The 72,089-nt window shown below is 41.8% G+C and overlaps 1 protein-coding gene across 2 annotated transcripts; it reads right to left on the bottom strand.

Moving 5' to 3' along the window:
• Positions 1 to 15,277: 15,277 nt before the first annotated feature.
• Positions 15,278 to 49,527, bottom strand: DRD3 (dopamine receptor D3). Of its 2 annotated transcripts, XM_063114020.1 has the most exons (7): positions 49,258 to 49,527; positions 38,839 to 38,951; positions 28,322 to 28,464; positions 20,881 to 21,077; positions 16,740 to 16,872; positions 16,593 to 16,640; positions 15,278 to 15,474 (listed from the first exon to the last, which is right to left on the bottom strand). In XM_063114020.1, exons 1-7 carry the CDS (start codon positions 49,525 to 49,527, stop codon positions 15,278 to 15,280), a joined length of 1,101 nt encoding a protein of 366 aa, XP_062970090.1. The 2 variants fall into 2 exon arrangements, with proteins under 2 accessions (XP_062970090.1, XP_062970082.1); XM_063114012.1 differs by having other exon boundaries at positions 16,593 to 16,872.
• Positions 49,528 to 72,089: the final 22,562 nt, after the last annotated feature.

The following is a 72,089-nucleotide window of genomic DNA, read 5'->3' as shown; positions in this document are numbered from 1 at the left end:
GGCTGGCAGAACCATTGACTGTTTGCTTGACTTGTGGAGTGAGTACTAGTGTAGCTGGGTAGGCCAAGTGGAAGCTTCCGAAACTTACCGTCAAGACAAGATAAATTAAAAAAGGGTGTGGGAGATGACAGAGGTCAGAGTAATCCTTGAAGATCTAAAGGATGCAGGGTCGATGACCTCTATTAACTCACCAGCCTGGCCCCTATAAAAACCTGGAGGGTGACATTGGACTGCCATACAATCAACTAAGTACTAAACCTAATTGCAGCTGCTGTGCTACATGTGAGCTCTTTTCTAGAGCAAATTAACATGGCCTCAACTATGTGGTATGGGGCCATTTACCTGGTGTATTAATGTGTTCATTTCCATTCCTATCAGTAAGAAAGTTCAGAAACATATGAACTTGGGAAGAGTGAAAGTTTACATTTATAATCTTGCCTATGTAGTCTCCAATCTATTGACATAGTATAGTCCAAAGGGACCTGAACTGTCCAGACGTTCTGTAGAACTTCTCGTTGGTTCACTACATCTACGACTTTATATTAATCAGACCAAATGAACAAGAAGTGGCAAATATGTTGGAGGCCTTGGCTAGGCACATATACTCCAAAGGCTGGGAGATTTAAAAAAAACACTGTAGAAATTCAGAGACTTGCCACATTAGTGAAATTTTAGAGGTCCACTGGGCTGGAGCATGCTGGGACATGCCCTTCAAAGTAAAGAACAAATTATTTTAACTTGCATTTGCCATCATTAAGAAGAAAGCACAGCAACCAATAAGCCTCTTCTGGTTCTGGAAGCAGCACATTTTACACTCAAAGATGCTGTTCCAGCCCATATACCAAGTGAAGGAAAAGCCTACCAGCTTTGGATAAGGCCCAGAGCAGGAAAGGGCTCTGCAGCAGGACTAGACTGTAGTGCAAGCTGCTCTGTAATTTGGGTTACGTAATGTGGTAGAGCCTATGGTATAGGAGGTATCATCGAGAGGAAAAATGCTATGTAGATTTTATGGCAAGCCAAAATAGGAAAACCCAAATAGACTCCTAAATTTGGAAACAAGGCAAGCTCCCTGCAGCAGAGAACTATATACCTTTAGATAAATAGCTCCTGGTGTGCTACTGGTTCCTGGTAGAAACAGAGAACATGACTATGAGATACCAGGTGTCCATGAAGCCAGAACTGCCCATCATAAGTTCCGACAGACCCCCCTCCCCCCCCAAATCATGAAGTCAGGTAGGCTCACCAGCAATTGTGAGGAAAAAAGTGATACACTCTTGCTCAGATGTCTTACCCTTAGCTCACACTAATGCCTGCATAGGGGGAGCAGCAGATACCAGCACTGAGCTCCTACTATAGCTCCATCCTTCAAGGAGACCAAGCATTTTCTTAATGGCAAATTTATTACGATGGGTCCTTTCCACCTTGTGGTTCGTTGTGATAGGAATCGTCACATTTTCCAGTATGGACTTATCTTTCCAGCTCATACAACCTCAGCCAGGCGGTGCTTATGTGTCACTTGCTCCACTGAAATGGGATCCTGTGGAACACTGCATCAGACTAAAGTAATTGCTTATATCAATGGAGGTGTGGCTGCATGCATATGACTATGGGATCCACTGCTACTATCACATATCAAACCTCCCAGAAGTTTCCAGCCAAATGGAGTGTAGAATATCTTTCTGAATGCACACTGAGGCACCAGCTTGTAGATAATACCTTCAGATGATGAAACACCAGCTTGCAGACAACAGTATACACTCTAAATCAATGACCATTATATGTGCTGACCCAATTAATAGAACACATGGATCTGGGAAACAAGCTCTCTCTTGTCTCATCTTGTAAGGACACTAATCCTGTCATGTTAGGGCCCCACACTTATGATCCTATTTAATCTTAATTACTTCCTTTTAGGCCTTATCTCCAAATGCAGTCACATTGGGGGTTAGTACTTCAAAATATGAATTTTTTGGGGAAAAAATTCAGTCCATACTTTCCTCATGCTCATTTCCTGTTAATTCCCATTTCCATCCCCTGCCCCAATCACCTACTAATCTACTATCGCTATAGATTTGCCTTTTGGGGGCACTTCATAGAAATGGAATCATACAATATATAGTCTCTTGTGTCTTGCTTCTTCCGTTTAGTATAAATTCATCTTTTTGCATGTGAATATCCAGTTGTCCCAGCACCATCTGTTTAAAAGTCTCTCCTTTCCCCATAGATTGCTTCTGTTGAAAATCAATTGACCCCAAACATAAAGATTTGTTTCTAGACTCTCAATTCTGTTCCATTAGTCTATATGTCTGTCCTTATACCAATACCATACTGTTTTAATAACTGTAGCTTTATAGTAAGTTTTCAAATCAGGCAGCAAACATTCTCCAACTCCTTTCTTTCCATCCTTGAAAACCGCCAGTTTTCTTTCTGTCTCTGAATCTATGTATTCTGAATATTTGTTTTTTTTAAAAAAATTGTTTTGGCTATTCTAGGTCTTTTGAGTTTCCATATAAATTTTATAATCTGCCTCTCAGTTTCTGCAAAAAAAAAAAAAAAAAGCCTGCTGGAATTTTGAGAGGGGTTATATTAAATTTATATATCAATTTGGAGAAAATTGCCATCCTAACATATTGAGTCTTCCAATCCCTGAATATAGAATGTTAGAGGTCTCTGTTCCTTTTTATTTCTTCTAATAATTAAATTTTTTTTTATTAAGGTGAAGTTCACATAAGATAACATTAACCATTTTAAAGTGAACAATTCAGTGGCATTTAGTACATTTACAATATCGTGCAACCACTATCTTCATCTAGTTCCAAAACATTTTCATTACCTTAAAAGAAAACCCTGTACCCATTAAGCACTTATTCCCCATTCTCCTTTCTTCCACCCTTGAAAACCACCAATTTTCTTTTCCTGTGTGGATTACTTATTCTGGCCATTTCATATAAATGAAATCATACAATATGTGACCTTTGTGTCTGGCTTTTTTCATTAACACAGTGTCTCATTAACACAAGCTTCATCCACATTTTATTATGTATTGACTTTATTCTTTTTTATGGCTGAATGATATTCCATTGCAAGCATATAACACAATTTGTTTATCCATTCATTCATTGATGAACATTTCAGTTCTTTCTACCTTTTGGCTATTGTGAATAGTGCCACTATGAACATTTATGTACAAATATTTGTTTGAATACCTGTTTTAATCCTTTGGGGTATATAACCAGGAGTGGAATTGCTGGGTCATATGGTAATGCTATGTTTAACTTTTTGAGGTAAAGGTCCTTGTTCTTAAAGGAAAAATATGTCCTTTAAGGCATAAGAATCTCATTAAGCCCTAAGTTATGGCTTCTACATAGTCATTTAGAGCTCCTCATGCCTGGAGACCAACAGGCAAGTGATGGAGCATCCTCCAAGGGTAATTGAATCCTGACCATGAGGAGAAGGTAGAGATGTTCTTATACAATGGTGACATGGAAGAATACATTTTGTACTTGGGTGATCCACTGAGGGGTCTCTTTGTATTCCTTTGGCTAGTTTTGATGGTAAATGGATAAGTGCAGTAGCAATGGCTTGAGAACATCACCAGGTCATTCAGGGTCACTCCACCAGTAAGCCACTGTGGTGGTTAATTTTAGGTATCAACTTGACCGGATTAAGTGATAAGCAGATAGCTGGAAACCATTATTTCTGGGTATGTCTGTGAGAGTGTCTCCAGAAGATATTGGCATTTGAGTAAGTGGACTGAGTAAGGAAGATCCACTCTCACCCAGTAGGGTGAGCACCATCCAATTGGCTGAGGGCTCTGATGGAACAAAAAAGAAGAGGAAAGGTGGATTTTCTTGCTCTCTCTTCTGGAGCTGGGACACCCATCTTCTCCTGACCTTGGACATCAGAACCCTAGGTTCTTTGGCCTTCAGATTCTGGGACTTGTGCCAGTGGCCCCCCAGTTTCAGGCCTTTGGCCTCAGACTGAGAATTACACCATTTGGTCCTTTGGTTTTCAGGCTTAGGACTTGGACTGAACTATGCCACCAGCTTCCCTGGTTTTCCAGCTTGCAGGTGGCATATTGTGGGACTTCTCAGCCTCCATTATTGTATGAGCCAATTTCCATAATAAATCCCTTCTCATATATCTGTATCTATATCTATATCAATATCTGTATCTATATATCCTATTAGTTATGTTTCTCTGGAGAGCTCTGACTAATACAGCCATCTAGACCAGTAGAGTGCTAATCAGTAGTGAAGGGAATCTGGAATAGATAGTAGAAGAGGGCAATGATGAGAATTACTTTGGCTTTGAGATGAGCTTCTGTGGCAGAGATTATATAGTCCATCCCACCAACCATCCACAGGAAGAGAGAACAACCAGATTCCTGATGAAGCTGTTTCTAGAATTTGTTAAATGAAGAAAGTGGAGCCAGGTGGCATAGAGGGTGGACTGTAGTGGATGCTGTGATGTGCCACCCAGCTCCCACTGAGCAATTTGTTCTCTCAGTTGCTAGGAGTGTTGACAGCTTTCAATTGAAGGGAGCCTCTGTGCCTAAGTCATGTCTCCTCCCAAAATGTAGCCCCCATCCAATCACTGACTGAAGTTATAAATGTCCTGCCCTCTCAAGAGCTCTCTGTGAGATTGTCTGAGTTCTTCATATGATTTCATCACAGTTCAACTCCTCCTTCTTCTGAATCCTAATTCCTTCACTCTCCTAAAGGTGATGTTCCATAAGGCATATCCAATTAAACTTATCCATTATGCATGCAAATCTCCTTTTCAGAGTTTCAATATGAGCCCTAAAAAGTCAATGCAATTTGAGTCTGGTCATTAAAAATGGAATATTCCAATTATGGGGAATAATGAATCCGTGGCACACTGAAGTGGTTAACAACATTTAGAGGATTATGTTCTATTTGAGGTCTTGTATTCTAAGAGAAACTAATAACATGTCTACATCCAGTGGGAAACAATCAAGATGGATAGTGTAAGAAAGTGTTATTTCAAGTAGAAATAAAGAAATCAAAACTTTGGAGCATTGTCTTAATTCCACAAAGGCTATCATAGGGATAGAGATTTCCATGCTAGAGAAGAGAATAGGAACCAAAATGTGGATTTTTTAAAGAGCCAATTTTGGCCCAAGGGAGGGAAAAAATTTCTAAAAGACAACCTGTCACATATCTTGGGAAGAAGTGAGCTAGCTCCTTAATATAGCTAGATGATCATGGGTCAGAGATGTTCAAGAGAAAATTTCTGCAATGACTAGATGACTAAGATAAAGTTCCTTCTAACTCTCAAATGCTATGATTATGGGTTGTGATAAATTACAAACTTTTTAAGGGTCCTTAATACAGGGTCTTATGGAATCTGCTCACATATAATGCAAGACCCAATTTATCAGTTTTTCTTTTCTTTTTTTTATTGGTTATTAATATTCATGAGATACAAAGCTGATTGTCACCCCTCAGGCCCAAGATGTGAAGGCCAGATTCATGCTGGCAGCATACCCATTACCACAAATAGCATTTGTATCCCATGTCCGCCACCCAATTAGTCCCTCCACTTTGTAGCCCAAGGAATGTTCTCTCCCTCTGCAAGTCCAATGCACTACTGTGGTCTTTCTTTCCTTCCTTCTTTCTTTCTTAGCTCCCACATATGAGTGAGTGCATGCGGTATTTATCCCTCTGTGCTTTGCTTATTTCACTCAACATAAGTTTCTCCAGGCTCATCCATGTTGTTGCAAATGGGAGAATTTCATTCTTTTTTATGGCTGAGTAGTATTCCATGGTATATATATACCACATTTTCCTTATCCAATCATCCATCGATGGACATTTAGGTTGGTTCCATGTCTTGGCTATTGTAAACAGAGCTGCAATGAACATGGGAGTGCAGGTATCCCTTCGACATGATGACTTCCAATCTTCTGGGTTTATACCCAGAAGTAGAATTGCTGGATCATATGGAAGATCTGTCTGTAGTTGTTTGAGAAAACTAAGCTCATTTACAATTGTTAAGAAAAAAATAAAATACCTGGGTATCAATTTAACCAAGAATGTGAAAGATCTCTACAATGAGAACAACAAACCTCTTTTGAAAGAAATTAAAGAGGACACAAAAAGATGGAAAAATATTCCATGCTTTTGGATTGGAAGAATTAACATTGTGAAAATGTCTGTACTACCTAAAGCAATTTACAGATTCAATGCAATCCCTATCAAAATACCAATGACATTCTTCACAGAAATGGAAAAGCAATCTTACCTTTCTTATGGAAAAACAAAAGACCCTGAATAGCCAAAGCAATCTTGAGCAAAAAAAATAAAGCCAGAGGCATATCAGTTTTTCTTAAAGGGAAAAACACCCTCCACCACTTTTAGTCAATCTGGAGTGGTGCTTCACGTAATAGAATAAATACATATTCTTTTTTTTCCACCTTTTTTTATTAATAATTTATTTTATTTATTGAATCAAAATCAATTATACATATTCTTGGGGTTGAACATTGAGATATGTTGATTAAATCAGTATTACTAGCATATATATTGTTACAAATCGTAATTATTCTTTATGCCCCTTGTCCAACCTCTCCCCTTCCCCCATTCCCTCCTCCTCCCCCCTCTAATTGTCATAGATTTCTTCTCTCCTTCTGAAAGAATAATGGTTATTCTGTTACCTTGTTGCCTAGATGATCTGTCCAATGCTGAGAGATGTGATCAGGTCCCCCAATATCATCATAGAGCAGATGCTTCTTCTGTCACTCTGAAATGGGTTTTGTGGAGACATTCTCTTCTTTGTCTCTGCTGGTGACTCTTCTTGTGTGAATGCACTCCAGTTGTTGGCGGACCATCTGCGTGGTGGCTGTGGTTTCTAGATGCTTTTGCAGCAGCCATGGTTATTGTGGTGGCTGTGGTGGGCCACCCACAAGGGGGTGCTGTTTTTGGCATGCTCCTTGGCACTGGCGGTATGTCTGGTTGTGGAGTGTGTTTGGTCCCCTTCTCCATGCCTCTGGTCCCTGGGCAGAGCCCAAGGCACTGGTGCCATGTGCCTGGTTGTGGGAAAGGGATCCAGTCCCCTTCTCCATGTCCTGGGTCCCTGGGTGGGCCCCGAGGTACAGGTGCAGTGTGCCTGGTTGTGGAAAGAGGTCCATTCCCCTTCTCCTTGCCTCGGGTCCCCAGGCAGGCCCCAAGGTGCTGGCTCAGTGTGCCTGGTTGTGGGAGGGTGGTCCGGTCCCCTTCTCCATGCCCTGGGTCCCTGGGCGGGGCCCAAGGTGCTGACATGGTGTGCCTGGTTGTGGGAGAGAGGTCCATTCCCCTTCTCCTTGCCTCGGGTCTCCAGGCAGGCCCCAAGGTGCTGGCGTGGTGTGCTTGGTTGTGGGAGGGTGGTCTGGTCCCCTTCTCCATGCCCTGGGACCATGGGTGGGCCCCGAGGTGCTGGCATGTTGTGCCTGGTTGTTGGAGAGAGGTCCAGTCCCCAATTCCATACCCTGGGTCCCTGGGTGGGCTCCAAGGAGCTGGTTCAATGTGCCTGATTGTGGGAGAGAGGTCCGGTCCCCTTTTCCATGTCCTGAGTCCCTGGGCGGGCCCCAAGGTGCTGGCGTGGTTTGCCTGGTTCTGGGAGAGAGGTCCAGTCCCCTTCTCCATGCCTCGGTTCCCCAGGTGGGCCCTGAAGTGCTGGCTCAGGGTGCCTGGTTGTGGGAGAGAGGTCTGTTCCCCTTCTCCTTGCCTCAGGTCCCCGGGCCGGCCCCAAGGTGCTGGTATGGTGTGCCTGGTTGTGGGAGGGGGGGTCCAGTCCTCTTCTCCATGCTTCAGGTCCCCAGGCTGGCCCCGACACACTGGTGCAGTTTGCCTGGAAGTGGGAGTGGGGTCCAGTGTCCAGATCCAAGCCTCCAGTTCCCAGGCAGGCCCCAAGGTGCTGGTGGTGTTCCTGGCCTGGAACTAATTTTTTGTCCTTTGCTTCTAACACAGGGGAACTTCCTGTGGGAACCAGTACTTGAGCCGTGTGGTTGTTTAAATTGCTACTATGCTGCTGTTTCCCTAGGGAAGGCTTTTTGTGCAGCTCAGGGTTTAATGGTCGACCTTATAGGTACTTCCGGCTCTCCAGAGACCTGGTGGATCTGTGTTCTGTAGAATCTCTAATCTGGGCCTGAGTTTTTTCATCAAACTGCACCCCATGCAATTCTGTATTCTCAACCAGTCTCCTCTGAGTGGTCCTGTGCTGATTGGGGGGCAGGTCGGCTGTCCTTGCTGTGCCCCAGTGTTCCCCTGGTGGGCCTGTCTCCCCCACTGCCAGTGCTGCAAACACGTCCCATGTGCCAGTCCCTTGTGATGACTCACCAGCCTCTGAATGGCTCCTTTTTTCAGTTGTTCTGGCTCCTCGCTCATGTGTGGGTCCATGGGAACCCTATTAGTGGTCTTGCTGTCCTGGGGCTGCCAAGCCCTCTTCTCTTCAGCCGCTTCCAGGTAACTCCATCTGAAGGGCACAGCTGCGGCTTCTGCCGGCTCCTGCTCCATGCATTCAGCAGCTCAAGCCTTAAAGCGGCCCCGGTCCGAAATGTTCAAAGCAGCTTTTTCTTTCTCTCATCGTAGTTTCTCCTGCCTTCATGAACTCTGTAGGTCTCTCCTCCTCTTCCGCTGAGCTCCAGCAGCCCCGGCTTGGCTGATGTTACATTTTTATAGCTGTAAATTGGTTGATTTGTGGGAGAGGGTGACGCTGTGGACCGTCTATTCCGCCATCTTGATTGGATCTAAATACGTGATATTCTCTCCTAGCTTTTCTCAACCCCAATGAATTTGCTATCGGACTCCTTTTTTAAGACACAGAAAAGCAACTGATTGTCTTTGAACAGCTTTGACTTTTATTAATAAGCTTGTTTACTTGTTTTTAGGACTCAGAAGATAATTTATATATTTTTGAATTATTTTTAGCCTGTCTTATCATAGCCTTAGGAATCCAGACTTGCCTCTTTTACTTACAAGAGACTTGAGCTCCAGGAAGTTTACAGACTTGACCCATGCCACTAAAGGGACTATATGCCAAGGGACTATATTCTGAATGACATAGCTTTTGTACATTTCCCTAGGTCATCCAAGTTCCAAATCCTTTTGCCTTCCAGATCCCTCTCACCATATTTTATGGGTTGAATTGTGTCCCCCCCCCCAAAGATATGTTAAAGTCCTAAACCTATAAATGTGATTCTGTGTTGAAATAGGGTCTTTGTAGATGTAATCAAGTCAAGATAAGAAAAGTCATATTGGATGAGGGTGAGCCCTTATCCAATGATTTACAAGAAGAGGAAAATTTGGACACAGATACACAAGGGAAAATGTCATGTGAAGATGGAGGCAGAGACTGGAGTTATGCTGCCACAAGTTAAGGAATGCCCGGAATTGCCAGCAACCATCAAAAGCTAGAAGAGACAAGGAAGGACCCTCCCCTAGAACCTTTGGAGAGAGCATGGCCCTGCATATACCTAGATTTCAAACTTCTAGCCCCCAGAACTGTGAGAACATGAGTTTCTGTTGTTTAAAGCCACCCAGTTTGTGGTGCTTTTGTTATTCAGCCCTAGGAAACTAATGCACCATATCCAAGGCACTTCTCCCAGGCAGGAAGAAATGAAATAAGAGGAAGGGGTGTCAGGCTCAGGCATCATGAGGGACAAAGACAGAAAGTCTTGAGGAATAGATGTGTTCTGCTACTTACTCCCTGGCCAGGCGAGAAATAGAGGACCCAAGGTAGCCTTCAGCAAGCAAGTATCTGCCATCCTCATCCTGAGAGTCAGGTCATAACATACTTGGGCACTTGGCTGTGTAAGCAGAAAGGGTGTCCTGTTAAGTGCTATCCACTTATTTAGTAATCAGACTACAAAGTCAGCCAAGTAGTTTAGGGAATGTTTAGGGAATAAAAAAGAAAAAAAAAAAAAATCAGATTTCATATGGGAAGTTGAAAAGACTGCGTTAAATAACTTGAGAAAGAGGTTCTGGGTGGGCTGTGAACCAGATAGATATGATAGAAACAGCTGCTTAAGGGGAAAATCATAATAATGATAATAATAATAATTATTATATCAGTGATAATAATAATCTCTTTCATTTGTTAGGGCTTTATAATTGACAAAGCACTTCTGCTATGATTGAATGTTTGTGTCCCCTCCAAAATTCATGTTGTGACTTAATCTCCAGTGCAACACTGTTAAGAGGTAGGGCCTTTAGGAAGTGATTAGGCTGTGAAGGCTCTGCCCTCATAATGGCATTAATGCCTTTTAGAAGGGCTAGAGGGGACCAAATGAGGACAGAGCAATCTTCCTCTCCAGAGGATGCAGCAACAAGGTGCCATCACAGAAGCAGAGACTGGGCCTTCACCAGACACTGAACTGGCTGGTGCCTTGACCTTGGACTTCCCAGCCAGTAATAAATAAATTTCTATTATTTATAAATTACCCAGTCTGTGGTATTTTGTTTTGGCAGCAGTAATGGACTAAGAAAGCTTCTAATATGTGCTTTTAGCTAATCTTCAAATAGTCTAGTAAGGAAGGCCAGTGCTTCAGGCACCCATTTTACTCACAGGGAACCTGAGGTTAATCCTCATAGAGGTTAAACCATTTGCTCAAGGCCACTTGTCTGTGCTAGCACTGGAACTCCAGCCCTTGATTTACTTCTGTCCATTGTCATTTCTGTAAGGTGGTCAGAGCTACCTCGGGTTCAGCCCAGCTCCCTCTCTGGGGCCTACAGCCACAACTCCTCTCCTCTCAGTACCCAGCAGACTCCACAAAGCAGGGACTCAATGCACAATGCTGGAGACGGGGTGATTAATCAAGGTGAGGGTGGGGGAAGCATGAAGTCTCAGGTCTTGTGCTTGGCATAGACTGTGGGGTTCCACCTCTGCCAGTGTGTGCTGCAGAGCCAAGCTGACATGGGCATCACCTGCACCGAGTCTCTGTGTCAGGAGGTAGTCATGGAAACTCACTCCCTTCCTAAGCTGATGAGGAGACAATTAGGTAGAAAAGAGGAATCAAGTTAATTGCCTGTCATCCTTGCTGTGCTCTCTGTGTATTGATTCAAATTAAGCATTTTCAGTTTTCTTGTGTCAGAAGAGACCTCCAGGAAACAGCCAGTTCTGAGTGAATTCCTTAACCTTTCTATCTCTCTGTTTAGTTCTGACCCAAGAATTTAGAAAAATCTCTTTGCCTGATCTCCCTTGGTTTTTGACCCAAAGTCTCTGAACAGCCTGAATTTTAATCATCTCTGACTCCACATCCATTCAACTACTCATTCCTCCTCTCTTAGAGAAAAGAGCGAAGAATTCAAATTGAATTCTGCATTTGTTGAAATGCAGTGTAGCTCAGAGAGGAGTTCAGTAAAGCAGCGGTGTGTGTTGTCCACATGGAGCCGGGAGGAGGCAAGATATAGAAGTCTTCTGCAAGAAATGTCACCCTCAGCTCAGCTGCCACTTGAACAGAGCTGGAAGAGGCTTTCAAAACTGAGGCTCTTTCTCCTCCTGTTCTATCCCTATGGCCTCTTCTCTATAGCCAAATGGAATTATTTGAAATTCCCTGCATGGTCCTTGTATTAGTCCGCTTCTGTTATAACAGAATACATGGAACTGGGGGATTTATAAAGAAAAATGAAATTTATTGCCTATAGTTTCCAAGGCTGGGAAATCCAAAGTTCATCTGGTGATGGTGACGGTGACCGAGGGGTCTCACATTATAGGATGGTGGAAGCAGAGAGAGAAAGAGACAGACTCTCCTCTTCTTTCAAATCCCTCAGAACCACACTCCTGACCACCATTTTTAATCCATTCACTACCGTATGATCCTACAATCCAATCACCTCTTCAAGGCTCCACCTTTCAATTACTATAATAGTATCTCCCACCCCCTTAACAGTCACAGTGGGGGCTAAGTTTCTAATACATAAAACTTGGGGAACACAATTCAAGCTTCAATGACTTTTGCAGGGATGTAATTCAATCCACTACAGTACTTGCTTGTTCTTGTCTTTAGTTCTTCACAGGTCTACTCTGCCTAGAATATCCTTCCTACTTTCTTATTATGTCTCAACCCTAACAGTACTTGTCCAGGAAGCCTTCTCCAGGGTGAATGTGGGCTGTCAAACACTGTGAATTTTCTTTATTATAGACAACAAGCAGGTCATCACTGTACACATAAATTTTACCTTCCTACCGGACAACAAGCTTCTAGGGGCAGGGACATGTCTTCCTCAATGAAGTTTCCAAGCACCAAGCACAAGGCACACAAAGGGTGATCAAATCAATATTAACTGAATAAGCGATCGATTTGTTAAGTGAGTAATGGATGGAGTGGTAGAGGATGGCGTCCTGGAAGAAGGAAATATTTACTTAAGGTGTAAAGTTGAATGTTGGTTGTAATCCGTTTAGATTTCCATACTATTAGAATTTTACCCAAATAGTGTGGGCAACTACGAGACTTCTCTGGGCTCCAGAACAGATTTGCCTCAAGAACTCTGCTCTTCTTCATTCAGGCCAACATTTCTCCTGGGACCTTTGGCCGTGCTGGCTCTGAAAGAAGTGAGCCTGAGGTTAAGTGTGCTGGTTCATGCCGGGAACTGTAGAGGAAGTAGAGTGAAGGGTCTCAGGATAAAGGGGCTGAAGTGAGTGTTTGGGAGATGTGTTTGGGATTGCTCTAGGAAGCTCTTCCCGGGTCAGAAGAAAATTCTGGGCAGGAGATATTGTCTAGGATAAGGGATAATAGATACTGCCTAGGGAAGAGGTGCCTCTCAGTTTAATATGACTTTCACCTTGTATCTGTATGGAGTTTATAGTTTTTATGGGGCTCTTGGGGAGTGTGGCAAAGTAGAAAGAGCACTGAACTAGGATTCAGACATTTGAGTGCTTGTCTGTCATTAATCAACTGGGGGACAACAGTTCTGGGCCTCAGTTCCCTTTTCTGTAAATGAAGGAGAGGGTAGAACTAAATACTCTCTAAAGGCTATCTTCCATGATTCTGTAAAAATAGATATGGATTTCCCATGCCACTATTTTAGAAACTAAACATGGCAGGAGAGTAAGGTTAATGTCTTGGGCTGGATTCTCAGGAAAGTTTGAGGTGCTGGAGGACAGGGTAGAGTGAGGCTCTCCAGGGATTTTTGTTCATCTTTTTCTTCCCACCTTTTCCTTCCCTTCCTTCTACCTCTCTGGCGAGAGGCAGTGTGCTGAGGTGGCCAAATGCATGGGCGTGAGAATCAGACAGATGTAGATTTGAATCCTAGCTCTGCCATATACTGTGTGTGACCAGGGGCAGATTTCTTAACCTTCACTCGCCTAAGTTTTCTCATTTATAAAATGGAGTTTATCTTCCCTAAGTTCATCATAAAGGTTGAATGCTTGATGTAAATAAAGGATACAAAATATTTGTAATTATTCTTCCTCACAAATATTCTAATACTAACATTATTTATGTTTCTACCTTCAGAACTCTGATTTTGACAAGGAATTCTGTGATACTTTACTCCACTGTCTCACCTGTTTTCTATTTTGCATGGAAAAAGCTGAGAATCATGCATTTTTACTTTCACAGATTTTAATTGTCTCAGGATCCAGCTTTGCTTGCACCATAAATCTATTGAATTAGATGGCACAAGTTACAAGAACCAGAGGGCAGACGGTTTCCCCACCATTTTACAACATAAACATTATAAACAATAACATTTAAAAAATGCTGGCATTAACAGCATTCAAGAGTAACAGGATACTAATTCACTGAGAATATATATATATATATATTTCCTTGTTATATACTTAAAGGTTAGAGGAATAAAGGTGGTGCAAGGGAGGCTCTGGATTCCTTGTAAAGCTCTTGTGCACTTTAAAGTTTTAATAGCATTGTAGTAGGTATCTGTCATGCCTATACACTAGGAACTCTTAAAAGTAAATTTATTGAATTTCATGATGACAATGTTGCATAAGTTATCCATAAATTTTATCTTGATTCTGAGATCAATAGCTTCTGTAGGCAAAAAGGGAAATGGTGAGAATATTCAACTTTCTTCTAAATGCAGTTTTGAATGATACTTGCAATTATTTCTGTTATACCTTTAATTTCAGTTGTTGGAATGGTGATGTTTAGGATCTGCACTAGGACTTTACAAAGACTGTCCATGTAATGGCTTTGGACAGCCACCCTGCCTTGAGCCCTCAGTTCTGAGGTCCTCTGGCAGTATAGGTGAGTCCGTACCAACCCTAGACAAGTACATGGGCAAACATAGGAGCAGACGGTGAGCTCCTTGAAGGCAGGAGCAGTCTCACTCATTGGTATATATCCAGAACCTGGGGAAGTGAACGGCACTTTGCAGACACTTACTACTTAGTGAGTCTCAGAGTCTGAAGGTAAAGGGTCTCTGTTAAGCAGAAGATGGAGATGCCCTGGGTGGGAAAACCTTATAGTCTTATAAAAGTATATCTAAGGCATGTTATAAACCACAAGGTTCAACAATGATACTGCAGTGGGAATTGCCATTCCTCCCTCAGTTAACATCCCCATCTTGAATGACTCTGGAAATTGAGATTCTGAGATTACCTCAAGAAAGTAAGGAATGGAATCAAGGGGCCTTCTCAGCTAGAGCTAAAATACAAGGTTAGCAAGGTTTGAAATAAAGCACAGGTCCCAATGTGGGACAGTGTCCCCTTGGGTGAGGAATCCCCCTCACCAAATGTAGCCAACCAGATTTTATGGAGAAGTAGAAGCACTGGCCTGGCCATTCATATTTTAGGATACAGTGAAGGAAAGGAGTGACCAAAAAATTACACAAAATTACAAATAGGCCCACAAAAGTACAAGGTTAGCCTGACAGTTAATTAGAGGTTTGAAGGAAGAGAGACTGGCTGTTCTGCAAGGTGTTTTACTGGCTGAGATTTCAGGGACCCCAGCAAGTTGGGAATGGATGAGATCTGTTCATTTCTCCTTCACTGTAGTGAATCAAGCCTCCAATGACAATTTTTTATGTGTGTAGAGTCATGTTTTATCAGCTTCTTTCTGAATTATTGCTTATTGGGGGCCTCCAAACCATTTGAAGATAGTCAGAATGAAGTCAGATTTTCGCTGGGGAGTTAGAACATTCTGCTTTGGAGGAAGCAGTTGGTTATACATGCCACGCAGGGCCATCCTGGCTCCAGGAATCTTCTTCCTACCACATGCCAGAAGACATGGCACAGTCTTTCTGAGCAGGTCCTGGCTAGTGGCCCAGTGGCCTGGCAGCTAGACTTGGGTAGGAGGAATGTTTCCTCTTTTCCTCCTTTAGCAAGACAGGATCTTGTGGAAGGCTTTGCGGAACTCGACATTGAAGGTGGTGTAGATGACAGGGTTGAGGGCACTGTTCACGTAGCCCAGCCACGTGGTGGCGCTGTAGAGCTCTGAGGACACATGGCATGCACGGCAGTGGGTATTGAGAATGTGGGTCAAGAAGAAGGGCAGCCAGCAGACAATGAAGGTCCCTAGGTTGTGAAGAAAAACTGAGTAAAGGGTCTGCTTAATCCTTTGTCATAACATCAAAGTGACTCATGGTTGTCTGCTTTATGCATCCACCATGATGGAAGTTTTACGTATCTATTTACCTTTCACAACAACCCTACGAAGTAGGTGCAATTAGCCTTATTTCTTTTTAGATGAGAAAACTGCATGCTATTGTCTTTTATTCACCTCAGGCCTTTGTTACTAAACTAATTTTCTAGTTTGGTCTTTAGGTAGTTGTTTACTAGTCTTTTCTCCTTCTCAATTCAATTCAGACATTTGTTTAATGTCTGCTCATGCAAGACATGATCCTGTGTGCTGATAGGGAAGAAGACTTTAAAAACATGATGGACACAGTTCCTGCTGTTGAAGAGATTACATCTAGAGGTTCTAGTAAAGTCCCTAATACATGAAAAAGTTGAGGTCTTTCAGTGACAGTGAACAAGATGAATTGCTTTCATTAACTATACGGTAAATGTGACATCAATTTTTGATTTCCTTATTTAAATAAAGTTCATATATTTTTACTATAAAAATTAGCCCTGATTGTATACATTATGAAAAAGTTGGTAAATACAGAAAAGTAGAAAGAAGAAAAATAGCTACCCACTACTCAAAGACATCACTTTTAACATCTTGGTGAATTTCTTTTCAGTCTTTTTTTCTCTGTGTTTAAAATGATCTAGATGTTATCATACCAGATGACAGTAATGCTTTGCATCCCTAGTTTTTCACTTAATATTTTAAAATAAGAAAGCATTTATTACATATTCAATATGTGCTAGACACTTTTATTGAATCATTATCTTTAGTACTTGATTTATATGTTATAAATCCCTATGATAGACAGCAAAATACAGCTCAATTCGGTGGCTAGTTTAGCTTCATAAGTTTCAGTCTAGATCTTCTGAGTTTCCAATAGGGTTAATATTTATACACAATCCTTTTCCAATTGTCCTATAAACATTTCATGAATACAACTCTTATTGGATTTCCAGTTTTTGTCAAAAGTGGCTACCCTAGCACCCTCCACCAGCCCTACCTAATTTAACTTAACACAACCTAACCCAACCCAACCCAACTCAAGCAGACCCAAACTTACCAAGCACAATGGCCACCATTTGGGTTGCCTTCTTCTCCCGAAGTGGCACTCCCCTAGGTTGCAGGGGCCCCAGTTTCAGGGATGTTGATAACCTCCCATTACTGAGTTTTCGAACCTCTAAGCTGAGCTTGGGTGCCATGGTGGGGCTCAAGGAGTTCCGAGTCCTCTCCTCCTTTTTCAACTCTCCTTCTTCTTGGAAGTGTGGTCGCCCCAAGGCGGAGTCTTGGCAGATGCTGTAGTAGTGCTTCAGCTCCATGTGTGCCTGTCCAGGAGACAGGGACTGCAGGTGTGACAAGAGAGGGTCCTGATATTTCTGAGGATATTGTTTATCTTCTGAATGTTCCTGAAGGGAAAAGAGAATGCAAAGAAGGAAGAGGAAAACAACATTGTGCGAAACCTACAGAAGGAACATCTGAGAGAGCGGTGGGACCATGGGAAGTTAAGGGAAATTAATTCTGCTTCTGAATCGACACCTAAAAAGCACCTACTACATAGAGAACGTTTGATAATAGCAACAATCTCTTGAGGAGGGTAGCACAGGATTGTGGTTCTGCCTTGAGTTAGAATGACCCGGCTATTCAGAGGAACACGATAAGTGACACCACTGGATGTAAGCTGCAAAATTGGAACATGGGAAACTAGAAGAAAAATGACTCAGTTTCTTCAAAAAATAAATTGTAACGATAACAACAATGACAGTATTTACCAGTGCAAAGTGTGGGTCTTATCTCAATTTTGACTCAACCAAACCAAGTATAAAAAATTTACAAGATAATTGAGGAAATTTGAACATTTATTTGATATTAGGAAACTATTATTAATTTTTTTAGTGTGATGTTTTTTGTGGTTATGTGTGTTAGAAAAAGTCTGTACCCTTTAGAGGATCTTACAGCAGTATTTTTGGTTGACATAATATGATATTTGGGATTTGCTTCATAACAATCCAGTGGGTGTTTGTATGTAGGTGGGAGTGTAGATGAAATAAGATTGACCACGAGATGATAATTGCTGAAGCCATCTGATGGCCACTAGAGGGTTTGTTATATTTGTCTTTCTCCTTTTTTAATTTTTGAAATTTTCCGTAATAGAAAGTTCAAAAAAGAAAAAGAAAAAGAAAAAGAAAACCCAGGATTTCTTCTTAACTTTTCTACTTAGTAGACATATCCTTGGGCAAGTTAATTTAATGTCTCTGAGCCTCATTGGTAAAACAGAAAAGAAATTGAGAAAAATGGGTTTGGGATAAGTAGTTTCTGAGAGTAGAAATCTAAAGATATGCAAATTTTCCTGGCATTTTTGGGGGGTGCAGGGTATGTGTATGTGCCCAACATCTGAACTTCTTTCCATGCTAGAAGAATCAGACACATGTCAATCTTGAATAGGGGGCAGGACTCCCCATCTCCCATTACTGAAGCCATAAAAGGCAGATATTCACACCACACCCTCCCCTTGCACCCCCTTCACCCCCACACAACTAGAGCTCTGGCACGTGAACCAATCCTGGCCAATTGAGGAGATTCACTCCTGCGACTTTGGACTGTAACTAGTGAGGCAGGGAGACTTCAGAATTCATCTAGCAGTGGTGAAATACAATGTCCCATGTCTTAGGTCTTCTAGCCAGATTGTTCCTTAGGCATGAACAGCAACTTCCGAAACTCTTCTTCAACCTTCTCACTGAGGCCATGAGCTACCTGACAGCTTTGCAGTAAATTCCTACCTAAGTTAGTCAGTGTCAGCAAACAAAACCCTCATTTCCCTCTCCTTGGTTCAGGAATCATAGTCTTCCAGACACACAGTGCTGGCACATTGCACACACTCAGAAACATGCTTGAATGGATGAATGAATAAATGCAAGGGGTCTTCAAGATGACTAAGTGTTTTTGAAACTGTGCTGCACAGAGATATTCTTACAGATTCTAGGAGAATATATTTTAGGAATTTTTTGGTGTTCATTTTGGTGGGATTTTCTAATAATTAATATAAGCATATTCTGTTTTATCTGAATGACAATTTATAACCAAGGTTATGTTTATGATTAAGCTGGCACCTATTAATCTTCTAAAAGTGACAATATTTAACTTCTAATGCATTATTTCTGAAACTACAGGAGTGGGAACAAATTTTTCGGAGTGTCTATGAACTTTCAGATTTGAGAACACTGATCTAGTACACTCTGTTTCCATTTTACAGATGTGGAAATTCAGTTGTATAGGAGGAAAGTGATTCTTCCGCAATTATATATTGACAAGTGTATTTTCGGCTCTTTCTGCAAACCCTTATCACTACCTCTAGGACTGGCATGGGGAAACACCGGATTCCTCTGGGTCTGGCTGGCAGAGCCCTCCACTCCCAGATGGCAGGATAGAACCCAATCCTCCACAGGCCTTTTGACCTTGCAGCCCCCTCAGATCTTGGATCTTACCACAGGCTGCATTAAGCTGCTTACCTGTCTTTCATCATTTACAGCAAGAGCCTCTAATTGCTACATCAGGCCTGTGTGAAAAGTGGTTAATTAACTACAGGGATTGGACAAGGCTCACACCTTCATCATGGGGTTTTGAGGTTTTATTCCTAATGTGGAGTTCAGGGAGAGGAATGCTGGTCTTACATTTAACACTTCCAGGCTCCATTCTGCACTCTGCCAGCTGGAGGAAGCAGAGATGGCTTGAACTGGAAGGACAAGTTTCAGGGTGACCATGAAATTGTCTGGTTGTACCCACATTCAATGGCAAATAAGCACTTGAAAGTCTCCTTTCTCTGCTCTTCTGGGCTCTGTCCATGTATGTTTCATTGCTATCCTGTTCCCTCTGATGCAGGAGGCTCTGGATGACATCTTCATATCACATCCAGGAGTCATTGGCTCCAGTCATTGGGATCTAATTCAATAGTCAGATGCTTTCTGAATACCATTTGGTGAATTCTATTTTGAAGATTAAATTGGGCAGAATCTCAGATCTTGTTGTATACTACAGGTATATGTGTGAGAATTGGGGCTAGATTTCACTTTGGGGTGGGAGTAGAATGGAGACAAGCCAGCATCTCGACAAAAGGTCTCTTATTCTTTTCCTATAATCAAAGACGTGGCTTATACTATTCCTGTGGCATCTGATGGAAATCTGGCCCTTATTGAAAACTGCTGAATGGGGTGCAGATGTAGACAGGAAGACTAGGGTAGTTGAAGGAGAAACAGTCAGTTGTGGGTTAAGCTCTATGTAGTTGAGCCACGTCATACGTAGCCATGTAACATGACAGTGCTTTGAAGGCAATGTTTTCATATCCTAAGCCTTGGGTCCTGCCCTCCTATTTCATGGGGACCAATGGTATTATTCTACTCAACCCTTGGGACTTCAACTTTGAGAGTCTGACCTTCACTCAGGTCATCAACGATTGACCTAGACATTTGCATTGGGTCTGCCTTTAAGATCAAACTCAGTTCTTACTTTGTCTATGAAGCCCTTTCTGAGAGTATAGGTCTTTCTTTTCTCATAACCTCCATAGCATTTCATATCTGAGTCCTTAATTATCTTTGTCTCACATTTGGCAAACATCCTATTCAGTTCTGGGCTGTTCATTAACTTTGGGCAAAGGTGTGTTTTGTTTGCTTGTGTAGAGTCTATGCTCCATGAAGGTAGGCACTGTATAATATTCCTGCTGTCCCTTCCCTAGTAGATTACAAGTGATCAGTATTAATCCATTCATGCTTCAAGTATATCATGGGTAAATTACTATGTGCCAAGGGTAAGCAGAATTTAAAGCCCAAGCAATGGGAAGATCAGTGCTAAGACAATAGTCTTCCTTTTCAGAGCCTAGAAAGACCCAATAAAATGCATCATCGGTATTCTGTTCCACCAACTGGTCAGTGCCTTGACACAGGGACAAATCTAGTGAGGGAAAAAGGTTTCAACAGACTCCAATGATTCTTGGAATGAGTGGTTTGTACAAAAAGTTGATTCTGGGAGCCCACTTTGGAACAAGGCCACACCAAAACCTCAAACCTGTGGGACATTTGAACTGCTGGCCATTGGGTGAAATGAAAGACTTTGAAGGAAAGCACAACAAGCCCAGACACTATCCTATCATCTTGCCCAGTTAAGTGGGCTCTAGGGAAGACTACCAATGCACTCTTGAGATTGGGTTTCCTACCTTCAACGCACAGACAATACCAGCAGATTAGAAGGAGGATCTGTGTCTCCAGTGCAGCAATACAGGCAAAATCATGTGCTGCTGGACACAAGGCTGGGAGGCCTGGGGGTGGGGTATTATCTTCCCTCTGTCCCTCCAGGGTGCTTACTTGTTGGGGGAAGCTGTGCCTGACACTGATGCACTGACTGTTCTGCCGAGTGAGAATCCGTTTCCTTCTCCTTTGTCTCAACACCATATAGATTCTGGCATAGATGAGGACAGTCACTCCAAAGGGCAGGTAGAAGGACACCACTGAAGAGTAGATGACAAAATCAGGGTTGGAAATGGAGCAGACAGTGGGGTCCCCTGTGGGTGAAAGAAGGGGAGAAGGTAAAGCAGCCTGCCAAGTCTTACACCTCAGTAGGGAGCACAAAACATGGCCCCGTATCTTGTGCAGTGTCTCCACCTTCTAATGCATATGGAGGAGGGGGATGCAGTCGCAGACACCTATGTTGTCAGCTCCTTAAGGGTAATTCATCTTTGTGTTTCTCACAGTACACTTAAAAAAAAACTTACCAACGATTATATGCCAGACACTGCTCTGCACTGGGGCTGCAAAGATGAGTAAGACACCGTCTGCCCTTGAAGGAGCAAACAGTCTAGATAGACAGATGACCCCTTCCATGTGATGTGGTACATGTCACACAGGGGAATGCAGCCCAGGAGGCTGGTGGCAAGCAGGGGGAGGGAGTTTCACAGGACGGAGGCTCCTGGGAGGGATGCAGCCCCCAGAAGAGGGCCTGTTGGTGTAGAAACCTTAGAGGCTGTCGGAGTGCAATGAAAGGAAGAAGTCTTCTTTGCTGAGAATGCCAGGTCTCCGGTTCTGAATCTCGGATGTGGGGCAGGTGGCGGCTGAATACAAAACAGGCATTTGTTCTTTAAGGGAATCCCAGCACTGGTCGTGGGCGGATTGGGAAGAGGGCTGGTGATGATATTGTCATTGTGGAGAATGTGAATTAAGAAGGGTCCTTGTCCCTGCTTTATAACCTGACGTGTTCCTGCCACTCCACCTTAGGAGGTCCCTAAAGCTTTGCCTTCTTCACTAGCAGGGGTTGAGATTCCTCCAGTGTCCAGGATGGGGTCTTAAACTTGCCCCATCTTGAAAGAGAAAAGAGAAGTAAGGTAATATCTGCCAGGTGATGAGCCAAGAGCTTTGTACACGTTATCTTACCTAATTATTATGACAGCGCTATGTGAGGTGGGTGCCATTACTGTCTCTATTCCCAGATGAGCAGACTAAAGCTCAGGGAGGCTCAGCAAGCAGCCCAAGGCAGTGCAGTCTGAAGGAGACATTCCCCAGCCAGTCTGACCCCCAAACCAATGTTTTTCTTGTAATTTTGACTCTCCCCCTCTGATGGAGTTTGGATGTGTTGTCCCCTCCAAAACTCATGTGGAAATTTGATCTCCGTGTGGCAGTGTTGGAAAGTGATTGAGTCATGGGGGCAGATCCCTCATTAATGGATTAATGCTCTCCCTAGGGGAGGGGGGACTAATGAGTGCGTTCTTGCTCTATTAGTTCCCGTGAGAGCTGGTTGTTTGAAGAGACCCTGGCACCTTCTTTCTCTTTCTCTCTCTCTCGCTTCCTTCCCCTCGCCATGTGATCTGCTTGTACCCACTGGTTACTTGCTGCTCTCTGCCATGAATAGAAGCAGCCTGAGGCCTGCACCAGATGCAGCTGTCTCAGAGTTGTAAGCCAAATAAACCTCTCTTCTTTATAAATTGCCCAGTCTCAGGTATTCTGTTATAGCAACACAAACGGACTAATACACCCTCCCCCTGCCACTGTGACATGGCACATTTGCATTTCATCCAGCACTGTCGGCAACAACTGTTGGCACAGCTGGCCAATCTTCATAAAGGGTTGGGGATTCTCCAACCCAAAATCTGGACTTAGAAGATACAGTCTCAGGTGTAAGAAGGTGGGGAGAGGGCAGTGGCCACATCAGCCCTCATTCTGCTTCTTGGTCTTCTGAGGTAGGAAGAGATCAGAGAGCCCAAGATCTCACCACCCAGATCTGCCATTTACTAACTGTGATCTTGGGCACATTACTATGCCCAAACTAGGTTTCATTACCTGAAAAAGAAGGATAAAAATATTGTCTTATATAATGGTTGTGAGGATTAATGAGAACAAACAATAACTATTATTATTATTTACTATTATTGTTAATAATTATTTATCATTTTCCTCCCCTGAGCTTTTGAACTGAAGAGGGAAGGTATTATTTGGAATGGAAATTTGGAGAGAGCCTTGAAGGGAACAGTGTTTGTGGGAGAGGGAAGGGAGCGATAGCTAAGAACTAAAATGAAAAGAAAGAGTGTGCTTGGTGGTGAGTGAGTCATTTTTATGATGACGCTGCCTCCGAATCTTTATAAACTACTGCCAGATTCTCTGGTTCTTTTGGTAAGGGGGTAAAATTCAGGTAAAATTCATGTCATCTCACCACAGCCCGCATCAACATCCTTTAGGAAAGGCTTTTAAGGTTGGAGTAGTGGTCACCAAAGTGACATCTTCTGGCATTCTGGGGTTGAGGGGAGGGATGGGGTGGCAGCGGGTGCTTTTTCTGAATCTCTAGGAAGCCGTGTTGGCTGCTCCCATGTTATCAGTGTGTGACTGTTATCCCTCCCGTGCCCTCAGCTCCCCTGTTGTCAGTGTGTGACTGTGACTTAAATGCCTCCTCTAATGAGGAGGGGGTCTCAGCATGTTTTGCCGTGGGAGGGGGCCAGAGGGCTGGCCAGGCTGTCTTCCCACCGCTCACCTTGTGGCCATCCTTGGTGTGCTGGCATTCCCCCTCTGTGCCTCCACACACACTCTCTATGCTCCTCTACCCCCTTCTGGGTTCTGGGAGGCTGACCTCTAAATTTTACATATATGAACGACTTTTAAAAATCCAAAGTCAGAAGTGGGTGTGGTATGCTTTTATTTGTGTAAAAATGGCTACACATACACAGGCATGTGTGCACGTGCATGTGTGTGTTTGTTTCAAGCATTATCTTTCAAGAATACTAGTGTTTGCTTCTAGCGAGGGAGGTGGGGGAACTAGCAATCTGGAGTAGGAAGGAGACCTATGTATAACCATGTGTGTATCTCATTACACCTTATTGATGTTTTATCATGTGCAAAATAAAATACTGAAAGTATGTGTATGAGAAAGAAGGAGAGTGAAGAGGGAGCACATAGCTATTTTAGGGTCTCTGATCAATGAAGACCCTCATATGTAATTGCTGAACTTGCACTGTCATCACTTCCCTAAGTAAACCGCTGCCCATCCTTAGACTGAGCTTTGCAGCCTCTCCCAGAATTTCCCCATGCTATGAGGTCTTGTGACTGCATAGCAGGCAGGGTGACACTGGGGACACGTAGCCAGTGAGTGTGGCCCTGGCCCAGTCCCCAGAAGGTTTGTCCTGTCCGCAGGGCAGAGGGAGGCACCACACAGCAGCAATTCAGAAAGCTTCTCTGCTGAGTCCTGAAGAGGTGGTGAGGGCAGTGAGCTCCCCACCCTGCAAGAAGTTGAGGCTTTCCTAGCAGGTGCGGTGCCTCTCTTTGATGATTTAGCCAAAACAGTACTGCGCTGTCAGCACAATAGCTATTGAATGAATATATGAACAATGAATAAATGAGCAAAATGTACAAATTAGCATTTTATATAAGCACATCAGCACTCACTGGCTGGAGGACAATGCGGAAGGTTGGGGTGGGGTTGGGGGGTGGGGTATTACTCCTCATTCTCAGAGATTGAAGATGCTTATCCCAACTAATCTCAGCATCGAAGGAGGAAAGGATGATGATGAAGACTCATTTACTTACTCATTCAACAAACCTTTACAGAGCACCTACTGTGCTCAAAGCACTGTGCTGCATAATAAAAACACTAAAGAGCTCTACTAAGGGGTCTAAGAGGCTTTGTGGGCCAGCCTGGGAACAAGCTCCATAGTGACATAAACAACAAGGTCATAGCAGGTTGACTTGGAAGATTTGTGAACTTCAAACTTCTTGAAGGATTTGAGCCCAATTTGATTTCAAAGACAGGAGATGCTGATGAATCTGATTTTAGAATGAGCTTATTATTCTTTTAACTTCGTGCTTCCATTATTCTTTTAACTTTTTTAGCAACTAAGTTCCCCCGGCTCCGGTGTTCTGAAAGCCAGCTGAGGGGTTCTATTGCTAAAAATCAAATAAATAGCACTCCTCCATTTCTTTTTTTCAAAGGAAAATCAAGCCAGCTGATAGAATCTTTTTAACTTTAAGTTTTTCTCTCGAAGCTTTCTTAAACCCTGTCACCAGTTATTGCTTATTCTAGAATTATTTTTTATAACACAATAGCTATCTGATTTAGCAGAAATTTAAATACAAGTTCTTTTCCTTATTGATGAAATAAAAGGAGTGGGCTACTCATTCAGGGATCCTTAGGGTTTCCTCTAGCATCGACATACCATGCTGTGCTGTCAGTAGGGGCTGTTGATGTGACATTTGGCTAGACTGCTGGGCCTCTGCTTGGAGCTGGGGCAACTCTGGTCAGTCAGGCCCCACAGCCTTGGAACTCTCTGTGAGCTGAGATCCCACCTTACGTTACTCTTTCCTCGGAGAACAGGAGCAACTCCAAGTTGGAAGAGACTGAAGTTCCACTTTTCTCTATCTTATGTTCTCTAACAATTCATAATCGCATGAGTCAGCCCATGTCATTAAAAGAACAGCTCTGCCAGAAACTTCTTTATCGCATTGCACTTCTTAGTGAAAGTCCAGCTGCTTCCAGCGTAGGGTGTTAGTGGCAGTATCCTGCCTTTTCCCTCGACATTCCACACGGGGAGTAGACAAAATGGCTAAGAGAATCCAATTGTATTAGGCTTTCGAATGCACTTGGGAAATTCCTTAAAGATGGGAGAAGTGCTGGAGAAACCCACATCTATCAGAATAAGCAAGCTGTACCATGAAGGTCAGATTGAGGCAGAGAAAGATGGCAGGGCTTTCCCGTCTTGTGTTCTGCTCTCCTATTCCCCGAACTGAGTTCTAGAAGGAGGCAAGTCATCTCCTCTACAGCCACCAGCAGAACTACTGCTTAGATCTTCCACGAAGCAGATGCGTGGTTAAATTCTGAGGCCCAGAAACCTTTTCTAATAAATAATAACAACAATAATACCAGCTAATATTTATGGGGCTCTTAAAACAGATCTGACACTTTGACACAGTATGTGAATAATGGGAGGGCCTACTGCGGTGTTATTAATTCATCAACTTAAAAGTAAGACAGACGGTGAGAGACGAGAGAGAAGCGAGGGCGCACATGCTAAGTCACAAGCCTCTTTTGCCTTCTCGATTCTATATTTGAAAATCCTTTTGGAAAGATTTTCTGAGTTTTGTTTCTGGAACAATAATGATCTCACTGGTGGCAACAACATTGCCATTAGCTCATCATTCTTCTTTACTTTAGATGTTGACATTAGCTGGCAAGTCTGTCTAATGTCAGATTTTGAGACTGTTTCAACTGTTGCCAGGGTGTGTGTGTCTGTGAGAGTGAGCCAGGCCGCCCCCGCCAGCCTCCGAGAATGAGCAAAAGGAACCACGCTCAGCCCTGCAAACGTAGTGGGATGTGCAGCAGGCCGGGGCTAAGCGGTGCTTGTTAAGTAAGTGCCCCTCACTACAAATTCCAACTTAGAGTGCATTTACATGTAGAGACAAGGTTATAGAAGGGGACTTAGTTATCTGACTGACCCATGAAGCATTTAACACTCACCGAAAAGGGTATTTTCGTGCCACAGAGTCAGCCTCTACAGCTGTGTTAGGGGATGCTGCTTTGCAATGTGCGCAAGTGCACGCGTGTTTGTGTGTATATATAGTGTTATTCCGTTAAAATAACCAAGTAATGAATGGTAAAGAGCAATGCAAAGATGATAACAACATCATATTTTAGGAACACCCTGGGTGAACCAGGCAAATATTTGTTGATAACTTGGCTACCTAACTATGAATGTGGCAGAGAAACAAGCCTGACCTCGAACACGTGGTATGTGCCACATATGTTATCCCGACTTAATCCTCATTTAATTGCAAAGAGTCTCTGCGAAGGAGGTAGAGTGGAGTTACAGCATATGTAGGGTTAGATTCTGAAGTCAATGAATAAAGAGAAAATTATATAGACTTAAAACTTGCTTTGAAAATCCCCTGAATCACATTTAAAAATATACATGTTTTATTATAACCCTGAACCATAATAAATAAAGATGTATGATACATATAATAATGTGTCATATATTATAGAGTTCATATAAAACATGTAATTTTAGAGGTGAAGTTGCTGGGCTTATTTGTAGGGGGCCATAGATAGAAATAAATATTGAAAACTTCCTAACTAAATATATAGGCTGAGTCTATATATTTGACTTTGCTTAAGTTTATGATCCACTGTATTATTATCCCAAATTTCCCAGTAAGGAAACCAAACCCAGAATAGTTAAGTAGCTTGTTCAAGGAGACACAGCTGGTAAGTAGTAGAGCTAGAATTTGCATCTAGGTTTTTCTGACTCCAAAGTCTCTATTTTCCTATATGTGTTCTGACTTTTAAATTATTGTCCAGAAAATGACACGTGGAAGACTATAAATTAGGATTTGCCTGTATTTATATGTAATATATTACATGTAATACCTGAATACATAAGCACATGGCTATGGGACTAGTACATATATACCAGAAATTTGTGAACCTGGAACATAGTAGGAATTGAATTAACCAATCCTAATGAACAGAATAAGAAATCCAGATGAACACTAGAACACTAGTCAATCAGGTCTCTCTTAGCAAACACTCAGTGTATATTGTCAATAACCATCACTTTACTATATGTGTTAATAACTTTCATTCAACACATGAAATTCCTGAGGCTGAAAGATGAACATGGTACAGACACAGAGGCACTGATCCATATGTGGTGTAAATATAGATTGGTGTCATATGCTTAAAATTCAAAGCATCTCAGATTGTTCATCCATCTATCCATCCATCCTTCCAGTAGAATATATAGCATGTGCCAACCATTGTAGCCAGAATTTCTGTATATGAAAAATAAAAAATACACGCTCTAGTAATTTGGGAATCTATGCTAGTTCCCAAGTGTCAGAGATGATTCTTATTGAGTAAAAAGTTAGAAATATATATCCTATTCCAGGACTTTTATGCTATGTTATTTTGCACTGTAAGTCTGTTATAAATTGTCATCTTTTCATTAGCAAAACTCATCTGAATTATTAATACGGCTTGGTTTTTTAACTGGTACATTTATACAAATGAGTACAATGACATTTCTTTCAAAATAGGAATGAGCCAGACTTTTCATTAATTGGGGCAGAACTTTCTCCCTGTGCCAACGATTGATGAGGTTTTGCTTTATATTTTATTCATAACCAACAAAGGCCAGAGCTTTGCAGTCTATGCATCCTCATTTGATTTCAAATTACACTGACCAGGGGTCAGAAATCTCAGGTTTGGGTACCACTCGCAGCCACTTGGGTATGCTGTGAATCAAATGAGTGCTGGAAGTGAAGCCATCATTGTTACCTGTGGTGTTGAAGCCAAAGAGGAGAGGGCAGGACACGGCAAAGGCCAGTACCCAGACGGCTGTAATCATGAGGGCCACACGCCGACAGGAGCTCTGTCCTGTGCCATGCTGGTAGTGAACTGGCATGACCACCGCGGTGTACCTGTAAAAGGAAGAGGAGTAAGGATAGGCATGAAGAGATAGCACGGGGAACTGTCCAAATGACAAGTCAAAAGAGGTTACTTGAGAAATAATCAGTTTGATACTGATGGCCTGTAGCTGACTCAGCTACATAAGCAGTTCTCTAAGAAAAACATCAATTGCCTTGAAGGGGGCCTCGTGACTTGGGTGAAACATCCTGTTCTTAACCGAAGAATTCATGTAAGTTCTTAAAATTGTTAATGTACCAATTAATGTACAGCCTGCTAACTCTGAATAAGCCACCAAGTTATCTTTAAGATTAGCCAAAGCATCATCTTACACGTAGACGCTTGTCCTGCACATAGACATTTTTTGCTGATGTGCTGTATTCTGTAACCAATGGTTGTAGCCTCTGCACTTTACCCACCAATGAAAACTGGACAACTCCAGTGTGGGGAGACCCTCTTCCTTTTCTAAACTTTCCCATAAAATCTTTCAGCTTGTAACAGACTTTGGGGCACTTCTCAACTTTGTCAGTCTGTGTTTCTCAGGTTGATCTTCACATTGGCTGTACATAAACCTTCATAAAAGTACTTCTGCCTCAACAGCCTTAATTTCGGTCCATGATACATATGGCAGGGGAAAATAATTTAGTTGGAGAAAGTTAGGGAGAAAAGGGTGTTTGAGTGAAAATAACAGAAAGGTCGAGATGAAGAACTCACTGAGGGGGATGAACAGAGAAAGGAAGGAAGACTGTGAAGGTGAACGCAGCATCGCTGGGCAGTGGGGCGCTTCTGCACCAGCTCTGACTGATTGCCCAGCACAGCGGCCTGCAGTCACCCACCTCCACTCTGAAGTCTCTGGGTGCTGGTCAGGGCACCTCTACGCTCTTCCACAGTTTTTCAGACAGTGATAGGACTGTGCCCCAAAAGAATGCTTACTCCCTGCTTGTATCCTAATATAAATTCTAACCCTTGTACTGATGACTATTCCAAGTAGCAGAGGTTTTGAAAATAGACATGAGTAATATACAATGGAGGCTTTTTTAAAATCCAGTTTTCATGCTTTTATGTGCTCTTTGCTCTCATGGAAAATTGTTTTATTTTCTGTGGCAACTCCTCACACATATACCCAGCTGCTTGCTGGACTTACCTGGACAGGTGTTCCATAGTCATCTCAAACTCAAGGTGTCTGAAACAGATCTCCCCAGCTTCCTGCATCCCTTGTTCTAGTTCTGCTGTCTGCCTTTCTTCAAGACATCCAGACCCAATACTCAGGCCTTTTGACTCTCCCTTTACCTTTCCATATATTTGCTCACTCATTCATTTAACCTTTCATTCAGTATTTGAGTCCCTACTATATGTCAGGATCTATTCTGGATATATAGAGATGTGCAAAAGGGACATTGTCCCTGTCCTCATTTAGCTTAGAGTTGAGCAGAGTGGATGAATGAGAAAAAAAAAAAAGATGTTAATATAAAATGAAGAGTGCCATGAAAGATATAAGCTGGGTGATGTGTTAGAGAACAGACAAGGAGGTGAGGAAGGGGCAAACCAACAGAGTGGGCAGGGAAGTGAAGGGTGTTAGAGGGGGTCAGCCACAAAGTAAGGGTGGGAGGAACACTCCAGGCAGAAGAACACAGGTCCTGGGCCGGCCCGTGGCTCACTCGGGAGGGTGTGGTGCTGATAACACCAAGGCCCCGGGTTCGGATCCCATATAGGGATGGCCGGTTTGCTCACTGGCTGAGCGTGGTGCTGACAACACCAAGTCAAGGGTTAAGATCCCCTTACTGGTCATCTTTAAAAAAAAAGAAGAACACGGGTCCTGTAAGTTTATCCATTATGATGTCTCCCTCATCTGTCCACCCATCCCTTTCCTACTACCTGCTCTCTATGATGGCTACTGGCTCCGCCCCGGGTTCGGATCCCATATAGGGATGGCTGGTTTGCTCACTGGCTGAGCGTGGTGCTGACAACACCAAGTCAAGGGTTAAGATCCCCTTACTGGTCATCTTTAAAAAAAAAAAAAAAAGAAGAAGAACACGGGTCCTGTAAGTTTATCCATTATGATGTCTCCCTCATCTGTCCACCCATCCCTTTCCTACTACCTGCTCTCTATGATGGCTACTGGCTCCTGGCTGGTAATTTCCTCAAGTCTCCCTCCCCCACCTCCCCAGCTGAAAACTGTCCGAGATAGGCAGAATTCTAAGACAGCCCGCAAGATTTCTGCCCTGTATAATTCTGTCCTGTTGCGTGTCGGCTGAACCTAAGCACATGATATAATATCACTTCTGCCATTACTAATCAGTTAACTTTAAGTTAATCAATAGGGAGATCAGCCTGGGTGGGCCTGACCTAATTGGTGAGCTTTTATAAGGGCCTGGGCCTTGTCTGAATTCAGAGAGATTCAAAGCATGAGAAATCATCCCACTGACCGTGAGAGAACAAATTTTCATGTTTTGGAAAGGATCACTTGGCAGCAAATGATAAAAGGCCTACAGGAGCTGAGAACAGCCCTGGTTGACAGCCAGCAAGAAAGTGGGAACTTCAGTCCTACAACTGCAAGGAACTGAATTCCACCAATGACCTGAATGAGTTTGGAAGAGGACCCCAAGCTCCAGATGAAAACACAACCCAGCCTACACTTTGATTTCAGCCTTGTGAGACTCTGAGCAGAGAACCTACCTACACTGTGCACAGAGATCTGACTTACAGAAACTGTGAGATTAAAAAATGGGTGTAGTTTAAGCCTTAAATTTGTGATACTTTTTTCTGCAGCAATAGAAAATGAATACAACTCTCAATGGCTCATCTTTTACCCATAGGTCAAACTTAACCTTCCTCATCATGATCTCAACTTACCTTGCCAACCTGACCTCCCTTTAATCCCTGACACTCATAGCTCCAGCCAAACTGGCCTAGTGATAGGTGCTCTTTAATTGTCAGAGACTGGAGTCTTAGTTCAACCCATTATCCCTTCTTCTTCCCTGGGTAGCTCAACCTTGCCCTCCCTTAATCCAGCAACCTTCCCAGTCCTCTCCATCTTACAGAGACCTCTAACTCTGCACTCATAACACTCCTAACCCAATCAATTACATTGCCTTCCTGCATGCAGTTGTCTTGCCTCATTATTGAACTTGTCTGGTGGCTGGAGAGAGATAGCCTCCACGTGATTGTTACCTGATGGCTCAAATCATCTTATAGCCTTGGCATTCCCCATAGGTCTTTGCACAAGGCAAGTAGGTAGAAGCTGTTGACTGATCATCTCAAAGGTCATGAAGGCTCCTTCCTCATAAGAGGACAGTTCTAATCTCAGCCAGACTCCAAGGATCTAAGGTCTATAGCTGGCTCTACATATGGCTCAACATGTTTGTCTTCTCAGTTTCCAGGGAACCTGGAACCAGATTCAGGGCAGGAGCCTCCTTCACCTTTCTCATACACATTAAGGCTTGGGGCTGGAGAAGGGAAGGATATTTGCTGGGATGGAGGGGGTAGGGCAATGCTCCCTGATGCTCCTCCTGTGTGTGCCCAGCTGCTATGTACCAGCACTGCCTGAATCTGCCTCTTGTACATCCAGTTTTAGAGTGTAACATTAGTGTTCTCAAAAGAGCAGCTTACAGTCAGTGAGTTCTGAGACAAAGGTAAACTCTGCAGGACTTGGCCTCAGCACCATGATGTGTGACAAAGGTAGCTTCTTTCTCAAGAGGGAGAAATAGAGGTCCTTATTTAAAAAGGTCAAATTAAGATCCCACCACCAACCCCAAACCACTGATAAACCAGTTCCCTTCTTCTGATGCACATGCAAGTCCTCCTTTGAGTCCCTCCTGTGGCTATGAAGGAGCAGAGCAAGTAGCACGCGGTGTTCCTCCAGGCCTCTCACTCTCCTCAAGGCTTCAAATCAAATGTGTGACTCTGAGGCATCTTGGAGGAGAGCCTGCACCTTGAGTCCTGCTGCTGTCATGAACACGGTGGGGGAAGGAAAGCTGTGACCCACTCTTCCACTGGCCCAGACCTACGGTTGGTCCAAAACCTCCCATTTACATAATGTCCTTGGATGTAAAAGAGCCTGACCATCTTGTGTATTCAGTGGTATGCTGGTAAATGGCTAACAATTGGATCTCCAGGTGAAAAAAGTCCTTATTTGTGACATTTGCCAATTTCCATGGTGTAAATACTCCCACCGTTGCCCATTTCAAGCTACCATCAAAGGTTTGATAACTGGCTCAAAATTCCTAAAATTTCCCAGTCTGCTCTTGTAGCCATCCAGCACGCCACTGAGAGCTGAATACTTTCCTAAATATGCTATAATATTCAGTAACTCCTCAGAGATGCCATTAATTTCATGAGCCATCTAATGTAGGGAACTCTGGCTCCATTTTATACAGGAGGAGGCAGCAACACTGGAGATTAATGATGAGCCTAAGTTCCTGCAGCGGGTCGTGGCAGAGCCAGGTCTCCACCTCTGAGGCCAGTTTCTCTCCCAAGTGCTCCACCCCCTCTCAAAGGCATGGACAAGTCTCTGAGGCCTTGCGGGGGACTGGGCTTCTTCGGGAAATTCGGCATGGCAGGCTGGTTTGTACTTGGCAGCACTGTGGATGCCCAGAATCGAGTTTCCTCAATTAGCTTTATTCTGTTAGTCGCCTGTAGGTCCTGTTAAAATGCGGATTCCCAGGCCATGCCCCTGGAGATTTTGTCAAGTATTTCTGGAGTGGAACCCAGAAATGTGTATTTTTAACAAGCAAGTACATTTTTATAGCATAGACAAGTTTGAGAAAGTCTGCCTTAGGGAAAATTTCTCTGCCCAAGATGCTTGTTATCTTGGGGTGAGAAATGAGAGACGAGCCTACAGTGTACCACATTACATTTTTTCCTCATTCTTTTAAAAACACCCTTAAACTGTTAGAATGGAGGAGGATTTGGTGACAGACACCGAAGCAGTCCCGGAATCAGCCATCGGAGGGCACCATAATGCAGCGAGAACTCCGCCAGCTCAGCCGGGGTGAGAAGTTCGCCGCACAGCTGGGGGCTCTCCAGGCTCTGCCGGGAGGCAGAGAGGGACAGCCCGGCCCCGGCTCCTGAGCCCCGCAGGGACCCCGAGATCCCACCCGAGCAGACTGCTTCGCCTCTGGTTTCCACTCCAGCGATTGCGAATGCCCGCCCGCCCGCAGGCGAGGGCGGCGCCAGAGTCCCCAGAGGGAAGGGCTGGGCTCGGCCCAGGGCCACTTCTGAACGTGGGCCCGCCGCGCTCATGGGGACATCCTAGGGCCGCCCCGTCGCCCCTGTGCCAGGGCTCCCTCCCCCGTGTTTGAGCTCCTAACCCTCTGGGCCCTTTCTGGTGTGGATTACCCTGCGGACCGGAGCACCGGCGGTGTGCATGGTGGTTAAGTCCGTGGGCTTTGGAAACACTGATTAGCGTCAGAATCCCAGCTCTGCCACTTTCCGGTGTGGCGGTGGCCAGTGGTTTGACTTCTCTGAGATTCAGTTTCCTTATCTGTACAATGGGGATAATGATTCCTGCCCCATAGGGCTGTTATAAATATTGACTGAGATTATCTCTGTGAAGTCATTTAGCAAAATGCCTGGTACATATTAAACATTGAAAAGACTGTTTGTTATTGTTGTTGTCATTATTATTGTGCTAGCTCGAGAGATCAGTGATTATCGGTGAGTTTATGGTTGTCTTCCCATTTAATCCTCCTAACAACCCTTTGAGGTAGTTGCTATTACCTCTGCTACACAGATAACGGAACTGAGTCCCTGAGAGGTTAATTGACTTGCCCAAGGTCACATTTGCTATCAAGCCATACAGCCTGGGGTTTTGGCCAGGCTGTATGACTCCAGAGCTAGGAGGCTGGGAAAGAGGCTGGCACCTCAGCATCTCTAAGTAAGGCAGTGTGCGGTAGTAGAAAGAAGCCAACTGAACCCTTACTCCTGTACCTACTGGCTGTGTGAGCCTGGCAAGCCGACCTGCTCATTCTAGCTTCGGAATCTTTATTTGTCAAATGGGGATAATACACCTGCCTTGCCAGGTTGTTGTGAAGGTTAGCAATAATAAATGAAAAGCTGTTAGTGCCTGTCACATAGTACAGGCTAAATAAATGGTAGCTGTTTTTATTTTTGTTGTTTTTGCTTCTAGTCTCATGCAAGTTAGATTAGCACAGTGGTAGCCAGGGCATGGAAGATACAGGAAATGTCTCCATTTAGTTCAAGAAAATTGCACCTATGGAGGTGGGCTGCCAGCCTGGCCAGAGGCCCTTCCTTAGTGTCCCATTCCCACCTCCACCTGTGAAGGGGACACTAACTGAAATAGACAGAATACTGAGCACGGGAGACTGAGTTTCTAATCCCACACCTGTGCTAGAAAGGCTACAGGACCCTATGCAAATATTGAACATTTCTGTTCAAATGAGTTAACTATGATGCCCCTTCTGACTCCCAATTCTGTGAGTGGGGTCTGCATGGCTTGTCACAGTTCAGAAGGTCTCAGTACCCTTGCAGAATTCCACCTCCACCCTGGAGCCCTGTCTCAGGGTGGAGATGTGTGTTGGGGGGCGGGGAACTTGATGAGGGTGCCTCTTCAGGAAGCTGGCAGGGCGGGAGGAAAGACACTGGCCTGGGTGGGAGGGCCTGACTCTAACTCCCCGCCTGGGCTTAATGAGCCCCAGGGCTCTGTGAAGGCTGCTTTTCACTACCTTTTATTTGGTCAGACAGGGGGCTCAATAAATCCTTAGTTCTGTGGACTCCCCTCGTGGAGTTGTTGAACGAGAAAGCTTTTTGCAAATGACTGGAAAGCACTTTGCAAATATAAAGTACTTATTTAGATGCAAACTAAAAATCCAAGGTGCCTGTGACTCATCTGGTACCTATTGTGCTCGCTGCAAAGACGCGGAGGCTTGCCTGTGTGATGGGTGCCATGTGAGAGCCACTTAAAGAACTCCCTGGTGAATGGATTCGGTTGCATTATTCCTGGGCTCCTCGCGGAGGACTCTAATTCTCACCGCTTGGTCGTGTCCTCCTCTTCTGACACATTCTCAGCCCCTTCCCCCAGAGTTAGTGCTGACCCAGGATGTGATGGGGGGGGGCTGGCCTGCTAGGGAGGCAAGGAGCCAAGGGGGTGGGTGCTTGTATGCAGAGGACTTCCCACTCTGCTTTTTAGAAAGAAAAGGCGGCATTATCCAAGCATCCACAGCTCTGCCTAGGAATCTAATGACAATAGTATTACTTGCTTTCAAAAGCCTTTTATCATTTCCTTTTCTTCCCTATCTCTTATCACCCTGTTATTACAGACCAGGGCTTCATGACCAAAAAATACTCAATCCATTTGGTCAAGTTTGTCAGGCTGGTGACTGGCATTGTGTAAAGACCAAAGGTCTGTGTGAATTACAGCATTTTAAATGAATTGACCGGCTATTTGGCATCACATGAACAGAATTTAATGCTGTGTACTGCAAACTTCTGAGAAGGAAAATGGACACAGCTTTTCCAAGGCCGATTTTCATATATTGAATAGGGAGGAGGCTCCGTTTTGAGGGCTGGTGACCACTACAGAAATTCAAGCCAGGAAGTGAGCCTCCTTCTCCATTGGTATCTAAGATGTGGCTCGACCCTCAGGTTTCAGGTAGGTGAGTGCTATGCATTCTAGGAGTTTTCCTATACGGTATAGAAGCCAACTCAAGGTTTATTCTTGTTGGTTCTGTTTTAAGTGATGAGAGTAGAAGTGTGGGTCAGTGAAATGGTGCTCTCATGTAGGTTTGTCAGCCCTCTTGGCTGGCAAATTACAAAAAAGCACCTTCTCATGGCTGACTCAAGCTGTGGCAAAAGAAGCACTGGCTGAATTCCATCTCCACACCTGCACAGCCTCAACTGCAGTATATGAATGCACGTGAGTGGGGTGTACAGGCACACTCTCAAGAGGGTAGAGAGGAGGGTCAGGAGCTAGGAGGGCTGGGAGAGGGCTGTCCCAGACCCTCTCTAGACACTCTTTATGCATCTCTTCTCCCATCCTCTCATGTCCTTCCTGAGGGTGACCATTTGTGGTAAGAACATTAGCTACCCTCAGGCAGCCACTGCATTCAGTTTAATGCTCTTTGTTCAAGGCTCTGTCATAGGCACAGCAGGAAGATTTGCAGGTGGTAAGAAGCTAGGTCTCCTGTAAGGGTTTGGGGTGGTGGAGGTGAGGATAAAGCAAACCAGCTGCAGCCACCACTTCCGTAAGTAATATATTTCAGAAATTATGTACTAAGTGTCCAGAAATTACATAAGACTTAAATGTTAGAGCTAAAAAATTAGAAAATCTCTGTCTCTTCCATTTTAACAGCTTTACTGAAATATAATTCACAACCCCCACAATTCCTTCATTTACAGTGTACAACTTACAAAATTGTGCAACCACAACCCTCTTTTAAAACACATTCTGAGTGGTATTATTTCCAGCATTTTGGATATGTTCTTCAATTTTCCTTCTCAGTTGGATAGTCACTCAAGTAATAAAAGTAAAAAGCCCATACAGTTGGTTTGCAGTATCACCATAAGACAGCGGTTTCATGTTCATGCTTTGGTTACTGTTCAAAATTCCCATTTCAGCACATGAAAGGACATTGAGGGCTGTTGCTCTAGATGCCACAACACTGGGTCACGTGAAGGTGACTGCACTAGGACCTCTAGAAAAGGCAGTACAGAGAAAGCATTGTGAGGATTCAGGGGTGATGGAATTAAATTGTAGGAACTGGGAAGGGCTTTATGGAAAAGGGGCTATTGTGAGAGACCTTTGAGCATGAGAAGGGTAAAGGCAGCCAGAAAGAGATGAGATGGCCATATTGTGGAACTTTGAATTCCAGGCTGTGGAGGTAATTTTAACTTTTATTCCATAGGCCAAGGAGACTCTGAAGTGTGTTGAGCAGGGCAGTGGACATTAGGGCTTTACTTCTGGTGTATAACTGATAGTGGTGGGATGGACCAGTTAGAAAGCTGTGGCAGAAGTTCAGGCGGGAAGTCATAGGAGCCTAAAGTAAATGGGGAGCAACAAGAAAGGAAAAATACAGGTAAATTTGAAAAAAATTGCAAAAGTAGAGTCAATAAACATTGACTGCTTGGGTGTGGGAGATTAGGAAGAGAGAGGAGTCAAACAAAACCCAAGATTCCAGAAGAAAGATGGTGTCAACAAAAGATCATCAAGTCAAGATGGTGTGGGGCTTTGATGGGTTGATTTTTAACATTTTGTGTTATAGGCGCCAATGGGATAACTAGACAGTAATGTGGTCTGTAACTCAGGGGAGAAGGTGGGGGTGTCGCTGGAGATTTGGGGAGGTTAGCACAAAATGTAAGATATTAACTTGGTGTTAAGTAGACATGAATTCAAATCTTGGTATGGCACCATACTAGCTGTGGGACTTTGGGTAAATTCCTTTATTATTCTAAGAAGCTGTACGTGAAGTCGTTGTGAAGATGAAACAAGTTAATGCGTGTCAAAGGCTTAGCAGATCTTATATTTGAGGTCACCTGTTGGACCTATAGAGTGGATGGATGGTACTGGAAGAAAGTGTAGAAAGAGAAGAAGCGAAGGGGAGGGAGGACTCAGAAAAGGAAAGGCTGGCCAGCACCAGAGGCCATAGGCTCCAAAGTGACCCCTTTCTCCAGGGCTCTCAGTGTCTTGTGGGAGCCCTGACAAATCGAAGGCAGAGGAAGGGGGAAAGGAGAGGAAGACCAAAAGAGAGCGGAAACGAAGCACATAGCAAGGGCAGTGAATTTGGGTACTCCTGGGGACTGAGTGATGTTTCTCAGGTGAAACACACATATAGTGGAATTAAAGTCACAGAAATCCATTCCCACAACCAAAAAGCAATTTTAAAAAACATATCATTTTTTACTTGCTTTTCTGAAACTCTATCAGGTATCACAGCCATGCTTTCTAAAATTGCCTTTTCCCCCATCCACTTCTCTCATCTCTCCCTCCTGGAAAATAGACCCATGCCTGTCCCTCTCTCCCTCTTTCTCCCGCACACCTCTCCTTCATCCCTCTCTTCACCAAAAACAAACCACATCATTTCCTCCCAACCCATGTCAGCTCACCTTTGGGCCTTCTTCCCCTCCCCCCTTCCTTTCTATGAGGAATCACAAAAGCCCCAAAAGATGGCCAAAAAGTAAAATCAGAATCCTCTTCAGGGGCTGGAGGAGAAGAAGGTTAGGAAAGCATACAGGATAGTTATTTTTCTCCTGTTATAGGGGTTTCTTCTCTCCTGCAAACCATAGTTTAAAAGAAAAAGAGAGGAAAGAAAATGTCCCAATGGCAAGTTCTACTTAGAAGTGACTCAAGTGCCCTCCAATGCAAGCCTATGTCCTGCCTTCTTCCCCGTCTGGGCCACCTCTCTCTCAGCCTGGAAGGGGAGTCCCAGCCCTACCTGTCTATGCTGATGGCACAGAGGTTCAGGATGCTGGCTGTACACATCATGACATCCAGGGAGACAAAAACATCACAGCAAACACGGCTGAGATTCCAGACTCCACCTGTCACCTGGACATCAGAGACAAAAGGATGTTAGTGTTCTCCCCAGCGAAGGAACAACAGCCCAGTCAACTCCATTGCCTTCCCTCTGCCGCCCAGTGCAGATGCTGACACGCAGTCCCTGCCCCCTGTGGTGGGTACCAATGTTACCATGGGACACACAGACATTCAGCGAGTGCCAGGCTGTCTAATACTGGTTTCTAAAGAAAAGGACAAATTCTCAGAATCTTAGAATGTTAGTTCTGGAAGCAATCTTCCAAATCAGTTAGTCCAGTGTTTCTCAAAGTGTGGTGCACAGTGGGGTGCTTATTAAAGATGCAGGTTTCTGAACCCTCCCTAGACCTACTAAGTCAAAATCTCTAGATCTGGGGCCCATGATCCTTTATTTTTAAATAAACTCCCCAGACATACCAAGGTTTGAGAACTACTGATCTAGTGAAAACTCAGGAGGGAACTAACCCTCCTCCTTGAGGTTAAGTGATATGCCCATAGCTGCACAACTGGTGATAAAGGAGCTTGGGTGACTGCCCGGTGTGTGCATTCTGCCAAAACTGCCTCTCTGAAGCCTTCCACCCAGCAGAGAGCTCCCCAGGTACCCAGGAAATAAGCTAAGAACATGTTTTTCCTTAAATGTAACTCCAGAGTAAAAATCTATTTGGTTATAGGTTTTAAAGTTTGGAAACATCCTGAAACACATCTACAAGGCATCTTCAAAAAGTTCATGGAAAGATTCATATTATTTTTTAATTCCAGTTTTCCGTGAACTTTTTGAAGTGCCCTAGTGTAAGAAACTATGTAAAATAAATCTGCACCAAAGAGACTGCTTCAACCCCTTACCCCCACGTCCCAATCACCAAGAGGTGGGGAAAATGGCGGGGTCCAGGGGATTGGAAAGGAGCACAGTTTCTCTCTGCCATGCCACTCACAGAATCAGGGAGGATGGTTCTGACCCGACACATCTACACGTGTTCCAAGCTCCATAACCTCCTCGGAGTAACACTTACATGAAAGTCAGAAATTTAGGTAATTTAATGTGTGTTCTAGCACATTTCTATTTTATTTTAAAATCCTTTAACCTAATTAAACTAGGATGGTATGTCCAGGGGATTGTCACTTTTGGAATGTCCACAAAGGGCCACACATGGGCCCTGAGGCTTTGTGCATTTGCCAGCTTTCTGCCTGTGGGGCTGCCCTTGCTGGGGACCCTGGTTCTCAAGGAGGAACCTGCAAATTTTTGCGCCCCTGGCTGTAGCTGAGTGTTCGTAATATCTCTCCCAAGCAGGCCCAATGGCCATTTAAGAGAAAGGAAGAGTAAAAAATAGGTACAATAGCCTCTGAAGTAGCTTCTCAAGAAAAAAACCCAGATATTGACCAAATGATCGTGCATAGAGATGGTGCTTCGGTTTTTCTCATCCCAGAATCTTCTCGTATGACTAGGTCACTTCACTGGTCATTCCTGTTTTATCACAATAAAGCAAGGTCCTGAGAGGCTCTCTATCATTTCCCTTCTCTCATAACTTCTTCCCCTTGGATTGCTTTCCTGAATTTTCAGAATCCCCTTTCTCCTTATCTTTGGTCATCTCCAGACTCTATTTTTGACAAAACCTAACCAAAGATTTTTTTGTTTAAAAGCAACCATGAAAAGTTAAAATGAGTAATGAAGTCCTCATTTTTGTTCATTTGGTTGTGGATTTCCTTTCTCTCTTTTAGTTTGACCTTTTTGCTCTTTATAAATAAAGACCTAATATGAATTTATAGGAATTCTGAGCATAAAAAACATTCTGAAAAGGGAGATGTAAGGTATCTAATCTAAAGAGTTGTAATAACCCAATGATTTAAGGGAGCCGGGAGAATAAAAGATGGTTTTGCTCATTAGGTAGGACAGTGGCGTGCTGTAAAAGCTTCTCACAAAAGTTAAGTTTTGTATATTAAATTTCATAGTAACATTATGTCTACTATGCAATTTCTGTTTTAAACTGGGGAAAAAACTCTTTTTTGCATGATTGTGAGTGTGTGTTTTTGTGTTTTTGTTGGAGTGTAGTGTGGGTGAGAGAGGATAGTTAGGACAACAGGTAACTCTGGTGAGGGAACACCTTGCTGGGTGTTCATTCATTCAGGCATTTATAAAGCAAGTACTTGTGAAGCTCTTAATACTTGGTTCACAGAAGGAGGGTACATCGTTAGGTGTGCTAAGAGGTTTTACAAACTGTACTACAGACCCTATCCTTGAAGAACTTACAAGATAACTGGAGAAGCAAGGCATTCTTAAAATAACTAGAGATCGTCATGAGATCCTTATATCATTAATACAAACATTTACTGAGAATTTACTCTATATGTGTCACTGACCCACCTGGCCCATTCCAAGAATTTCTGTAACTTTGAAACTTCAGATTTTGAAAAATGAATTTCTTTTTCATTGTATGCGCTCATAGAGCTATTTAGGACAAATTACACATTATTTGATAGGAGATTAAATGATTATTAAGTAATATACATGACAGGAGCAGGGACGTTTACTTATTCACTGCTGTGTCCCCAGCTCCCAGATTAGGGCCCGGGCATGCAAATATATCCTGAAAGAATGAATGGTCTCTGACATAATTCGTATTCATACTAACAGCTAATGTTATGGGACACTTACCGAGTGCCTGCTGTTCTGGAAAGCACTCTACATACATGGCCTCTCTTGCTAATTATAATCCTAAAAGAGGCAACTATTCCCATGTTTATTGCAGAAAAAGAACCTAAAGGTTAGCACCTTGCCAAAGGTCACAGGGCTGGTAGAGGCAGACAGGGCACTGGAATGTAGGTTGTTAGGCCCCCTGCTATAGGGAAGTATCAGGTGAGGAGGGGTAGTTGTTGGGAAAGGGATGAAAGTGGGTTGACACCAGGTAAAAGGAGACAACTGGGTGCACATCAAGGATTTTTGTGTGACAGACTACATCATCTCCTTTCTAGCTAATGAGACACCCTCCTGAATGCTTCTATATTTTTTTTGCAAAAAACAGTGCAAAAGAGAGTGTTGGCTGTGGTCTGTGGTGCCTAGGTGAAAGTACACCCAGGGCAGGTTTCTTTAGTACCCCTCTTGTTTAGCTCCTAACAGCCAAAGCCCTCAAGCTGTCCTCTGGCCCCCAGACCCCCACTGTAATGCAACCCCATCCTGTTTTCTTTTCTTGTCTATAGATTCTGCCATCAAAATTCCCATTCTCTCCTTGATCTCAACTATGTGTCAAGAGGAAAACAGTCTGATTAGCTGATTAAAGTAATTCCCACTAAGTTGCCATCACTTAGCCTTCTCTGGAGCTTACTCATTAAAATGAGTCTCTAATTGGTGGGACTTGTAATGGAAAAAAAAATGTATATATATATATATATTATATGTATACACACACACACACACACACACACATATGTATATGTTTTACTGGAGCCTTTCACACCAAGCAAATAATAATAAGGGATTAATAAAGAGCATCAAAGCGCCAAGACCATGCTAAGTAACCCTCAGACATTATCTCATAGCAACCCAATGAACTAAATATGATTTCCAATTTATAGATAAAGAAACAGAGACCTAGAGGGGTTGAGTAATTTGCCTAAGGACACATAGCTAGTGAAAGGAGCTGGAATTTCAACCCCTTAATATTAACCATTACTCTATTTGGCCTCCCAAAGTTCAGCACCTTGGAATGCCACTTTTGAGAAGTATGCAATTTAACTCGATTCTAATGTCGTAGGAGGGAGAAGAGTTGGTATTTGTCCATTCACTTACCCACATGTACACTAGTTATTGATTGTCCATCATGTGCCTGATACTCTGCTTGGGTGGGTGTACTAAAGTGAATGAACCCTGTTTTTGTCCCCAGGGCCTCAGAATACAGTGTGTGCCTGTTGGGGGGAGTGATATGTGAGTGGGTGTGGGTGAACCGAGGGCCCAGGAGATAGGTACAAGGAAATAAATACGATGCAATGTAGTAAGTGCTGTCAGTGGGATAAGTATAAGGTGTTGAGAGATCACGAGAGGTAAAGTGAGTTTTGAAATTAAAGCAGAAAAAAGAAATCTGATTGATTTAAGGCTCTTTAGAGACATAATTCTTCCTCCTAAATTCTAATGAAATAACTCACTTCAGAATTATACAGCAGCCAGGTGGTGTTACTCTCACTTGCTAATGAATATAACTAACTCCCTTTGGCAATACAGAAGGTGGGAGTAAGCAAGAAATTGTCTTCAGGTACTTAAAGCTGGCTATTGATTTTCAACAGACACAGTCTAGGGCAGCATTTCCCAAATTTACCTATTATAAGGTAGCATTTCCCAAATCACCTGAGGCTTTTGTTACACAAAATGATTCTGAGGTCCCACTCAGAATAATAAGTCCCTCAAGTGATTCTTATTGCCTGAGAGGTTTGGGAAACACTGGTCTGGGGGTGGGCCCATGACATTATCTTCAGAAATGGTTGTACCTAGCACAGGGCTCCTCAAGCATTCTTCATGCCATGGATTTCCTTGGCTTCATGGTTCCCTTATCATAGAATGCTTTTAATTATGTGAAATAAATACAATGGATTGTAAAGGATACCAATTGTATTGAAATACAGTTACCAAAGTATTTTAAATATATGTACTACTTTAACAGTTCACTAAATAACAAGATCTAGCAGCAGGTCCAAAATTCCTGTAATTTCAAAGTAATGATGAGTATAAATGACATTTCAAGATGTCAGCAACAACCATAATGTGATTTGAAAATATAAATATCTGTGATTCCCACTGGTGACACTAAAAATTTCTTCTACTGTGGGTTGATGCCTACGTTCATAATTGAAGTGCTGAATTTCAGCTTAGTAAAAAATAAAGTCATTTTATTTACATACAAGTTGATGGACTCCCCAAGTTAAGTATTATTACTCTAAAGGGATGGACTTTTGGTTGTTTAGGGGAGATATCCAAGGGGGCAAAGATGGAATTACTTCTTTAATTGTCCTCTTCAATCCACTTTTGATTGACACATTTGGAATTTTTGGGGGGGAGGGGGAGAGTTTGCTGCAGGGCAAGACAGAGTAATAAGTAAGGATTTTTTACTTCTCTTAGTCTCACTTTTTCCATCTGTGAAATGGGAGTTTTACAGATTAGTGGTTCCCAAATGTCATTGTAGCAGATGGCTAGCTGGCTGCGTAAGTTATTTGGGGTGTGAATGGGGCTGGGGGATTATTAGAATTACTATAGACTTCCAGGGTCACCCTGGAACTTCTGGTTTAGTAGATGTGAGGTAGACCCAACAGTCTGTATTTTTAACAACCAGTGTCTGCCTTCTCCCTCCTTTCTGTGCCATTGTTTGAATGTATCCCCAAAAAGTGTTTGTTGGCAATAACCACCAGTGCAACAGTGTTTGGAGGTAAGGTCTACTGAGAGGTGATTAGGACATGAGTGCAGCCCCTTGACTCTCTCTTGCCCTTCCACTGTCCACCATGGGATGATGCAGCACGAAGGCCCTCGCTAGATGTGGGGCCCTCAATCTCGAACTTCCCAGCCTCTAGAGCTGTAAGAAATAAATCTCTGTTTTCAAATAAATTTTTCAGGTATTCTGTTATAGCGGCACAAAACAGACTAAGACACCTCATAATGAAGGTTTAGCTCAGAGCTGCTCAAAGTTTACGTGCATAAGAATCATGGAGGAGCTCACTTAAAATGCAGGCTCCAAGGCTCATTCACAGAGAAACCCAGTCAATTAGGATATGGCCAGGAATTTGTTGCAGGAACACACTTTAGAAATGATGGCAGAAATTATCTCCACGCCCTTTCAGCTTTAACAATCTACTAATTTTATCAAAATTCAGATTTGGGTGAAGAGATTGTGAGAATCTCCTGTTTTTGCTTTCCTTTGGGGTCTTAAATTTCTATCATTTGTGATTTTTTAGAACTATGATAAAACTATCCTTTTTAAAAACTTCTTTATTTTTAATAATCTATACCATTACAAGGCCCAGAGATTTCTCCCTCCCCCAAACATCGCTGTTCTTTCCTGTCATCACCATCTGAACTTGATCACTTTTCCTGTGCTGTGTTTTCCTGCATGAACCCATCCTGTTCTATTTTGCTTGTCTACATTTTTTAACCCTCGAGTCTTTTCTCCTATCCATACTGGGACCCAAGTTTAGTATTCTACATGTTCTCCTGGCTGCTTATGCTGCCTTTCTGTCCTGATATAAGTGCATTAAACATCACAAAAGATGCTTAACTGAGTGGAACAAAATGGGATGTTTGTGCTTGGAGAGAGAGCTCCAAACAGACTGCAGCCTGCAAAGCAGGAAATTAAAAACTTGAGAGGGAATCTGAGATACAGCTATTTGGTATGGCACAGAAAAGAGTTTTTGAGAAAATGCTGCAAGCTGAATTAAAGAGACAGGCAAGCCCGGGGCCCTCTGAAATATAACCTTCTGTGAGGTCATCTGCATGGTTTTGTCTCGAACTTCTCTGCTAGGTTTGAGGACAGAGAATACTGACATGGGTCAGTGACTGGCCCTTGTGGGTCCCCCATTATATTCTGCCCAAGTGCAGGTTCCTGGGTGTCTTAATGATGAGAATGATACCAATGAAAGTTCACTATGGTTCACGCTTACTGATTGTCCTCTTCTTTCTTTCCAGTAGTCCCTGGATTCCACTGGGAATCCATGAGATTCCTGAGAAGTTGATGTATTCCATAGAAGGAACACATCACCTATGTTAAACCAATTTTCCTCCCTGGTGATTAGTTCAGGGAAAATTATGTGCCATAAGCCAGTCCAATCAGAGCACATCTTGACACTTTTACTAGAAATTCTGAGGCACGGATTTTCTCTGTCGCTATGAATGGTGTGATGTGCACATGTGAGGCCTAGAGCTTAGCCCTTTGCTTGTGGATAAGGTCAGTACATGGAAGAAGGCAGAGCTAAGAGAATTGTAGAAAAATGGAGCTGGAGCCTTGATTGAACTGGAGCCCACCCTAACACAGGACTTTTAAAGTTCCTGGTGTGAGAGCCATTGTATCCTGTTTATTATTTAGGCAACTGAAGTTAAGTTTTCTTTTACTTACAATTAAAAATGTCTCACTGAGCTATTTATAGATCACACTTTTTAGTTATGAAAGCCCTCTCTCAGGTGATGACAGTTGAGCTTATCATCAGCCCAACGTGGAAAGTGTTGTTACCTCCAATTTTGTTCACTTTTGTGTCTTCTGACTCCTAGTTCTGAGTCTTTCTCCTAGCATGACCCTGTGTTGGAATGACATTCATCCCAGTGAATTCCAACAGAGGCAATGTTATGTGACACTCTATTGCCTACCTCACAACAATTTCCCACTGCACATCTTTTTTAATAAAGCCCACATTTTAATTATTTTTTCTCTCTTCCTTTGCAGCTAAATGTGGCCTTAAGGTTCAGTTCTGGCCAATTAGGCTTAAGCAAAGTTCCTTAGGGAGATGCTTTGAGCTACTCCAGGGAAAGGGCTTTCTCTCTTTCTCTGCTGCCCCCACCCATCCTATTTTTGAAGACTGCCATGACACTGAGGGTTGGGGCAGCCATCCTGTGAATAGCATGAAGAAGTAGGCCAGCCTGCCAAGGATGGAGAGGAAGAAGGCTGAAAAAGTCTGGTTCGAGATGACACCATGGTGCAGCTGAACCAACATCGACAATCCCCTTTTTCCAGAATTCTGGTTATGTAAGAAATCTAAAATTCATCTAAGCTATAACTGGCCAAGTTTTCCAATATTTACAGTAAAAACATTCCTACTCATACATACTTGTGTCTGGCGAAATGAGCCAATTTTCCTTCAAAGAAGACTGATGTATTCAGATCAAAGTGCATGAGGCTTTGAATTTGGCGAATCCTTTGGCTCCCAAATGGTGGTGTTCTCACATGTGTCCTATCTTCCTGGGGCCTTCAAGCCTACAGCAGTCTCTGTGGTCAACACTGCACCTCTTCGTCTCTCCAAAGGGTGCTCTTAGGTATAATCAAGTAATTACTGGAGCAGCTACTCACACTGCACCGTCATTAGGACAAGTTACTAAGAGTAATACTTTGCTCTTCTCTGAGACACACGAATTGATATATTCATAGCCCTTTTAAGGGCTCAAAATGTTCTCTTCTCTCACAAACGAACCTAATCTGCCTCTAAAGAAAGACAGGAAAACATTTAAGACTAAGAAAAGCATGAGTAGTGCAAGATAGGGAGGACCCAGTCCTCTGAACTAGAAACTTCTAATATTTTAACTGGTCATCTGTTAATGATGGCTGGTCTAAGTCACATCCTCTTTTATTGAGACAGACTCCTTAGTTGACTGCTGGAGAAAGTGATGCAGAGATATAAAATTGCATTGACTGGATCTTGAAGGAAGTTCGTAACACCAAAAAGAGACCCCAAAGCCCACTTCCCAGTAGAGCGATGTCTCTGCTCCCCCAAATCTTCTTTATGTGAATGTATGTTTCTTTGTTCATGCTCTTGGTTACTGAATACCTATACCAAATAACCTGTTGGATAAAGGGCATAGTGTTTTTGGGGAAGGGATGGTGGAGTAGGGTGAGGGGGAAACCAAGAACTCTACCAAAGCTCTTCTTATGGGAGAAAATCCATAGATTCTCCTACAGAGATCCCATTAAGGTCTTTGGCAAGATCTCCTGTGGCTCTCTAGTCTTAGCTGCTCTTCTATGCTCAGCAGTAGAATGGGAGCCTCATCTACATCAGCAGGTGTGGGTGCAAGGGGATGCCATGGGTTTCTAGTGTGGAAAAGTCACAGTGTCTGTCTTCCAAACCAGTATCTACAGAGGCTTTCCAGTATGGTCCAACCAGAGTCCTGGAGGCAATCACAAATGGATAGTTGAAGAGCACCCCTGAATGGCTTTGTTATAAACACCAAAAGCCTGCTTTTATTTCAGAGGGAATGAAAATGCTCATTAGAATGAAGGTACTTTGCCTGCATTTCTTTCTGACATTCATTCTTCTGGAGAATTTAAGAATCCCTGTAATGTACAGGGATTGGGTTGACAGAGAAGTCAAGATAATTACAAGACCATTCACCATCAGGATAATCCTAACTAGGAAGAATAAATACACAATTCCCCACCCCCCCAAGTATTCCCTTAGCCTTCAGATCTATCCCAATCAGCCTGGTTGTTCTTCTTCTTTCCTCCTCTTTCTCTATTCTCTTTCTTTCTTTCTTTATGTCTCCCCTTTAAGACCATAAGTCTAATTTTAGTTCCCAGCCATTCTTTAATATGGATATTAACATAGGCAGTCTGTATTCAAGGCTTTTGCTCTCTTGTGATATGTCATACTTAATTAACTGTCACCTTCACTATTAATATTAACTGAGATACTAATTGGATGAATGTTAATTTCTCTTAATCATAGCATCATTTTGATTCTTCATTGGATACCTCTTTAGAATGATACACAGTGCAGAGGAGAAATATTAATAGTATATTAAGGTGCTTAAAAAATTTTCTTTAGTGATAGCATGTTTCCCCAGTAAGAATATCTGTTTCTTGAACAGATAGATCTAGGTACCCTGATTTCCTTGTTAGCAAATAGATGTTTTGTCTTGGTCACCTCCTGACTCTGTTTTTTACTTTCAAATTTAGGAAATGTTTCTCTTCAGTAGAATTCTCCAGGGTTAGCTGCATTATCTGATTGGCAAAGGCTCTGTACTGTTAATGGAGGTATGGAAAATAGAAATCTGAAGGTTTAGTCTGTTTTTTCTGTAGCAGAGTCTATGGAGATCTGATAGCCAGGAGAAAAGAGCCAAGATGGAGGGCAACTGAACCATCGAAAGAAGTCTGGTTTATTTGCAGACCATACTTTCTTTCTTTTCCTCTCATTAATTAAAAAAAATTTCTTCTTGTTTTTCTATATGTCCTTCTTCCCCCCACTTCCTGCACTCCTGTACACTCTCACCCCCATAGACGTTGAACGCCGATGAAGATGCCCATAGATCCACCTCCCCCAAGCACCTGTGTCATTGATACGTGACTGGCACAGAGAGTAAACCCAGGCATTTTTAGGAAGATTCCTATCACTTAAGTCCAGTCACTTGGATACTGGAGACCCAGGAACAGAATTATTCCCAGCTCCCTGGTTCTGATGTGGGTGAGTGACTGAATGGTGGCTGCCCTCAAAAGCTTTAGTTCCCTCATTCAAGGGAGAATCATAGGAGCTCTCCTTCCTTCCCCAGTTCTTGGACCACTTGGGGAGTATTTTGAGCCCTGAAGGCCAGGAATTCAGGGAAGACAAAGACAAGCTTGGTCATGTGGGCAGCATGTGCCTGGAGCCCACTCACCTCCAGGTATACCACCCAGGGCATCACCGAGGTGGCCACCAGCAAGTCTGCCACAGCCAGGCTCACCACCAGGTAGTTGGTGGTGGTTTGCAGGGCCCGCTCCCTCAGCACAGCCACACACACCAGGCCGTTGCCAAAGACGATGGCCAGGATGAGCACACAGTAGGAGAGGGCGTAGTAGGCATGCGGGCGGGCCTGGCTGGCACCCGTGGAGTTCTCTGCCCCACAGGTGGAGTTCACGTGGCCACTCAGCTGGCTCAGAGGTGCCATAGCTCAGAAGGAGGGGTGTGACCCCAAGGGGTTTCCTGGGAGGAGACAGAAAACAATGTTGGCAAAATCAGACTCTTTGGAGCTTGGCTACTTGCATACATTGTTGATTTACTAAGTCAACAAATATTTATTGAGCACTTCCTGTATACTAGGCACTGTGGTGAGAGCTGAATATACGGCAGTGAACAAGACAGATTAAGATTCCCCCCCTCATGAAGCCTCCATTCTAGAGAAGACACATAACAAACAAGGTCAATTAAAGATGTGGTATCTTAACACCTCCCATTAGGCCCCATCTCCCAGCACTGTCGCATTGGGGATTAAATTTCCAAAACATGGTTTTTAGGGGGCACACTCAAACCACAGCACCATCTCATAGGTTTTTTGGGAGGGATAAATGAGCTACTATATGGGGCTGAGCCCGTGGCGCACTCGGTAGCGTGCTGCGCTAGCAGCGCAGCGACGCTCCCGCCGCCGCGGGTTCGGATCCTATATACGGATGACCGGTGCACTCCCTGGCTGAGCGCCGGTCACGAAAAAAAAAAAAAAAAAAAGAGCTACTATATGTGTAATATGTTGAGAGCCGTGCCTGGCACCCAGAGCACTCCGTGCTGCTTTCCTCTCGGTGGTCTGTTTCTCTGAGCTTCCTTTCCCCCTTTCTTCGTTTCCTCCCTCCCATCCTCTCCTGTCCTATTTGACTCTTCCCCTTCCTCCCTCTTCTCTCTGCACTACCTTCAATCTCTCTCTTATATTTCACACAGAACAGGGTGTGTTTGGGAGACTGGACTGTGGGAGAAAAATCTCATCGTAGTGGGGTCTAGAGGCAGTACAGTGGTTTTGTTATTTAGGGAAAAAAACATGGGTAGAATTTTACTTGAAACCTCCTAATTTTAAAAGATTAATTACCAATTAAAAATGTTTAAGCTCTACAAAGTTGCCCCCTTCTTCTCCACCAAAATCCCACATCTGACCCACGCACGGCCAGTTTTCAACCTCTGACCTAGTCCAACGCCCTCACTTTCCAAACAGGGAAATTGAAACTCGAAGAAATGAGAAATATGTCCTAAGTCATATGGCTTATTAGTGGCAGAGCTAGCATGTAATTCTTTCAGTTCTTCCATGCCCTCTTTTGGCATCTGAAAGCCACAGCGTTCATGTCAACATCCCACTGGGAAGAGCCAGTCCTCAAACTGTGAACACTTTGGACTTAGAGTAGGAAAGGATCAGAGTCCAGCAGCTGTCCCTGTGACACCAGCCCTGAAGAAGGGACTCTGGGCTCTCAGAGTCAAGTTTGCATGTGTCTGTGAGGAACAAAAGTCTCCACTCCTGAAGAAAAATATAAAAATTCCTGTGTGCCAAGGGTAGCAGTACATTAAAACCACATGCCAGGGGGAGACATGAGGCTTGTGGCTCACAATGTGGCACTGAAACCCCAGCAAAAGTGACTCCTGATCCAGGTTCTGTGCTGTTGAGGGACCCATTCTGATCCTCTGCTATGGTCTAAATGTTTGTGTGCCCCCCAAATCCTTATGTTGAAATCCTAACTCCCAATATGATGGCATTAGGAGGTAGGGCCACAGCAACCTATGAACCACAAAGCAGGCCCTCACCAGACACCGAATCTGCCAGTGCCCTTATTTTGGGCTTCCCAGCCTCTAGAACTGTGAGAAATAAGTTTCTGTTGTTTATAAGCTGCCCAGTTTCTGGTATTTTGTTATAGCAGTTTGAACAGACTAAGACACCCTCTTCTGGTCATATCTTCCCCGATGGATGAGGTCATACCCTCCCACAGTGCCCAGGTGCAGGCCCACCAAGAGTCCACACTGCCGTGCAGACGACACTCCTGGTGCCAAGATCACAGAATCTCAGAATTCTCTGCTCAAACTTCTTGGAGCCTGTTTCCAAGACATCAGGGGTCCCATTTTGGATCTGTCACCCTGAGGGTCGACTATGCTATGTATGTGTGGGGCCCCTGGGCCCAAGAGGTGGCTCTTTGCTCAAGTGCTGATGAACAGCTTCTGTGTAGACGGAAGTGGAAAGAACAAAGGACAAGGTCCCTGGGGTTGGGCCCAGCTTCTGTTGCACTGCTACATTTTGTATGAAACTCCTAAGGGCCCAGGTATCCTAAATTCAAACCTGGCCTTTCAGGTTTTTATAAAGATATATTTGTCAAGGTGGGGGATTAAATATTCAGTGATCTATTGGTTATGACTTTAAAACACTTAAACTTGGTATGGAGGCCTCCCCAGGAATTCTTGCTCCAGCCCTTGGCAAAACTGGCAGCCAGGATTTGTTCTTGATTCTGGTGTCTATAGCTCTTCTTTGATTAGGAGATCGGCCTAGCCATGCCTGTCATTTCGTACCTCATTTTGAAATGTTTCAGCCTGGAATATGAAAGTGTTGAAAGGAACAAATGATTGGAAAGGAGTGACCAAACTTGGAATGAATTCAGAGGATTGTTTAAAAAAAATGTTCTTTCTCTTGGCACACTGTTTGCACTCAATATATTTTAAAACATAATAATAATTCTTGATAATAATTATAATTTTCTCATTATTTGGAGAAGGGCAGCCGCTACCCTGGAGATAGCACTGCTGCTGCCAAGAGCTTTTGGAAAAATACAAGGCTTTCTGATTGTTCAGGATATTTCCACCTTTAAGGCAGGCTCAGGCCCAGAACATCTTTCCTTTTGCAACTGGGCCACCTTGGAAGGCAATGGTTAGAATTGTTCTTTCCTGGGGTCTATAGTTGGCTAATGATGTCTTAGCCTCATCTGACTTGTCAAGTAAGAGGGAAGCATAAAACCTTGGGATGTTTGTATCATCTTGCTGGATGTTTGACTCTGACAAGAGCTTTGACAGCTACTTAAAAATAGTACAGCTGAGTGTCAATGGCTAATTATACAAAGGGAAACCCTCAACTTTGAAAATCAATCCTGAACCCGATGTTGGAAACACACTTGCACGAATTTCTGATTTTTCTTTCTTTCTTTCTTTCTTTTTTTTACATTACACTGTTTCTAGTCTTAGATTCTTTATAGCAGCAGGTGGGGTAAGTCGTGGTTGCCCAGGCAGTTGCTGATGAGTTGTGGGTGTGGAAGATGAAAGCAGAGATGAGTTAGATGTTAGACTACTCCCTACCTCTCAGCTAATTGCTTCAACTTCCTCCATCCTTAGATTTTTGTTTTTTTAACAAGAGTTGCTTATATAACACAGAGCTGAGCTGGGCTTTCTTCCTTCTTTCTCCCTCTGATAAATTAGCGAGTAGATAGCAGACTGTTGTCAGGTAGGAAGGAGCAAAGAGCCTGGAGAATTCATGAACTCAGTAACCACTCTCTAAGTAATTCATAGTGATAGGCTGGTTTTCTCATCAGCAAAACGGGGATAATCATACCCACTCCATAGAGTTATTGTGAAGATTAAGTGAAATTACATATGTAAAGCCTTGGCACTGTTGACAATTCGGACTGGATAATTCTTTGTTGTGGGAGATGTCCTGTGTATTGTAGGATGTTCAGTAGCATCCCTGACATTTGCCCACTTGATGCCAGTAGCACATCCCTCCGCCTAAGTAGTGACAAAGAAAAATGCCTCCAGACATTGTCAAATGTCCCCTGGTGGTGGTCGGGGTGGAGTGGGGGGGCAGTGCAAAATTGCTCTTCCCATTGAGAATCTCTGCTCTAGTATAATGTCTGACACATAGCCCTTCAAATATGGCAACTTTTATTGTTAAAAGGAAAGTGGGACTAGATGAAAAGGTCAAATAAGCTACAATTACAGCATGTCTAATGGACTTGGAAATTAGGAGATTACCAGTGACCTCAACAAAGAGCATGAGGAGTGAAGAGTGAGTGGGAAGTGAGAAAGTGGAGAAGGAAAGGACTAGAATGTTACTGCTGGCCTCACGCTTTTAAGATTCATTACATACAATAAGACTTATAAATTTTAATGAGCATTTAATTTTCTTAAAACATATTGATTTATCTTGGTCTTTATAGTTTGTTCTGGCATCTCTTAGATGCAGAAGGACAGAGAGTGGTCAGCTATGACATGGTCCGCCTTGCTGATGTTTAGTCCCTCAGTGCTGAGCGACAGTCTGCCTGAAACACTTGTGAGGCACTCCTTGGCACCTGGATACTCATTATGATTTATGGGCTTTTAATTCTTCTCTTTCCTTAAGGGCATTGAGTTAAGCAAAACAGACCTAATAAAAACATAAACACCTTGCATTTTCAACCTCCTTCTGTAGACAACCACTTCTGGGCTACTACTGTGTGCCAGTCACTAGTACTTTACCCGCATTATCTCATTTTAATATTTATAGAAGCCCTAAAGGTAGATATTGATATCCTTCTTTTATGAATTAAAAAACTAAGACAGAAACAGGTTGAATAGCTTTTTCAAGATTACATAATGTATGTGCAAGGGGCTAATTTGAGCCAAGCTTTAATCTTAGGTCTTTCTAAATTCAAAACTCACAACTTATTTAATGTGTCTACGCTGGGGGTAGATGTTGATATCAGCAGTCTTTCCCAGGCTGAGATGGGTTTTTCTCAGCCCAGAACAAAACCCCTTGATAATGGGGTTCCGTGACCACATCTTCACTCATGTGACAGATTCCTGGCTGTTGCCATCTTTAATCTTTCACGCAGTCACTCCTGGGCTTCAATTCAGGCTTGCTAAATTGCCTGATAAAATTAATAACTATATGAGGTGTCTTCAAAAAGTTCATAGAAAGGTTTGCATTACCTTTTAATTCTGTTTTTCCACGAACTCTTTGAAGTAACCTCGTGGCTAACATTTGTAAGCATTATCAAATTTAAAACTCACAACAACCTGATGAAGGAAGTAGGTGCTATTATTATCCCCATTTTTGCAGATGAAAGAAAGTGAGTTCAGAGAGATTAAATATCTTGCTTGGGTCATAAACTAGTAAATGGTGGAGCTGATTCAACCCAAGATCTGTCTGCATTCGGAACTCATGTTCTTCACTACCCCACTATTGGAGTGAGGCACACAAACCTGAAATGGGGACTAATTTTAAACTCTCACTTGTTCAGTGTCTTGTACACATCACATGACCAAGTTCACTGAAGTCAATGCAGGTGCACACTGCTCATAGAACCAGTGGGAGTTAGCATTGTCATTATTATTAGAGGCAGTCTTTAGCATTTCTATGGCATTTTATTCTTGCAAATTGCTATCTGGTTTATTTTCCTAATGAAGATTCACAAGTGCACTGAAATGCATAGCATATTTATATATTTGGGCACTAAATTTACATTGTTGTAGATGAGAAAAAAGCCATAGCTGGTTCCTGAGATCCAGTAGCTCAGGCAATACAGTTTTTTTCCTTATTAAACCTGCCCAGTAAAGCACAGCACCCTCACTTTTCTTCATAATCTCCAAAAAGTGAGCGTTCTATCATTATAATCAGAGATAAAATGGGGAACTCAGTAGGTCAATCAATAAGCAAACATTAATTGATGACAAACTTCAGTGCATTAGAAATTGAATTTAATATTTGGTAGAATCTATTTAGTATTTGCTTTAATGCATATTCCATAATAAGCAGCTTACTGTATAGACGCTTTAATATCAGACACTCATTTGGATACTGTTCGTATTTTCCTTGATCAACATCCCTGCCCACTGCTAGCCATGTAGACCCTTGAAAATATGCAACTATAAACAAACAGATGTCCAAGTAAGAATCTTTATCACACTGTCTCTGCTTCTCTTTGGTGATAAGAGATCCCAATACTTCTTACCCAAAGATACCTAAAGTATCAGTCAGTAAGCAAAGGGCTTCACCTATAAAGTGCAAACAGGCGTGCAGAATGAGTTTAGAATCCAAGTTCCACTTCGCTATTGCTGCATTATTATTTGTGCATGCATTTTGATGATATTCGATTAAACTAAATTCATGAACTGGAATAAATGCTTAATTGTAATGACTTCTGTTCACTTGATAAACTACAGTAAGTAAGGAACTCTCACAATTAAACAACAATACTCTTAAAATCATATACCATCATTAAAGAAAACACACACAATCATCATCTCAAGTACTACATATCTCTGTTGGGAATAATTGGATTCCGACTTGGAAACAGCCTGACTTTAAATAGACTGTTGAAAACAGTGCCTCTCCAAACCCTCAGCATTGGATTACTGGGGTGCTAAATTGGGGAGATAAAAATAACAGAGCCTTACAATTAAGTAAAATCTTTAAGAGGAATACAATCATCTTCCATACAAATCCCAGCAATAATGATGGCTTTTTATTTTCTATCTTTTAATTTTGCCTTGATATAGCTTCTCGAGCCTATGAAGATACAATTTTCGAGAAAAGAGAGAGAGAGAGAGAGAGAGAGAGAACAGGTTTCTACTGTTCAGCCACTTAGAGAAAAAATGGAAACAGTTTCCTCAGGGTTTCAGGTTTTTAAATGAGTGGGTATGGAGTTTCAATGCATATTCTTAGAGAACCACAGAACCCCAAGCTGATTGAGTATCCTTCCAGGAAAACACTATGTACTAAATTAGAAACGAAAAGAAAAATTACTTACCCTGAAAATTTCTTCTGGTTTCTGAAGACTGCAGAGTTTAGCACCTCAGCTGCTGCAGCCATTTACTGACGCAGATATACCCCAAGCAAAGCAAACTTCGCCTTTCCCAGGACACAGGAACTATGGAAATGAACAGAAAGAAAATCACCCATTTTTGCCTCTGAGGTAAAATTACTTGTGTGCTGCTTTCCCGGCTTTTCTATTAGACCTTACTGCATGTTTCATAGCTGCTTTAGAATGCATCCGTTTTCTCTAGAGGATTTGGGAGGGACCCTAACAACGTTGCTTGGGTCAGCCGCTGAGAGGATGTGTCCTTGGTGCTGAAAGAGAGATGGGATAGGCGTGAGCAGGATCCGTTTTGCACCTCGCTGTCCTCTTTTTGCCTCTGTGCCTCTACCTGCTCTGGGACTGTGCTTTTTAGTACATGTGTATTTTCCCCTCAGTGTTCTTTTTAATCCCAGTTTTTCCATTCTCTTTACCTTTATGCTTTAATTTCTCTTGAATAACTCTCACTTTCCTTAGTTTAATTGCCTTTCCAGCTATTGGTGGGTGTAAAGACGATTGGTTCTCAGAAGGAGGAATAGATCAACAAATTGATACCACAAGTAGTTAATGGAAATCAGTACAATTTAAGACACAATTGACAGAATAATTGAACTTGGGGGTGTAAGCCTGTCTGAGAAAAGAAGATTAAGGGAAATGTATTACAGTGGAAGCAAAACTGAGGCATGGAGTATAACTTGTGATAAAGATGAAATAAACTTAATACTATGAGTAGCACGAGATGTTTATTTAGCAGCATTTCTTGCTTTCAGGGAACTTTACAAACATTTGTCAATTTATTCTTACTGCTCCTTTCTGATATACATGAGGTTTGTTTGTTAATTTGTTTTCGAGCAGGCTAAAGCGAGATACAAGAGCACTGTCAGTGAAAGTCAGCACTAGAACTTAGACAATCTTAATTCATGGTCACCTGTTCAGTTAACATTTTACCTTGGAATCCTAACTATTTCCTGTTCTCTCGTTTTCAATTTCTTCTCCTTCAAACAGGTTGGTAATTCTTTCACCATTTCTTTGCCAACAGTGAGTGTGTTTAGCAGCTGCAGTGCAGACTGTCATGGGGAAGTTAGTCCTCATTTGGCTATGAAGGAGACCTCTGCTGGCTGGGAGAAAAGCAGCAACAAAAACAAGGTCTAAATACTGCTGTTAATAACAACCATCATTTACTGAGCACATACTATTAGCCAGTCATTTTAATGCATTTCCTCTTTTAATACTTTCAACAGCTCTACAAGGCAGGTACTACTTTCACCATTCTTAATGCATAGGCTGAGGCTTCAATAGGGTAACACAATTTCTGAAGGTCACACATATAACAAGTAGTGGAGTCAGCATTTGAATCTAGACATCCTAATTCTCTAAACCACCATGGTATAATTCTTTCAAAGGTCGAAAATTTAGATTTCCCAGGAGACCGAGAATAGCTAAAGAGAATAATAATTATAATGGCAATAATAATGATATCAATAATACAATATTTGTAAGGTAACTTATTTAGAAAGCACTTTCTAAATCATGTTCTTGTCTGCATCTTACATCAATCCTCATGATGCCTATTTTTATAGAGGCTGTTATGGGCTAAAAATGTCCCCACCAAAATTCATATGTTGAAGTCCTAACCTAACCTTAGAATGTGACTGTACTGGGAGATTGAATCTTCAAAGTGTTGATTAAGTTAAAATGAGGCCTTTAGGGTGTGCCCTAATCCAGTATGACTTGTGTCTTTATAAGAAGAGGAAGAGACATCAGGAATACACACACAGAGGAAAAGCCACATGAGGACACAACAAGATGGTGACCATCTGCAAGCCAAGGAAAGATTTCTCAGGAGAAACCAAACTTTCTAACATGTTGGTCTTGGACTTCTAGTCTTCAGAACCATGAGAAAATAAGGTTCTCTTGTTTAAGCCACTATCTGTGGCATTTTGTTATGGCAGCCCTAGTAAACTGATACAGAGGCTGAGAGAGGTTAGGTGCCATATCCATGATTGCTTATGATTTATTGGGCATAAATGAATTAATTATGTGGCATAACTATCAAACATGCCCTAAGACTAGAACTTCCAGCTTGAATGTGAATCCCAAGGCTCTTCTTCCCTTGGATTAGGGGACCAACAGAATATCCACTGCTGAAGCTTGGCTTGTCTGATGTATAAAAACAAGGGAGTAATAGCAGGGCAGTGTGTGAGCAGAGTGAAAAGGGGCATTGTAAGGAGTTCAGGGCTTCCTACTGATCATTTTTAGCATCATGGTTTCTCATTTTAGTATCCTATGTTTATTTTCTTTAACATTTGAAGATATTGTGCCAAATGATAATGCTGTCCTGATAATGCATGAATGTAGCAGGAAAGACCCTATTTCTAGACTTTCTGTGTTGAGAACATGCAGTATATCCTCACAGGGCAGCTATAAATGCTGGCAGGATTTTTCTCAGGATTTTTGCAGTGCACTTTTTGGCAAAGTTCAAAAGAAGAAAAAGAAGTATAAGGACACTTAATTCTATATACAAGCAACAGTCAGGGAAATTAATTGACATGCTTAAAGTCATGCATCTAGGCAGTCAACTCAGTTGCAGCTCAGCTGTCTCTCTGGTAGACTCTGATGAACATGAAGGGATAGGTGTAGGAAATAGGAGGGGTGGGGGTTAATACAGTGGTCCTTTCTCTCAAGACCTCGGTGTAGGCAATGATCAACACTTGTTCCTTTTAACCTGACACTTTTCATCCATACTAAGAACATTCAACAAGTTTCATTCTTTTAAGTAAATGGAATTCTTATTCATGATTGGCATTGAAGATTGTGAGATCTGCCTTCTGGGAAGAACTCTGGGACACCTACAGAACAGACACGTCTGGATAGAGATTATGAAAAATACAGATAGCTTTCCTTGTCTTCCTTCAAGAAACCTATCTCAATATGACTAGACATCCATCTCACATGACTGGAACCTTCTCATGTGCCAGCCAATAGTGCTTCATCAAGGAAGGCTTCACCTTTTGAACCTGAAGTGGGAGGTTTAGAGAAAGAGTGGAGAGGTGGTAGATTTCTGTTACATAGGCATGCTCATAGGTTTTGCTTGAAAGAAAATTGATGTTAAGTTTGTGGTGGAAATATTCTCTCCTAGTTTTAGAAATGCTGCTCCAGGATTACAATAAGGAAACCTTGCCTTGAGCACCAACCATTGACTACAACATGACTTTGTCATACTACTTCAGATCTGCACAGGGCTCACACTCACCAGGACAGTGTGGAGACAAATTAAGCAGTGTGGGGAATCCATTTGCAGGACCCGATATGAACAGAGGGACATTTTGTTTCCATATCTCATTATAACTGACATTTCTCACTGTGAACTGGAAGATTTGAGTAACCTGATGATCAAAATTTCATGGACACTGCGCCTTCTCAGAGGCCAGAGGCATGGAGAAGGAAACCAGACACACCCCACAATCAGGCACACTGCCAGCGCTGAGGAGCATGCCAAAAACATCACCTCCTTTTGGTGGCCCACCACAGCCACCACCATAACCATGGCTGCCGTGAAAGCAGCTAGACACCACAACCACCATGCAGACAGTCTGCCAGCCACTGCAGTGCATTTGACACAAGGAGAGTCACCAGCAGAGACAAAGAAAAGAAGAGCATGTCTCTCTCCACAAAGCCCATTCCAGAGTGACAGAAGAAGCATCTGCTCTATGATAATATTGGGGGACCCGAACACACCTCTCAGCGTTGGACAGATCATCTAGGCAACAAATCAACAGAGTAATCATTATTCTTTCAGAAGGAGAGAAGAAATCTAGGGTAATTAGAGGGGGGAGAGGGGAGGGAGAGGGGGATGGAGAGAGATTGGACAAAGGGCGTAAAGAATAATTATGATTTGTAACAATATATATGCTAGTAATATTGATTTGATCAACACATCTCAATGTTCAACCCCAAAAATATATATAATAGATTTTGATTCAATAAATAAATTTTTAAAAAATGCATGGATACCGATCTAGTCTGAAGAATAGCCCCTCAGTTGTGTTTTTCCCTGGAACCAGAGCTCAATTTGTAAAAGGGCAAACGGAGGTTGGTAAATATAGTAAAGGACCAGGTGGTATAGTCACTTCTTCCCAACCCTAGCCCCATTTCTCTCCAGTGAGGTCTTGCAATAGATGAGAGCTATTTGAGAAAGCCCTAGGTTTTACATTTGAATTCATTCTGCTGCTGTAATACAGTTCTTGAAAGAAAAATCACTCAACATGTTTATTGTTATATAGTACTGGGTACCAATCTTGCTTTCTTTCTGCCAGAGAACGGCACCAAATAACAGAAGGATGCTTCTCAAGCAGATTTTTCCTGAGCACTATATCATGGGTAGCAGAGTAACAGTAGGGAAGGAAATAAATGATACTAGTCTTCATATTTTAAAATTTAAAAAAATTAATTAATTTTTAATTGACATAATAATTGTACATATTTAAGGGGTACAGTTATATTTCAATACGTGTATACAATGTGTGATGATCAAATAAGGGTAATTAGCATATCAATCATCATGAAAATTTATCATTTCTCTGTGATGAGAGCATTTGTGATAAATGCTTTCTCAGGGGCATATCACAGACATATTGTGTGGGACAAGCTCATATTTTAGTTACAAATTTATGGTAGCTTCAAAAATACTTAGAAAGTTTGTTGTCTTTTTAAAAATAAGTGCATATTCCCTCTTGTGCTCTTACTTCTCCAATGCAGTGCTTCCCCTAATGCTGGCTTGGAGGGAAGTGTCAGGAAGTCCTTGTATCTTTTTTAAAAAATTATTTATTTTTAATTGAAACTTAATTGATTGTATATATCTGTGGGGTACAGCGTTGAATATCAATACCTGTGTGCAATATGTGATGTTCAAATCAGAATAATTAGTATATCAATATTACACAATGTAATAATTTTTTGTGGCCTTTTACCAATTTTTCACTACCCCCCTCCTTCCCTCCTACCACCTACAGACCTCTGGTGCCCTCAGTTCTGTTCTCTCCTTTTGAAAGTTAAACAAATTACTGTGACTGTTGTATCTTTCTTTCTTTTTCATTTATTTATTTATTTATTTTCTCTCATACAGTTTTTCTCTTTCTGTGTCTGGCTTATTTCATTTAATAATTTTTTTTCTAAGTTCATCCATGCTGCTGCGAATGGCAGAATTTCATTCTTTTTTTATAGCAGAGTAGTATCCCATTGTGTATATAGACCACAATTTCTTTATCCAGTTTTCTGTGAATGGACATTTAGGTTAGTTTCGATTTTTGACTATTGAAAATAGAGCTGCAATAAACATGGGAGTGCAGGTATTCCTTCGACATGATGATTTCCACTCCTTTGGGTATATACCCAACTGGATTCTATGGCAATTCTACCTATGTTTATTTGAGGAACCTCCATACTGTTTTCCATAATGGCTGCAGTAGTTTACAGTCCCACCAACAGTACAGGAGGGTTCCCCTTTCTCTGCATCCTCACCAACATTTGTTATTCTCTGTCTTTATGATAATGGCCAGACTAACTGGCTTGAGATGATATCTCAATGTGGTTTTGATTTGTATTTCCCTGATGCTTAGTGATTTTGAGCATTTTTCATGTGTCTATTGGCCATTTGTGTATGTTCCTTTGAGAAATGCCTATTCAGCTCCTTTGACCATTTTTTAATTGGGTTACTTGTTTTTTTACTAAGTTGCTTGAGCTCCTTGTATATTCTGGATATTAACTCCTTGGTAGATGCAGAGTTTGCAAATATTTTCTCCCATTCTGTAGGTTGTCTTTTTGTTCTGTTAATTGTTTCTTTTGCTGTACAGAAGGCTTTTAGTTTGATATAATCCCATTTATTTTTTCTTTTGTTGCCTGTGCTTTTGGGGTCTTATTCAGAAAGTCTTTGTCCAGTCCTATAGCCTGAAGTGTTTTCTCTATGTTTTCTTTCAGGAGTTTTATAGTTTCAGATGTTATATTTAAGTCTTTAATCAATTTTGAGTTGGTTTTAGTATCTGGTGAGAGGTATGGGTCTGGGTTCATTCTCTGACATATGGATGTCTACTTTTCCCAGCACCATTTATTGAAGAGGCAGTCTTTTTGCCAATGTATGTTCTTGGTGCCTTTGTCAAAGGTCAGTTGGCTGTAAGTGTATGGGTTGATTTCTGGGTTCTCTATTCTATTCCATTTGTTTGAGTGTTTGTTTTTATGCCAGTACCACGCTGTTTTGATTCCTGTAGCTTTGTAGTAGAATTGAAGTCAGGTAATGTTATGCCTCCAGCTTTAATTAATTAATTTATTTTTTGATGACTTTGGTTATTTGGGGTCTTTTGTTGTTCCATATGAATGTTAGATTGTTTTTCTATTTCTGTGAAGAATGTCATTGGTATTTTGATGAAGATTGCATTGAATCTATAGACTGCTTTGGGTAGTATGGACATTTTCACAATGTTAATTGTTTCAATCCAAGAGCATGGAATGTCTTTCCATCTTTTTGTGTCCTCTTCAATTTCTTTCAGCAGTGATTTGTGGTAATCATTGTAGAGATCTTTCACCTCCTTGGTTAAGTTGATTCCTGGGTATTTTATTTTTTTGGTGACTACTGTAAATGGGTTTGCTTTCTTGATTTCTTTTTTCTTTTTCTGTTAGTTTGTTATTGGAGTATACAAACACTACTGATTTTTGTGTGCTGATTTCATATCCTGCAACTTTACTGAAATTGTTTTTTTTTATTATGATGTTTTTTAATTTGCAAAATAATCTCAATTTAATCTTTCACTGTCTCCAACTTATTTATATATATATATATATATATATTTTTTTTTTTTACATTTCAATATTTTTTTTAAAAATTTTATTTTGTCGATATACATTGTGGCTGATTATTGCTCCCCATCACCAAAACCTCCCTCCCTTCTCCCTCCCCCCCTGCCCCCCAACAATGTCCTTTCTGTTTGCTTGTCGTATCAACTTCAAATAATTGTGGTTGTTATATCTTCTACACCCCACCCCCGGCTTTTTTTTTTTTTTTTTTTTTTTTTTGTGTGTGTGTGTGTGTGTGTGTGTGTGAATTTATACATTAATTTTTAGCTCCCACCAATAAGTGAGAACATGTGGTATTTCTCTTTCTGTGCCTGACTTGTTTCACTTAATATAATTCTCTCAAGGTCCATCCATGTTGTTGCAAATGGCAGTATTTCATTCGTTTTTATAGCTGAGTAGTATTCCATTGTGTAGATGTACCACATTTTCCGTATCCACTCATCTGATGATGGGCATTTGGGCTGGTTCCAACTCTTGGCTATTGTAAAGAGTGCTGCGATGAATATTGGGGAACAGGTATACCTTCGACTTGATGATTTCCATTCCTCTGGGTATATTCCCAACAGTGGGATAGCTGGGTCGTATGGTAGCTCTATCTGCAATTGCTTGAGGAACCTCCATACCATTTTCCATAGAGGCTGCACCATTTTGCAGTCCCACCAACAATGTATGAGAGTTCCTTTTTCTCCACAGCCTCGCCAGCATTTATCGTTCATAGTCTTTTGGATTTTAGCCATCCTAACTGGAGTTAGATGGTATCTCAATGTGGTTTTGATTTGCATTTCCCGGATGCTGAGTGATGTTGAGCATTTTTTCATATGTCTGTTGGCCATTTGTATATCTTCCTTAGAGAAATGCCTATTTAGCTCTTTTGCCCATTTTTTAATTGGGTTGCTTGTTTTCTTCTTGTACAGTTGTTTGAGTTCCTTATATATTCTGGATATTAATCCTTTGTCAGATGTATATTTTGCAAATATTTTCTCCCACTCTGTTGGTTGTCTTTTAACTCTGTTAATTGTTTCTTTTGCTGTGCAGAAGCTCTTTAGTTTGATATAATCCCATTTGTTTATTTTTCCTTTGGTTGCCTGTGCTTTTGGGGTCGTATTCATGAAGTCTGTGTCCAGTCCTATTTCCTGAAGTGTTTCTCCTATGTTTTCTTTAAGAAGTTTTATTGTTTCAGGGTGTATATTTAAATCCTTAATCCATTTTGAGTTGATTTTAGTATACGGCGAGAGGTATGGATCTAGTTTCATTCTCCCGCATATGGATATCCAGTTATCCCAGCACCATTTGTTGAATAGGCAGTCCCTTCGCCAGTGAATAGGCTTGGTGCCTTTGTCGAAGATCAGCTGACAGTAAGTGTGTGGGTTGATTTCTGGATTCTCTATTGTATTCCATTGGTCAGTGTGTCTGTTTTTATGCCAGTACCATACTGTTTTGGTTATTATAGCTTTGTAGTATAGCTTAAAGTCAGGTAGTGTTATGCCTCCAGCTTTATTTTTTTTGCTCAGCATTGCTTTGGCTATGCGTGGTCTTTTATTGTTCCATATAAATGTCTGGATAGTTTTTTCCATTTCTGAGAAAAATGTCTTTGGAATTTTGATGGGGATTGCATTGAATTTGTATATCACTTTGGGTAGTATGGACATTTTCACTATGTTGATTCTTCCAATCCAAGAGCATGGGATATCTTTCCATCTTCTTGTATCCTCTCTAATTTCTCTCAGCAGTGGTTTGTAGTTCTCATTATAGAGATTTTTCACCTCCTTGGTTAACTCAATTCCTAAGTATTTTATTTTTTTGGTGGCTATTGTAAATGGGCAGGCTTTCTTGATTTCTCGTTCTGCATGTTCACTATTGGAGAAAAGAAATGCTACTGATTTTTGTGTGTTGATTTTGTACCCTGCTACTGTGCTGAAATCATTTATCAATTCCAGCAGTTTTTTTGTAGAGGTTTTAGGCTGTTCAATATATAGGATCATGTCATCTGAAAACAGGGACAGTTTGACTTCATCTTTTCCAATCTGGATGCCCTTTATTTCCTTCTCTTCTCTGATTGCTCTGGCTAGTACTTCCAACACTATGTTGAATAGGAGTGGTGAGAGTGGGCATCCTTGTCTAGTTCCTGTTCTTAAAGGAAAAGCTTTCAGCTTTTCCCCATTCAGGATGATATTGGCAGTGGGTTTGGCATATATGGCTTTAATTATGTTGAGATACTTTCCCTCTATACCTAACTTACAAAGGGTCTTTGTCATGAATGAGTGCTGAATTTTATCAAATGCTTTTTCAGCATCTATAGAGATGATCAGATGGTCCTTGTGTTTGACTTTATTAATATGCTGTATCACATTTATTGATTTGCATATGTTGAACCAACCTTGCATCCCTGGGATGAATCCCACTTGATCGTGGTGAATAATTTTACGTATGTGTTGCTATATTCTGTTTGCTAGTATTTTAGTGAGGATTTTGCATCTATATTCATCAAGGATATCGGCCTGTAGTTTTCTTTTTTGGTTATATCTTTACCTGGTTTTGATATCAGGATGATGTTTGCTTCATAGAATGAGTTTGGGAGATTTGCGTCCGTTTCAATCTTTTGGAATAGTTTGTAAAGAATCGGTGTCAATTCCTCTTTGAATGTTTGGTAAAATTCTGCTGTGAATCCATCTGGTCCTGGGCTTTTCTTTGTTGGGAACCTTCTGATAACAGCTTCAATCTCCTTTATTGTTATTGGTCTGTTCAAATTTTCTACGTCTTCACGGTTCAGTTTTGGGAGCTTGTGTGTGTCCAGAAATTTATCCATTTCCTCCAGATTTTCAAATTTGTTGGCGTATAGTTGTTTATAGTAGTCTCGAATGATTCCTTGTATTTCAGATGAATCAGTTGTAATATCACCTTTTTCATTTCTAATTTTTGTTATTTGAGTCTTCTCTCTTCTTTTTTTTGTTAGCCATGCTAATGGTTTGTCAATTTTATTGATCTTTTCAAAAAACCAACTTTTTGATTCGTTAATCTTTTGAATTGTTTTTTGGGCTTCTATTTCATTCAGTTCTGCTCTGATCTTAATGATTTCTTTCTCTCTGCTAACTTTAGGTTTGGATTGTTCTTGTTTTTCTAGTTCTTTAAGGTGAAGTGTTAGGTTGTTCACTTGCCATCTTTCTATTCTTCTGAAGTGAGCGTTTAATGCAATAAATTTTCCCCTCAATACTGCTTTTGCAGTATCCCACAGGTTTTGGTATGATGTATCATTGTTTTCATTAGTTTCAATAAATTTTTTGATTTCCTGCTTGATTTCTTCTTGGACCCATATGTCATTAAGTAGAATGCTGTTTAATTTCCATGTGTTTGTATAGTTTCCAGAGTTTTGTTTGTTATTAATTTCTAGTTTTAATCCATTGTGGTCTGAGAAGATACATGGGATAATTCCAATTTTTTTGAATTTATTGAGACTTGATTTGTGACCTAATATGTGATCTATTCTGGAGAATGATCCATGTGCTGATGAGAAAAATGAATGTTCTGAGGTTGTTGGGTGGAATGTTCTGTAGATATCTGCCAATTCCAATTGGTCTAGAGTCTTGTTTAGATCTTGTGTTTCTCTACTGATTCTTTGCCTAGATGATCTGTCTAATATTGCCAGTGGGGTGTTCAGGTCCCCTGCTATTATGGTATTAGTGTCTATTTCCTTCTTTAGGTCTAATAGAGTTTGTTTTATAAATCTGGCTGCTCCAACATTGGGTGCATACATATTTATGATTGTTATGTCTTCTTGATGGATCAGTCCTTTTATCATTAAGTAGTGTCCCTCATTGTCTCTTTTTATGGTTTTTAGTTTAAAGTCTATTTTGTCAGATATAAGAATAGCTACTCCAGCTCGTTTTTCTTTTCTGTTTGCATGGTAAATCTTTTTCCATCCTTTCACTCTTAGTCTGTGTGAATCTTTATGGGTGAGGTGGGTCTCTTGTAGGCAGCATATAGTTGGGTCCTGCTTTTTGATCCAGTCAGCCAGTCTGTGTCTTTTAATTGGGGAATTTAAGCCTTTTACATTAAGAGTTGTTATTGAAAGGTGTTGATTTATTCCTAGCATTTTATTGGTTGTTTGGTTGTCTTAGGTGTCTTTTGTTCCTTGCTTTCTGATTTACTGTCTGTTTTCTGTGTTTGTTGGTTCCTTAGTTTGTAGATAGTGTTTTTGTTAGCTTGTTTTCTCTTCATGAATGCCATTTTTATTATACTAGCGGGTTTAGATTTTTCTTGTGTTTTTATGGCAGTGGTAGTTATTTTTCAGGAACCAAACCCAGTACTCCCTTGAGGATTTCTTGTAAGGGTGGTCTTGTGGTAGTGAACTCCCACAGTTTTTGTTTGTCTGAGAAATATACTATTTGCCCCGCATTTCGGAAGGATAGCCTTGCAGGGTAGAGTGTTCTTGGCTGGCAATCTTTGTCTTTTAGTATTTTGAAAATATCATCCCATTCCTTTCTAGCTTTTAGGGTTTGTGATGAAAAGTCTGATGTTAACCTGATTGGGGCTCCCTTATAGGTGATTTGACGCTTCTCTCTTGCAGCTTTTAAGATTCTTTTACTGAAATTGTTAATCAGCTCTAAGAGTTTTTTGGTTGAGTCTTTAGGTTTTCCTGTATATAGGATCATGTCATTTGCATACAGGGACAGTTTGACTTTGTCTTTTCCAGTCTGGATCCCCTTTATTTTTTTCTCTTGCCTGATTGCTCTGGCTAGTACTTCCAATAGTATATTAAGTAAGAGTGGTGAGAGTGGGCATTCTTCTTGTTCCTGCTCTTTAGGTAATAGCTGAATTCAGTATAATCCCATCCAGGATGATATTGGCAGTGGGTTTGTCATACACAGGTTTTTGTTGTGTTGAGATATTTTTTTTCTATACCTAATTTGCTGAGTATCTTTTATTGAGGATTTTTGTGTCTATGTTCATCAGAGATATTGGTCTGTGGTTTTCTTTTTTTGTTTTATCTTTGTCTGGTTTTGGTATCAGGGTGTCTTTATATATACATCTAAATTTATGTTTGCTTGCATTTTACCTCCTTTTTCTACTTCCATCTTCACTTTTCAACTGATTTTCCTCCTGTTTTTTTCTACCCTATTAGATAATTTTTAAATTTTTCTTTTTCTCAATTTCTTCCAATCTGTTCTATATATATATTTTTTGCTCAGAATATATAAAAATGGGAATGGGGATGAGATAGAATTAAAGAATTTTGTAACTTAATTTATCATTTGTTCAAAAGGGATTTGGGGTTAAGTACAGCAGATTGTATTTTCCAAAGATGGCCATGATTATATGTTCCATCTCTCATTCTCTTCTAGATCCTTGCCAACCCTGCCACTCCACCATCAAGAAGTAGAGTCTTAGATCTCGCTTCTGGAATCTGGTAGGCCTTTGTAAATGTGTCAACTAATAGAGTAAGGCTGGAGTGATGCTATGAGATTTTTAATGCCAAGTCATAAAAATGCCATGTATTTCCACTTTGTTCTCTTGAAACACTTGCCTTTGGATCCCAGCCACTATGCTAAGAGAAAGCTCAAGCATCCCATGGAGGGCCCATTGGACAGGAACCAAAACCATTGTCCCACAGCCCTGGCTGAGCACACAGCTAAAAGCCAGCATCAACTAGCCAGCAATATGAGTGAGTCATTTTAAAAGTAGCTCCTTTACTTCCCAGTTGGGCTGTTGTAGTTGTTGCCATGTGGAACACAGACAAACTGTCTCTGCAAAGCTTTGCGCAACTTCCAGATTCATGAGCAAAATAAATGTTTGATGTTGTTTTAAGCCAATAATTTTGTTATGTAGCAATAGATAATAGACAAACTGAGATGCAATCTTTCTAGAACTTGTCATGTTTAGTGCTCAGAAAGAGCACGTCTAAGTCCTATTGAGTCTTATCCCATTTTGAGGCAACTGCCATTTAATCATTTAGTGTATTTTTTTTGAATCTCAGATACTATATCACTTTAAAAATTTTATAAAACCTTGTTACTCAAAATATGGGCTATGGACCAGGACCAGCAGCATAAGCTTCACTTTGGAAGTTGTTAGAAATGGAGAATCTTGGGCCCTACCCCAGACTTACTAAATCTAGAATTTGCCTCTTAAGAAGATGCCCCGTTATTTATTAAAGTTGTAGAAGCAGCAGTATAAAGAATAAGCCTGTAAAACAGATGCATCTCTAGACACTAAACAAATAATTTATTAATTCTTTTTCATTTGGTTTTATTTTCCATTTTTTAATTGTGTTAAAATACACATAACATAAATCTACAATCTTAACCATTTTAAAGTGTACAGTCCAGTGGAATTAAATACATTCATAATGTTATTCCATCACCACCATCCATCTCCATAACTCTTTTCATCCTGTAAAACTAAAATTCTATACCCATTAAAACTCCCTGTTTCCTCCTCCCCCCAGTCCCTGGCAGCCACCATTCTAATGTCTGTCTTTATGATTTTGACTACTTTAAATACCTCATATAAGTGGAGTTATACTGTATTTGTCTTTTTGTGTCTGGCTTATTTCACTTAGTATAATGTCTTCAAAGTACACCCATGTTGAAGCGTATATCAGAATTTCCTTCCTTTTTTAAGAATGAGTAATATTGGACCGACCCCGTGGCACACTTGGGAGAGTGTGGCTCTGGGAGTGCAGCAGCCCTCCCGCCGCGGGTTCGGATCCTATATAGGGATGGCCGGTGTGCTCACTGGCTGAGCGCGGTGCGGCCGGTCACAAAAAAGACAAAAAAAAAAAAAAAAAGAATGAGTAATATTCTACTGTATGTATATACCACATTTTGCTTACCCATTCTTCCATAGATGAACACTTGGATTGCTTCCACATTTTACCTATGGTGAATAATCCTACTGTGAACATGGGTATACAACTATCTCTTCAAGACCCTGTTTTCAATTCTTTTGGATATATTAACAGAAGTGGAATTGCTGGATTATATGGTAATTCCATTTCTAATTTTTCTGAGGTAGTGCCATACTGTTTTTCACAGTGGCTGTGCCATTTTTTTTTTTTTTTTGGCTGTGCCATTTTATATTCCCACCAACAGTGAGTGTACAAGGGTTCCAGTTTCTCCACATTCTCATGAACATTTGTTATTTCCTGTTTTTTTTTTTAATAGTAATCATCCTAATGAGTATTAGGTAGTATCTCATTGTAGTTTTAATTTGTATTGTCTAATGATTAGTGATGTTGAGCATTTTTTTGATGTGCTAATTGGCCATTTATATCTTCTTTGGAGAAATGTCTATTCAATTTTTTTGCCAATTTTTTAATTGGGTTGTTTGTATTTTTTTGTTGTTGAGTTTTGGGAGTTCTATATATATTCTGGATGTTAATAACTTATCAAATATGTGATTTTCAAATATTTTCTCCCATTCTGTGGGTTGCCTTTTTACTGTGTTGATATGTGTCTTTTGATGCACACATTTAAAAAAATTTTTCATGAAGTTAAATTTTTTCTTTTGTTGCTTGTGCCTTGATGTCATATCCAAGAAATCATTGCCAAATACAATATCATGAAGCTTTTGTCCTATGTTTTCTTCTAAGAGTTTTATAGTTTTAGGTCTTACATTTAGGTCTTTGATACATTTTGAACTAATTCTTGTATATGGCATTAGATAAGTGCTATGGATTAAATGTTTTCCCCAAACATTCATGTACTGGAAACTTGACCTTCATTGTAATAGTGTTAAGAGGGTGGGAAATCTTATTATGGTAATTGAAAGGTGGAGCCTTTGAGAGGTGATTGGAACCTGAGGACTGTGCCCACATGAATAGATTAATTCATTAATGGTTTAATGAGTGGTCATGAGCATGGTTCTCACAGCTTTATAAGGAGAGTAAGTGAGCCAGTTAGCTCTCTTGCTCAGGCATTCATCATGTGACATCCTACATTGCTGTAGACAGTCACCACCAAGAACAAGACTCTCACCAGATTTGTCCCTGGACTTTGAACTTCCCAGCCTCCAAAACTTTAAGAAATAAATTTCATTTCTTCATAAATTACCTGGTTTCAGGTATTCTGTTATAAGCATTAGAAATGGGCTAATACAGAAAATTAGTACAAAGAAATGGGGTGTTGCTTATAACAAACACCTGAAAATGTGGAAAGCAGCTTTGGAACTGGGTAATGGGCAGAATTCGGAGGAAAGCGAGAAAAAACCCAAGATTCTAGTGAAAGCTTAGAAGACAAGAAGACAAGGGGAAGTTTGGAACTTCTTAGAGACTGGTTAAGTGGTGGTGACCAGAATGCTAATAGAAATATGGATAGTAAAGTCTATTCTGAGGTTTCATATAGAAATGAGGAAGAGCTTATTGGAAATTGGATCAAGAGTCACCCTTGTTATGGAGTTGCAAAGAACTTGGCTGCATTTTGTTCATGTGCAAGCATTTTATGGAATGTGGAACTTAAGAAATACGAACCAGGGTATTTGATGGAAGAAATTTCTAAGCAACAAGGCATTTAGGCAGCTGCATGGGCTCTTGGAACAGCCTATGATGATTTATGGAAGAAAAGAAATGATGTAAAGCTGGAATTTATAATTCAAAAGAAAGGAGAGGGCAAGAATTTGTAAAACTCTCAGGTTGGCCATGTGAAGATCAAAAGCTGTCTTTGAGAGAGGAAACAAAGGTGTAGCCCAGTGACCCTCTGCTATGGAGATTTGTACAGAAGAAAAGGATTATCAAGAGAATAGAAGAAGGACCCTGAAGGCATTTCAGAGATCTTTGAGGTTGCCCCTCCCATCACAGACCCAGAGGCCTAGGGAGACAGAATGGTTTCAGGAAACAGTCCCAGGGCACCCTCTATGGGCTCACTGCCCAGGGCCTCCTCAGGATGCTGCTGCCTGTACCCCAGCTGCTCTGGTTGCTCCAACTGTGGCTAACTTGGCCTCAGGTGTGGCTTGACCTGCAGCTTCAGAATATATGTCAGAAGACTTGGTGGTGTCCACGTGATTTTAAAACTGCAGGTTGGCAGAATGTCAGAACTGTGCCAGAGCCTCCACCTTGATTTCAAGGGATATATGGGAACCTGGGGATCCAGGAAGACATCTGTCACGGGAG

This window comes from Cynocephalus volans, chromosome 1 (genome assembly GCF_027409185.1).
Source record: "Cynocephalus volans isolate mCynVol1 chromosome 1, mCynVol1.pri, whole genome shotgun sequence".
NCBI lineage: Eukaryota > Metazoa > Chordata > Mammalia > Dermoptera > Cynocephalidae > Cynocephalus > Cynocephalus volans.
The sequence above is the reverse complement of the archived record's forward strand: the minus strand, read 5'-3'. Positions and strand labels throughout refer to the sequence as shown.

What these genes read in the sequence shown, in the direction of transcription:
- DRD3 (XM_063114012.1), bottom strand. Translation starts at nt 49,527, where the DNA reads ATGGCACCTCTGAGCCAGCTGAGTGGCCACGTGAACTCCACCTGTGGG. An exon ending in CCTGGGTGGTATACCTGGAG is followed by an intron (nt 38,952 to 49,257) that starts GTGAGTGGGCTC and finishes TCTGATGTCCAG; the next exon opens with GTGACAGGTGGAGTCTGGAA. An exon ending in AATGGTGGCCATTGTGCTTG is followed by an intron (nt 15,475 to 16,592) that starts GTAAGTTTGGGT and finishes TTCACAACCTAG; the next exon opens with GGACCTTCATTGTCTGCTGG.